Raw genomic sequence first — 72,089 nt, 5'->3', positions numbered from 1 at the left:
AGACATTTTGACACAGCAAAGGAAAAGATGTTACCCATTCATCAGGTCTGATACTTTTTACATTAATTCTCATACATGTCAAAACTCAAAATTTTACTTATAACTGTTGACTGCGCTTGGAGTCTAGCTCTGGTTTTTTTTTTTTCTTTTTGCCAGAATACCTGTCAGACAGACTGACTGGGATACAATCTCTAACAAATATGTATTTTAAATGGATAGTGTAGTGTTGGTTAAGATGAAGATTCAGCTTTTAACTTTGTGCAAGATACTTAGAAACCACTTTACAAAATGTTAATGAGCACACAATACTAGGAGGAATTCATAGTTTATTTGATGAAAACTGTTTTGAAATGGCTGGGATATCAAAAAGCAAAGTAAATCAAAGCAATCCTAATAAAAGATGGGTGCCACCTTTTATCAGAATCACTTTGATTTGTATATCTCTGCCATTTCAAAACCAATTTTCATCAAATAAACTTTGAATTTCTTTGAATAACTTTGAATATCACATTTCTCTTCAACATCAGTCACTTCAAGGAGTACTCACTTTTTTGCTTGGACTAAGCTTTGGAGGACTGATCTCTGTGATGGTAGAACCCTTTGAAGAAATATATGACAGACGTTCAAGATGTTCAAGATTTGATGTTTAATTATTTAATCACTGCCAAGTCAATATTACTAAATAGATGATTTACAGGGAGTGTTTACCCCCCCCCCCCCCCCCCCCCCATTACATTAGAGAGTTTTTGAATTTACAACGCATGAAAATTTCACTCTAGTTTTGTCAGTCTGAGTGCCTGTATACTGATTCATCACATGTATTTTCATCATATATACCACAGGGCTAAACATCAGCGGTGGCCCGGTAGTACGGGGCCACCAAGGTCACCTTTTGGTGGCCTGATCGGGCAACTAAGATTAAAAATGGATTTTAGTTTTTGCTTTTATTTTGGGACACTAGATATCTTTTTCAGGCCAGCAAAATGTCAGATTTAAAGATTTTAGTGGCCAGGTCAGGACACCAGACTAAAAAGATAAAGTCGAAACCTGTATACCAGGATAAATCATGGCTCAGAACAATTATGTTGTCAAAATCCTCCCCAAATGTTCTTGTGTTGTAATACAAGCAGGCAGGCCAAACCAATAGCTTCATTTAAATTGACTTGACCTCTACTGTAGAAATGGCATGGACACACAGTTGTAGTACTATGCATGCTAGCAATTTCACATCAATATCATATACAAATACATATCCATACCTCAAAAGCATGTGCAAATTCTCTACATGAATATGAATGCCTTTAGAGCTATAGCACTAAAATCATATCTATGTGGCTGAAATGATGTAATCTACAAAATTCCTAAGGTTTCAATTGATAATTTCACAAAACACACATCATCTGGTTCTTTGTTGAGACATTTCTTTTAGTACTTCTAGCCGCAAGACCTGTTGTGAAATGATTATTGTTCTAGGACAGTAGTTTACTGAGTCAATGAAAGCACTCACCAGCTGGTCACACCCACATCAAAGGTTGAAATTCCAGTGTATTTTGTGATGGTATCCACTGCCTTTGTCCACTGTTCTGTAAATAAGGACTTCCTCCTTGAAAGTAAATGAAGAAGAAAAGTTGAACAATTTCACACGTAATTTGATGTCACTCTGTTTTACTAGAGTGGTCACAAAATATTCCAATACAGATGTAAATCATTTCCATATTTTTTTCAAATTTTTTAACTGTTAAAAGTGAAATGCATAAGCTGTGTGAGAGTGTGACTTCAAAGTTAAAAATCACAAAACGGGTCATTCACAAATACATATTTTGTAATTACCGTGAAACGATACGTGAGACATACTTCTTATTTTCTCCCAAGCCCATGGCATATGGCAATTTTTCAAGGGGATTTTTCTTGCATTTTCTACAGAATCAACTTATCACAGCATTTCTTGTGAGATAACAGGATAAAATGGCGAGAGAAATGGTGTCCTAAAATGCAGTCTTGATTGAAAAACATCTCTCTGCCTCCCCTGCTTTTGATTCATCAAACGAGTATACATAAGTTCTTGATTTGAGAACTTCTCACCAATAATTTGACTCTGTTTATAATACCCACTTTACAGATATTCCAAGCCTTTGCTTTCATAGCATTCTGGTTTTCAATTTATAGCACTATGTTGGTTTGCTTTTGTAATGTTTTTGTTTTTGTTTTTGTCTGGGTGTGTATGTGTGTGGAGGCAGGGGTGGTAAGAAGATCAACACTTACTGTGCACTGCAGAAGTACCGTTTTGCAAAGAGTCCTGGGAAGAGACAGATAGAAAATAGATATTGAAACTAAAACAGTAGTCTCCACATCATGGGGATCTATAGCAGTCTAGTAAATGGGGTACACTACTGTTTTAGACTGGATATGATTCATTTATTATTAACTGTAGACTTCCTTTAGGTATATACTATAGGGTGTATGGTGAAATCATAAAAGCAGAGGAATGCTTAAGATGTTTTCATTATACAAAAACTAAAAAAAAAAAAAAATCTTTAAATATCTTCAGAAAGAAAGGACTGTAAACAACTAACTTTTACTTTGTTCAGCCCAACCAGGGGTCGCACTTAACTTTTTTTTTAACTAGCCAGGCGGACTACTTAGAATCAATTTTAACACTGAAGCAATATTTTGGCAAGCCAGACGGACCAGTAACTTCAGAATTTTATGATTTTTAGCTAGTCCGACGTGATTTTGGGTGGCCAATGGCCAGCGGACCATCGCCAATTTCGAACCCTGCCAACACTTTTAGTTCAGCAAAAAATGTGCAACCACAAAGGTATCTCAGTTACATGATTTACTGGCTGAAAATGGCAAAAGAGTATAAAAATGTGAAATATATGTATTTATCACATCAAGTGAAACTAACACAGAAAAAAAAAGCAACAATCAAAACCTCCTCCTTTGCACTGTGCAGTAGACTGTGGCTCATGTAGTTGTACCTTATGCCCACTTAAAATGTGGTATCTTTTCTCTTCTGTAGAGCGCTAATAGCATCGACCTTAAATTTGTCTTCTGGGGATTAGCGGAGAAAACAGTGCCATTGTAGTCAACCATACATTTGACTGTTGGCACTGTAAATCTTTTGTAACGATCCATAACTCAGAAAACAGGCTCCAAACTTATGGCCTCTAGTGTTACTGCAGCTGCATAATGGTTCACCCAAAGTCACTTGTTTGATATCTAAAATGGATTACATAGAATGCCTCGAGAGTCATTGGCAAGTACAAGAATGCAATAATTATGTTATTCTCAATGCACACTATCACAGTGTCGAGTTCATGCCACCGTAGTCTTCTCTGTTACTTACTTTCCAATTCAAGAACAGCTAGCAGCTTTCCATCTTCTGTGATGCACACATTGGCATCGTGTAGGGTATGAAAAGCAATGACTGTATGGCCAGGCATTTTCCACAGCACAGCTACCATGCAAATAGGGAGTAAAAAATTGAAAGGTAAGGTTAGAACTGCATACAAAAGCATAGCTGGGATGTATTATGAGAGGTAACAATACATGTCTACAGTTGCTGGAGTGTCTCCATTCATCAGTTGGTGAAGTAATGACAAACTGCAAAACTCTTTGAAAAATTATTTGTCATTTTCGCATCCAACTGAGTAACAAGTAAACTTTACTACTTCAGCCTACTGAAAATATTTGAAATTGTTTTCACTGATCAGGATTGTATCAAATTATCATTAGTCAATCAAATAATAATGTAGACAGGGCTGCACACTACAGCAAATTTCACGCTCGGCCAGGTAACGAGTTTCCCATGTCTTTAATTCTGCGGAATCAAGATATAAAACTACTGGAACACATGGCAAGCAAAAATATTTGTGTGCTTATTTTTGCCCTTGTTTGTTGTTGCGCGATAAGTGCAAAAATTTTAACACCATGAAAATATCTACTTTTACAGTAACCTAATATTTTTTGTTATTATTCATTTTTTTTTTTTTGATATTTTTTTTCACAAAAGGTACCCAGTTTTTCCATTTTTTACTGGTCTATTCCTGAAAGAGTAACTGGTCCGACAGTGATGTTTACTGGTAACTGGACCGTCAGACCAGTGTTAGTGTGCAGCGTAGGTGTAGACATATACACATGCACACAAACAAACATTGTACCAGGTACATGCAAACAACACACACACAAACACAGATAATTCAAACATCAATTAGGGTCTACTTTTTTTAAATGAACATAAAGAACATTTATCTTACACACTTCCAAACTTTATTTTTGCAATCTAATCTCAGCATATGCACCCTCCTCCTGTAACAAACACTAACTAGAGGCTAGGGCTAAGTTCTGCAAGAAGCTTCAAGTTTGAAGGAAGCAGAGAAGACCCATTTAAGATATAAAAAGATAATGATGAATACAATAGGCCATAAACAAGATTCAGTGACCTTCTTATGCCCCCCCCCCCCCCCCCCCCCCCCCCCCCCCCCCCCCCGCCAGCCTCCTGCCCCACTGATTTCGCCACTAATGTAGCTACAGTAGTGGTCCAGTTTCGTATCCATGTCCATGACCATGTCAGGATGTAACCCTGAGCTGAGGTGCTGAATCATTATGAGAATGTAACAGTTAGATATCTCAGTCAAATTCTTATGCAAGATCAGATGTTGTCTACATGGTCATGATGGATGATAACATCATAGCCTGACCAGACCTCTGTGCGAAGCACAGCGGTCTGACATGTATTAGTGTCTAAACGTTGTAAACGACCATCACTATTGACGGCAAAAATCACATAAAATGCCTTTTATTTTGTTTGATTTTAAGAGTAAGATAATTTTTACCACTCACCTACAGCGTATTTTCCTGATGGTTGAGTTGAATTTGGCGTTTTGTTGGTATCCAGACCTAATTGTTGAATTTTTCGGAGTAGATTGTGTGGTGGCATCTTTTCCTTCGAGAGCTTCACAAAATCAACAAACTACCACGCATGTGCAACCGGAAGTAGTTGCGTTTTACGTACGCCCGTGCGCCCGTGCGTTTTATGTGTTACATACGTAAAGCTACAGCACTCGTATCCGCACGTGCTGCGCCAGCAATGATTTGACCTTTTTATGGGTCACCCCGACTAGCTCATCACTTCCGCTCCCCAACTAGCTACGTTGTAGTATACAAGAGTGAATGCCATTCAAATAACACGCAGATGAGGAGTGAAGCAATACGGACGTTTACAGACCTGACTTTAGCCCCGGATTTCGGTGAGTTTTTGACGTAATTAAACAAAAAATCGCATACCGATTATTGAATGATTATCATAGATTACAGGAATTCCTTATATTTTAGTTTTCCACGATTAATAAAGATATTCATGAAGGAAATGCACACCCATCACTGACAAATAACAACGTCTGCGAAGGAATAGACGTGCAGCCGCTGTCGCTTCACGACAGCGGCTGCATGTAGTTAATAACATCATAGATATGCTGTTATAAAACATGTGAGAATATTCTGTATATAACCCAAAGGGCAAAACATCAATTGGAGTAATTTTGAGGTCAAAACTGTGCATGGCCCATCTCTCATCTAGATGTGATGTGAACCCCTGGCCCTGGATTGTTTATTTTGGTATTCTTTACACTTACACTACAGTCATCTATTTCTAAATTCTAGTGCCCTGCTGATTTTGCCACACCACTCTCGACATTACCCTTCCCTTGCTTGTTAGCTTATGCAGGGATGCACGCACTTACACACATTTGGCAAGTAGTTAGTGGGGTATAAATCTATGAGTGGGGGACATGAGAGCTCTTGTCACACTAGCCCGACCAGACGCCGTGCGAAGCACGGCCAGCCTCTCGCGACACTTGTGTACAGCGACAGGGCTGTGTATAGTTACAGTCACACCACACACAAGACGTAGCACGTGGGACTGACATCACGCTTCTTCACACTCTGATCATGACCCCAGCCTGACAATAATGTAGATGTCTGCATTTCTACGCCTGGTGCATCACAGGTATTTCATGATCATTTAAGCCTCTCTAACTGTCTCTTGTCTCTTGAATAGAATAAAATCAGAATCGTACTTGCAATGCTTACCTAGTACCTCGATCCCGATGGCGGATGCAGAGACACTGCGCAAGGCCTCGATGAAGAAGTATAAACAGTTACTAGAACACAAGTACGTGTAGATAATTGGTGGTGGTGTGGTGTGGTGTGGATGTGTGTTGTATCCTGCTTACAAAAACGGCTTAAAATTTGTTTTTAGGCTTCCAATACAACCTTCAATTTAGACATCAGGCATTGCATATTCACCTTGCAGATATTTTTAATGAGTTTTTGGAGTGATCTCTCAGTGCAAGGAGCAACAGAGAGGGGATTTTCTTCATGTCTACTGCAACTTCACCAACCAACAAGGAAGTTCAGTCCCATGTGTAGGATACCATGTGTGTGTCATCTTTTTCCAAGCAGATGAAAATGGCGGGAAACTCCTCAGCACTCATCATGAAACTGTAAGCTACAACTTACCTCTCTGTCTCATTACTGATGAAGCGTGTTATTAGTGGAACAGCCCAGGCAATACATGGAAGCCTGGCTTATTGTCAGTACCGACTTTTTACTTGTCTGTTTAGACAATTCTTGTGAATTTTGGTGCTTTTTATTTTTCCTCTGACAAACCAGCCTTGACAACCACATGTCAGCTCTACTCTGGCAAGCAAGTTTGAGCCCCATAGACATGACTTACATATACCTGTAGTTACAGTTTAGTAGTGTCATCTTTTATCAGGTGATTCCATGATCCTTTCTTGAATACCTCACCGACTACCTCCCTCCATCAAGTGTATGTTACGTGGCTGCAATAATGATGGCCTTCATCGACAGATGTTGCTTGTTATTGATGCTATCAACATGTCTGAACTTCGTCCTTACATGTCAGCAATACCAGTGCAAACATGCAAACGGGTACATGTACAGTTCCTCATGGAAAAATATTCAAAACCCCAGCATGGAGTATCAGCAGAGTTACTGTTCAAAACAAGTGAACTCTTTTCTTCATGATGTTAAAGGAAATGTGTTCAGTCATCTGCTGAAGCAACGATCTGAGATATGCTTGTCATCCCAAGGTGCGCATGGTAAAGATCATGCTCTGCTGTACCTTAGCCTTCTTGTACTGGCTCTTTCTTCAGATGTAGAACTCAATCCTGGCCCCAAGGCAAAATATCCATGTCAGATATGTGAACGAGCCGTCACTTGGAAACAACGAGGGGTTGCCTGTGATTGTTGCCAGCAGTGGTACCATGTAGACCGTATGCACATGGCTACTCCCATTTACGAAGCCCTTGCTAACTCCAGTGTTTCCTGGCAATGTGTAGCATGTGGTGTGCCCCAGTTTTCAACAAGCCTCTTTGACTCACACATTACAAATACGTGGAACAGTTTTGAAAGTTTACGCAGCATCTCTGAAGACAACTTAAATGAACCTGGCAGCCCTGGCCCTCCTAGAGCCAGTTCTTCACCTCTTCCACAAAGGCGTGCTGTGAAGAAGACTAATCTCTCAACCAGTGTAAAAATAGTTACAGTGAATTTCCAAAGTGTCAAAAATAAGAAAGAGGAAATTGCAAATTTGATAGATTCAACAGCACCAGGAATCATCATCGGAACAGAAACATGGCTCAACGACAGCATTCATACCTCCGAAATATTTCCCAGTACATATGACGTCTTCCGCAAGGATCGTGCTGATGGTTACGGAGGTGTACTTATTGCCATTAACAAGAGATACACTTGTGAGCACATACCAAGCAGATCGGAGTGTGAAGCTTTATTCACTGAGCTACCTCTCAGAGGAAACAAGACCCTCATAGTTGGAGCACTGTATCGACCTCCATCAAGCTCTCTTCAGTACACTGACGATCTCTGCAATGAAATTGAAAACCTTTGCAACAAGCATAAGAATGCTGTTTTCTGGCTCGGAGGTGACTTGAATCTCCCTGACATCAAATGGGACACCCAAGCAGTAGAGGGAAACCAATACACTCATGCTATCAGCAATCGCTTCCTTGAAATGATTGGCAACTGCGGTCTTCAGCAGATGGTCACTTTCCCAACCAGACACAAGACGACTCTTGATCTGTTCCTCTCAAACAGACCATCACTTGTGAATAGATGTACTGCCCACCCAGGAATCAGTGATCATGACATTGTTGTTGTAGACTCTGATGTCTCTCCAAAGAGAAGGAAACCTGTCAAGAGAAAATTACACCTCTGGAAAAATGCTGATCTCCGCAACATGAAAAATGACTGCGTCGTCTTTCAGAAGAACTTCATTGAGAATTTTTCTGTAACCAGTCCTGTTCCAGAGATGTGGTCCGAGATTAAACAGTTCCTTCTACAGCTTCTTGACAAACATGTCCCATCCAAGATGACATCCACCAGATTTAACCAACCCTGGATCACCACTTCTGTGAAGCGGCTCACCAGAAGGAAGAAACGCAGCTTCGTACGTGCAAGAAAATCCCAAAAGCAGAAGGACTTTCTGGAATACCTGAACTTAAAGAAACAAACCAGGATTGCCTGTAAGGAAGCATACAACAACTACCTTACTGACATTGTAAGTCCAGAATCCAAAAGTAATCCAAAGCGATTCTGGAGCTTCATCAATAGCAAACGTTGCGAACGTACTGGAGTAGCTCCTTTAAAATCTCCTGAAGGGATAACATACACAGATGGACATACCAAAGCTGAGATCCTGAATGACCAGTTCATTTCAGTGTTCAATAAGAATGAAAACCTACACAACATCAAGGACAAAGGCATCAGCCCTCATACTGCCATGGAAAATATCACTATCTCAGCAGCTGGTGTCCTTAAGCTCCTCTCTGGTCTACAGACTCACAAAGCCACAGGACCAGATGGACTACCAGCTAGACTGCTGAAAGAGCTCGCTTTGGAGCTGACTCCCATCTTCACAATCTTCTTCCAAGCATCACTGAACCAAGGTGAAATCCCAGAGGACTGGAGGAAAGCAAATGTAGCTCCTGTCTTTAAAAAAGGAGAAAGGAACAAGGCTGAGAACTATCGGCCGATCTCTCTGACCTCCATCTCATGCAAAGTGTTGGAACACATTGTCAGCAGTAGCATAATGAATCACCTTGAAGAGAAAAACATCTTATCAAACGCACAACATGGCTTCCGAAAAAAACGCTCCTGTGAGTCACAACTCATCTTGGCTATTCAAGATCTTGCTAAAGGGATTGATGACAAACAGCAACATGATGTATTACTGCTGGATTTCTCCAAGGCGTTTGATGTGGTCCCACACTCAAGACTTCTGTACAAACTGCACTTCTATGGCATTCAGGATAAAACCCATGACTGGATCTCTGCCTTCCTCCGCAATCGCACCCAACAAGTCACCCTGGAAGGAGTTTCATCAACCACAGGCCATGTAACTTCAGGCGTTCCACAAGGTAGTGTCCTTGGTCCCTTGCTATTTCTTCTATATGTCAATGACCTACCAGAATGCATATCTCCAGATACCACTGTACGCTTATTTGCAGATGACTGCATGTTGTACCGTAACATCAAGTCTGAGGCAGACACAGTCAAGTTACAACAGGATCTTGACTCATTACAGCAATGGGAGGAAGACTGGCTCATGCAATTCAACCCCAAGAAATGCCAAACTCTTCATGTAACCAAAAAGAGACGTCCGATAATCAAGTCCTATAACATCCATGGTCAGATCCTCGATCAAGCTGATACTGCAAAGTATCTTGGTGTCCATCTCACTCATAACTTGAACTGGAACCATCACATCAATGTCATAACAAAGAAAGCAAACTCAACCAGCGCCTTCTTACAACGCAATATCAGGTCATGTCCAAGAAACACAAAGGAGTTGTGCTACAAAGCACTGGTACGCCCCATAATGGAATATGCATGCACCGTTTGGGACCCGTTCACTCAAGACAATATACACAAGCTCGAGATGGTGCAACGTCGCTATGCTCGCTTCATCTGCAATGACTACAGACGAACAAGCAGTGTTGCAGCCATGCTCCACCAGTTACATTGGCCTACACTTCAAGAGCGCAGGGCTCAATTCAAGGTAGTAATGCTGTACCGCATCAAGTACTCACTCATTGACATACCCCCAGATATCATACACCCTTCTTCATCAACTTCACTCCGCGGACACTCTCACAAGCTCTTTATTCCATATGCACGAACTGTTAGCTACCAAAGGACATTCTTCCCAGACACAACCAGACTATGGAATGCTCTGCCCCAGGATACCTTCAACTGCACCACTTTAGCTCAGTTTAAGCAAGTGGTGCAGGATATTCAACTCCGCTAGAAGGGAATGGGATGTTTTTAGCTGCACTCTAGAAAATGTAGTCATTTTAACCTGCACTGTACATAAACACCTCCACACCATGCCTGCCAACAGTACGACAATACACCAAAGGTGGACTGTACTGAACAGGAAGAAGAAGAAGAAGAAGAAGAAGATATTGTACTAAGTATTTAGTTAGTCAGCTAGCGCAGGTAGCTATACACTAGGAGCTCGGAGCAGCAGCACTAGATATTATAAAATGGGTTCAAGAATGTAGCCAATAGGAAGCGCTGACATGAGACACACCTCCTTCCTTTACTTCAGTACAACTGCACTGCCTGTAATCCTATGGTAGATTGCCGATCGTCTGTGCGCGCGGCGGCTCCTTTGATGAATTGCATGCATACGCGTACGCGCTGTCAATCCTGTAAACAACTTCTAGTTCGGGCTGCCGGCCGGCCGGCCTGTCTTCCCTAGGCCTTGTGCATAACATATGTGGCGTACGTACGTATACTGTACTATACGTACACTTTGTACAGTACAGTAGACCAAGCGTTACGGGACCGGACGCGTACATGGAGTCACTTTGAAGAGCAAATCCAACGATTTAGCAGGTTAATTCTCACGCCGTTTTCAGAGTATGTTGTCTAGTAGGCCTATATGAGGAGTCTATATCAAGTCTTTAAGGTAAAGGGTGCATATTCTATGTAAAATAAGTAAGTTTTCATGCGGGTGTCCGGAAACCCAACCCCCCATTATACTTATACTGTATGTGCGGGACTTCCGCGAGTGCGACGTGCGTAAAAGTTTGGGACGAACATCTTCGGACGTCTTGACCCACAAAGGTACGTGAAAAACGCTGAAAAATGATGTTAGTTTTCGAATTTTCGACCCATTTTATAAAACAAATGATGCACAGGATTATTTCGTGGCGTTAGTGTAGGCGTAGCTCACTCTCGGGTATTTACAATGTAGTGCAACATGCACTCGGCTTCGCCTCGTGCATGTTTCACAATTGTAAATACCCTCGAGTGCACTACGCCTACACTAACGCACTCTATCCTGTGCATCATTTGTATAATAGCACACGTGCGTGCGTGCAACGAGAATGCAATGCCATAAAAATGATGGATGTTGTGAACTTGTATGGATGTGCTGGAAGATAGCACCTAAAGGAAATAGCATTGTTCATGAAAACAAAGGTGAGAAAAACTGCATTCTAATTATGATGGACGTGATGTCAATAGTACAGTAGTAATACGATCGGAAGTCGTTTGTGAGTGCTGGGTTCGCGGATACAATCGGATGCAGCAAGCCTTCAAGTTCAGAGACAGAGATGAACTGGCTTTAGCTCCTAGGCCTCATGAAAGGCGCCAACAGCCCAACACGTTAGAAATTTCCAGTTGCATCCATGTATTTCATCACAAATCATCCGAGTGGGGCCTGAGGCGGTTCAGGCCGAAATCCATCAAACAACTAATTTGTGTCTATTGACAGAGGCCGGACTTTGAGGTGCGTGGTTGTGGCGTGTGATGGATCGTATGAAAACCAGGCTACAGCTTCTAATCAGCTCTCGGATGTTCACTTTTCCCGCCGAACATAAAGTCGTCATTTGATCATCCTGCCACCACAGCTAAACTTCATTTTTGATGCTGGTCGGGTTGCTTGCCATCAGTCTGATTGAACTTGTTCGTAAACACTACCCTGCCCAAAATGGAGGACTGTTCTAACAATGTATACATGAAGGACTGAATCTCATGGGAATATATTATTGTGAGATTATAGGATTTGCGGATCGAAGGACAACCTTAGCATCCAGCCATGCAGCAAGGTACTGTCAAACGCATAAAAATGGGGACAGCACAAAATGAACGTGAAGTTGACAGTGCAAACCATGAGCTCATCTGTCGCCAATGCCAATGGCGGCAGCGATGCCATAGATTTTTGCCGGGATCGGACTCCGGAGGTCTGGACTTGCTAGCAGTTACCAGATTCTGCTGGTAGTGCATGAGGCCACATGTGCATTCATTCGGAGGATGGACAGACTTTTCGACTTGACATTCGGACTATCTGAACTCAAAGTCAGTAGTAGAATGGGAAGCAGGGTATGATCGACAGAGACATCTCAATACACGTTGACATTCAGGATCTGCGAGATGCAACAAAAAGACCAAAACTCTGCTTCGGCAAACGCAAAACAGCATGGGTTGGATTAGTGGTAACCATCACGTCAGTGCTTCAAATCTGCTTCGACCTTAAATTCTATTAACCTGTCAAAGAATCCAAACACGTGCTAACATAGACTCTACCGTATGTCTCAGGAGCACTTGGAGCCATTTTTCATCAGAATGAGAAAGCGCAACGGCTGGATTAACGAGCCAACTGCAACATTGAACAGACGGTTAATGGGTCTACCGTATCCAACGCGCGCCTTCTTCATCTTCCCTTGCTGACAACGAATTGAAGAAATGTGCAGACTGCATGCAGAGCTATAACATTTACTAGTAGTATTCTCAGGGCCTCAGGGAGGTGATCAATGAGTCTCACCTCCCTGGCATTCTTGAGCAGCCAACTAGTGAATGTTATGACCACGTGCTGCATTATGGCAGGATTGAAATAATCCTGATATTGTCACACGGCGTGCTCCCTCGCATATTTATAGGCCCAACGCGTATTTTTGGATAAACAATAATGAGACAGATAATAACTACTGGCTATGACTTGTTAGCAATGCATGTATTCATCGAAAATGTGTTCATAAAATGATGCCAAAAAATGGTGTATTCTGCACGACGCGTCGTTCCCTAGGCCCCTATGTGATGGTCGTAAGAATTGATGGAATAACAATTGCAGAGTATAAGTACACATGAGTTTGGTTGCAATAGCCCAACATTTCTCGACAAATAGAGATCCCTCTGGGCCAGTGAAAATATCGGCCTACCAAACTTCTAAAATGGTTAACTTTGTGACCCGATTGCGCTGTACTAAGATCTCAATGAACAAAACATCAAAATAATAATAACCATGCACGTATATAGGACTCTTCTACTCTTTTGTATATACGTATTGTGGCGAATGTGGCTCTTATTTATTTTATTTTTTTTAATTTTTTTTTGGAGACGAGGGTAATATGATCCAGATCACAGTGAAAAAGCCACGTAAGGGGTCACTTCGCCTGAGTCGTTTGGTTGTGGAAACAGAATGGCATATGCACGTGGACGGAAAGGAACTTCTGCAAGAGAGGAAGGTGTTAACCCGATACTTTCACCGCGAGCCGTAGGAGAATTTGTTCGACTCTTCATCTCTAAAGAGAATGTAAAATAGAGTGTTTGTTATATATCAGTATTGTTCTAGTTCAAAATGTAATATAGTGTGTATAGTTATCGTGTATAGATACAAAAGTAAAATTATATTCACAGTATTGTATACAGCGAAATCTGTGAAGTTTTGGAAGATCAGTATGTACTTGCAGGCGCTTTAATTAATGTATATACACGTGTAAGTTTGAGTAATTGTATATGGCGGAAGCATCCATACTGTAAATGATTGATGCAGATTAGAATGACATGTGCACGTATGTGTTTAAAGTCACGTGTACAAACCTGCAATGGTTGTATATAGTTGCAACATCCATAAATAGATTATTATGAGTGACAGCAATAAGATTTTGCTTGCAATCCAAGTTGTGAATCAATAGCACAGATTAAAACTGTATACATGTACACAAATGTGTTTTTACTGATGTGTATACATCTCATGCTACTGTTGTGTATAGTGAGAACATTAACCGGTATATTCATACAATGTAGCACAGATTAAAGGTACAAGGAGTTATGTCATGCATACCTCTGCAAGGAATAGATACTGCAAAATGAAGTTGAAGGATATTTGCACACTCCATGCAATCTGCCATGAGACAAGCACACATATCAATTTCGAGTGAGGAGTTGATAATTTTACAATGTAATGTGTACATAATACACTCCTGGTGTGTAAATAGAGTAATGTATAATGAGTAATGAGTATAATGAGTAAAAAATAATCTATGCGTCCTACGATCGCTGGGACAGCGATTACGTGGAGGGGGACAATGTGGAAAGACGGAGGAGAAGCGAGACAGAGATGACAGAAAGAAGAATGCCAAGACAGAGGAGAGGCGAGACGACAGAAAGAAGGAAGACAAGAGAGCAGACGAATCCCGAGGCGGAGAAAGAGAAAGGGACGGTGGAAAGATGGAGGAGAAACGAGGCAGAGATGACAGAAGGAAGGATACTAAGATGGAGGAGAAGCGAGACGACAGGAAGGAGGACAAACGAGCACAGGAAAAGCAAATTCGTTAATCTGGAACACGCAAATTCCCTATACCTAGAGGTTCGTTATATCCGATAATGAAAAAGGGTTCGTTAATCCGAAAATTTACGGCGTTATTCCGAAGGCTCGTTATTCCGAAGATTGGTTAATCCGAAAATGAAATTGGGAACAATGAACCTTCGGAATAACGAATCTTAGGAATAAAGAGCCTTCGGAATAACGAACCTTCGGAATAACGAGCTGTAACCTTTTTTTTGGGGGGGGGGGGGAGAGGGATCTTTTTGTTTATTTCGCACCATTGCATTTTCCCCGAAATTTTGAATGTTTATAATTATCATTGTAAAGGCCCGAATTCCAGAGAAGAAAGGTTATAGTGTGGAACCCGGCCATATGCAGTGGCGGATCCAGAGGGAGGCGCAACCGGCGCACGCCTCCCCCTTATTTCCTTTATTTTTCGTTCAAATGAAAGGAAATAAAAAGAAAAAAAAAAGAAATGAAACCCGGAAGTGGCACCAGAAATATTAGTTGCGCCCCCCCCCCCCCCTTTACAGAATCCCTGGATCCACCCCTGATATGTGTTAAACTTCCAACTCCGTGTATGTGTAATTTTTTTAACTGCTTATAGTGGTTTTGTAAATATGCCGATAGATGATGTTTAAAGGACAGTGTAAGTGTATTTCTATCACATATGCTGGTGATCACATCACTGACCAGTACGTTGAAAGGGCTTTGATGGACTGTACATGCTAAATGAAGAAACATTTCACGTTATTTCATTAATAATATTTCCCCTTTTTTGTAAGTGTTTTCATTCCATTTCATTTATTCAAATGTTAGTATGAAAGATAAAGTGCGGAAAGATCATGATCTTGTTATCAACAGCTTCGGTTGTACAGCGTTATATACTAGTGGCTGTTGACTGTTGTTGTTGTTGTTGTTGTTTACAATCTTCACAGAAGTAACAGCTCTTAAGTGAGCATGAATACATTTTTCCTGCAATGATTACTGTTTTCTTCCATCATTCATTTCCGAGTTTATCTACAGCAGAATGTTTGTATCATGTTATGCTTCCGCATGGACGTGTCATAATTGAAATTGCAGCAGATTTGGCGAAACAAATGCATGAAATAAAGTTGCTAAAACGGCATAAGATTAACCGATAATTGAACTGCCTCCTGTCATTAAATTCAATCGCGACTGTTTTCTCTCTCCTCCTCACTTCTCTGTGTTGTTTTTGTTTTGTTTTTGTTTTGTTTTGTTTGTTGTCTATCAGATTCACCTTGGCATATCCCCCCCCCCCCCCCGTACTAAAACACTGCATTCGAATTTGTGTAATGAAACGCGATAGGTTGACATCTGGTCGACATCATTCTCGTATCTATAACAATATGTTCTCTATGTCAAACACATTAATGAGTAATACAGTATTTTATTCTTGTCGCATTTGATATCTAGAGGCCTACTGTGCTCCAGCAACGTCACAATAGTCACAATGGTTTAATATTCTTGCAGTCCACTCGACACTAGGATATAATGTCGAAATGACATAACATTATCGTAAAAACCAATATCTAAACAATAAAACACATTTTGTATCTGAAAAATAAAATGTATAAAAAAAGGAAACCTGATAATTATGATATGAGAAGATATGACTTGAACGTATAGACTGTGATTTAATCCCGGGGGATGTTTCATAAAGCTGTTCGTAAAGTTACGAACGACTTACGAGCGACTGGTGATCAGTTCTTGTGCTGAATTATGGAAATTCTGATAAGTATAGCACATCAGAACTGATCACCAGTCGCTCGTAAGTTGTTCGTAACTTTACGAACAGCTTTATGAAACAGGGCCCCGGATCAGTCCGTGCGCTCCGTCTTCCAATTTTGGACGTCTCGTTATGTACGCACGCGTGAAAATCTGGCTGCTCATTATCTGTATATAATTATGGCAAAATGATTTTACAATCTCTTTGCTGTATGGTTCCTATAGCACACGTTCTGCACCTTGGTTGTGCGTGTGGTATAGTATAGTTGTGAGAGAGGCTTATTTTCATCTTTATTGTAGTCATCACTGAGAGCTGTCGGTTGTGTGCATCCACGAGCTCGTTAATTGTTTTTTTTTTCTTTGTCTTTATACATGTGGTAGTTTTCGTTTGTTCATCTCTTGGCTTTTATAAATGTATGTAGGCCTATTCTTCTTTTCCCCTGCTTTTCGTTTTTTTTTCTTTACTTTGTTTTAGATTGTTATTTCTGTCTGTTTGGTATAAACAATTGTTTTATTGTTTTTATATGTTTTGTTTCATAGTGCCGTGACCCCCCACTGGTGTAAAAGTCATTATTGCCCATGCGCGCTCATTATTATTACACGCCCTCACACAATACTATTATTGTAGTCACTTATATATCGTAGACCAGGAAGGTTGGAGATCCTCCCTGCATGGACCTACTTCTATACGTAGTAAGTCCATGCTTATACCCAAGTGACAAACTCTGTGTAATTGAGTGCATTAATTATGAAACAAGTGTTCTATACGTAACGTGCATGGATGGCAGCTCTTTTAGATTAACTGACTGGGAATTTCCGGGAAGAGAAGTCCTCTACAGTCTGCTGAGCACAAATCTGATGCGTTTCGAATGAGAGCAGTACAAATAATGTTTCATTTCCCTCTAATAATGTAGGCCCTACAGGCTTGATGCTCCATGTAAAACTGATCAAACATACAGATGAGTGTAATACATACGCCTGTAGCTGTTCAATTACGATCAGACAGAGTTAAGAAGCTGGAAATTATGCAGGATCAAACGAAGAAAATTCTACCTCTTTTAAAGGTCTCCTTTTTATTGTTTGTCAGAACATGAACAGTTATTGAAATTTCTGGCCTGTTTGTGTCATTTTTACTACATACATTGTATATCAAAGTAAATTTCAACTTTGAATGACCGATTAGGGCCTATCCATCAATGTCCATGCTAGCCGTCCCCTCATACACTTGAGATCAAAAGGTAACTATGGAATACATTGTAGTTTCAAAGAAATTGTGAACTGTATTACACATTCCGCAATTCTAAATACTTGCTGTCGTCAAGTGGAAGGGGAGTGATCATAGTATCCATAACCACTTTGAGGATTGTCGAAGGGAGGCACCGAAGGATCATGAATATTATGAGAAGCATCCAAACAGCAGACACTATTCCTTTATCTCCCTCTCAGCTGATTTGGATATATTATACTGTACACCATAAAGTCAAACACGCACACGTCATTCAGCTAGTGCCTTCCAGCTATCTATAAATTATATATGTGTATTCGCATAGGCCTATATATATATATATATATATATATATATATATACACGCACACACACATACCCACTATTGTGCTAAAATAGCGTAAAATTGTGCAAAATCAATGCATGCTCACATATCATTCATCAAACCGGATGTTACTCTTATCGTCAAATTTGGGGTTAGACAAAATCAGGTAGGCTACAAGACCAACTCGATAGAGAAAAACTATTTATTGCACAAGCATAGTCCTATATTACAATGATTCACTTTCTCTTATATACGATATTAAACTTAAATGATAAATCAGCTGTTTCAAACATTAATCTGAAAATCTATCATCTTGTTCAAGCTTGATTTTAAAAACTACACTCATCACGTTCTGTCACATATAAAACAATATACCTTCTCCCTTCCATGTGCTGGATTTACAAGGTCTGGGGATGGACGCACATCAACTTGAATAATATTCATTTGCTCTTTTTATACACAATATCCATTATAAGGGCTACACAAGCAGAGAGAGAAAATGCTGAAAAAAGGAAAGAAAAAAAAACCACCATTTACGCATTCATTTTCACTATAGGTCCTAAATATGATTATCATTGTGAAGTCATAATCTACTTAGAATATACCTCATCTCAACAATTCCCATGAAAGATGTCTCCATTCCAACAAGATATCAATATTTCTATAAAGTCCGTTCTCGTTACAATTCATTTCAACGATGAAATGATAAGGATGTGTCCCCAATCCAACAAAGATTATATATATATATATATATATATATATATATATAATAATATATATATATATATACATACCTTTTTCTCATATCGGAGATATATCTTCACTCACAGTATACTTTTAGCCAGTTGATGGTATCTAAACATTGTAGAACTGGTATTTCTAATTTGTGACGACAACAACACCACTGCGTCAGCAAATTACAGGGATGGCATAGTATTGGCAGAGGTGAGAATTGGGCTTTTAACTTTTTGCGAGATTTCAAGAAACCGTTTGTGTAATAGTACAGAAAGTACCTTTCTAAGAGGAATTCAAAGTTTATTTGATGAAAGTCGGTTTTGGAATGGATGAGACATCCAAAAATAAAGTAAAACAAAGCGATCGTAATAAAAAGTGGGTCCCACATTTTATTGGAATTGCTCTTTTTCGGGTATCTCAGCCATTTCAAACTCAATTTTCATCAAATAAACATTGAATTTCCTATGGAATTACATGCTCTTTCATATTTCATAAGAGGTTTTTCGTAATCTCATCCCAAAATTTTAGAAACCCGAGGTTAGGTCTCAACCAAAACTATACGATCCCTTTAACCTAATAAATTTGAAGACTCTAGAGGCGAGAATACGGTATAAATATACAAGTAAGATTGTTAGCGTGACAATTAAAAAAAAAAAGTAGTATTTGGTCAAAAAGCGCAGACGCGCTCATGCTTGTTTAAATTTTGACCTGTCCAAAACTAAATGTCTTCGATTGATTGCGGATACGTGAATTAATATTGATTTTCTACAAGCATGTCTATTTATATCCATTGAACTCGTCACGATTCTGAACAGATAATGGACAAAATGATATCAAACCATTTAGTACTGCATAATATTATGCCTAAACTGTTTTGGAATTATACCCAAAATTGTTCCAACATTAATGGTCTGAGATTAAAGGTAACAGATAAATTATGAAGAGAGATGCACACTTTATTTGAACTTTTGTTATCAAAACATCGTCACAAAATCACTTTGAACCCATTATTATTTTCAATAGCTCATCGAAAAATTAGAGATATAGGTACAGTGAAAAGATAGATAAAAAGACAATTTAAATGATGCCTTCAGTTTCAAAGCATTATTACAGGCATAATTTTTAGAAGTGAAAACGACTGTTTGTTGTGTGTGTGTGTGTGTGTGTGTGTGTGTTTTTTTTGTAAGTACATGTAACATATTTGATAGAGCGTCTACACAGTGTTTTACCCTGATATATATACTCTCTATGCGTGGGATTGTTACTTTATACAGTGTACTTAACTTTACAGTAGTATAAGGGTCTCTTAAATGAATTCAGACAATCTAACACTTGAAACCTGGCGGAAGTGGCTAATTCAAATTAATCAAACAATAAGAAAATTAAGGATGGATGCATGACTGTAGACGATTTTTGTGAAAACACGGAGTTCATAATAATTTTTCAAACGTTTTAAATGTCCTTCTTGAATCAATGAGAGGCAATTAGGTATTCAAAGAAATTTCAAGATGAGTTTTAAAAAAATGCTAAACTGGGGTCCCTTTCATTAGACGAACCGCTTGCAGCATCATGGCTGGAAAGTGGTGGATTCTACATGTATTTTCATTCTGCGTATTTGAAGGAATTACCAAGATTCAATATCTTATTACATTCTGCTCGATTTATTTCACTTCACACAATTGATTTGATTTATCAATACACAGATTGTCTCATTCGCTGGAGCAGCGTTTAGAATTAATTTGAAAGGAATGCATATTGAAACATACAAGTTTTTATCACGATTATTTTTCTATACTCTATTCTATAGTCGTTTCTCGTCAACTCGATCCGTGCTCCCCGATTTCCTTAGTTGCTACTTGCCGTGTCGACGCTCAGACTTCGCTGATTTCGTTTGATGCCGAGTACGTGAAGAATTTGATCGAGAGGGACGTGATGAGAAGGGCTCTCCTGCTTGAAATTCAGCAAAATTTTTCCATCTGACATGGGCAAGGAAAAAAAAAGCATACAAAGACAAACAAATACTCCCAAAATGTAATTGGGCATAATGCATTGTAACAAATATACATTATTAGTACTATATAGGTAATATATCAGTGCAGATAGTTCGAACAAAGTGTTATATATCAGTTCCTTGTAAATTAACAGTCATCACTTATAAAAATTTACCATATTCAGCCCGGTCTTTCCAGTGACATACTTGCGGGAAAGAGGCTTATTTGCCCAAAACCCCTCCCTCCCCGGTTATGCCGAAAGGGTATGTGTTAGGAGCGAGTCGGCCTTTAATTGCCTTTCCCTAATAATATTGATAGTGATGATTACATCATCAATAACCTCATAATGTTATTTTGATTTACACAGAAGAGGAGAAGAGAGAAATGAAGATGCTAAAGGAAAAGGTTGAGAAGGAAAGGGAAGACATCGAAGAAGAATAGAAGAAAAAAAAATAGGTGAAGAAGGAAAAGAGGATGTGTTTGTTTATCGTATTATGTGTTATTCAGAGTAAGTTTGAGTTGCCTGAACTCCGGATTGAATGTATTATTACTGTAAATTTTTTCTACTCTGAACACAGAGTCAAACATAGAAAGACACAAAGGTGAACACACACATACACACACATATACATGAGTAAAAACGTACACAAACGCAAATGCTTCTTCTTCTTCTTCTTCTTCCTTCTTTTCTTTTCTTCTTGTCTGTTTTTTTTTCATATTATCATTATCTTTACTATTACTATCGTGTGTTTTTTTTCAATTTTTTATATTTTATCAGTGTTATCATAATACTATTATTCTAGTTTTCACAAAAAAAAAAATATATCAAAACTTAAAACGCACCCTTTCGGCAGACTGGATTGGGAGTATAAGAGGGGTACTTTGAACGAGTGTTATTCAGTGATTGGCGATGCTGCCCATCCTCCGGTACAACCCAGGGAAAGATGATTTTGTAAGACTGTGAAACTTTGCTCTGATCAAAATATTGATTGTGTTCACGTGTAGGGAATGATTACAACTTAATGAGATTAGTAATGTTTAATCACTCTGTTGGTGATGTTTCACAGTATTAACAAGGGTGTGTCTGTGCGTGCTATGAGCAAATGTAAATGATCTTTGAAATACAAATACTTTAACTCTATATTTCAAAGAAAGAAATCAAGAAAAGTATCCCGTTCAAGTAAATATTCTCCAAGAAATAAAGAATAACAGAAATTCTGTATAATATAAGGCTTATTCATTAAGAATTCAAATCATCACACCTTTGTCGACTATGAGCGTTCCACCGATCTGAAGAGAATCTCCGGACAAGTTTCCAACGATACCTTCTTTATGCGCCTGTGAGTGTAGATCAAACAAACAAACAAACACGCTGACGTTTGATGAATAAAGCCCACATTTTCTCAATTAAAGACGAAACAAAAAAAAAATCATAATTATATAATATGAGAAATTTGGACTCGGCTGAGAGGCTTCTATAGTACTAAATCCTTCGTTGTGTGAATCAGTGTGTCTACGCCTGTGTATGACGCGAGTGTATAGTAATCAAATACAATAGCAGGCATTCGAGGTGTCCACAATGTTGCAAGCAAACAACAATTAGCTGTGCAAAGAAAAATGTTTTACGTAATACATAAATTAAGGCGAGGACACAGTCTTGTAAGAGCCTATAGCTTTCACCTGCGAGACATTAGAGTCTGTACATTTACCAAGCTGAAAACTTAGAGGATATTTCTTTTTCTTCGTTGCTGACAGTGCCTGTTTTAGTAATGACAATTGAAAATGTACCAACAATACCTGCATGTCATAGAATGATAATGATAATGAATAACATTTATATAGCGCTTGATACTGATGTTTCTAAGCGCATATTATTATGCAGGCTATACTGGCAACTTTATCATACCTTAAAAGTCAAATAAAAGATACGAAGTATACTGTATGGTACTGGTTATCATACACCGTATCCACACTCCTTGTATAATGTAACAAGCACAGGTAAGGCATATAGACTTCTATACACAAACATACAAAATATGTTAATTACTCTTTTGTTAAAGCAAGTAATTAGGTAGGAATGTGTGCGTTATCTGCGTCATTGTAATTTGATGTAGCTGCTATAACTTTATGGAGGTGTATGACTAAAACAGTAATTCAAACCTTTATACATTCTTCGATTTGATCCAGGTAGAATTACCACCCCCCCCCCCGAAATCTTGCGATACATGATGAAAGGGGAAATCAAGTCCAAATGTAAGTTAGTCTGATAAGAAAAAGGAAAATATTACGAGTTTAACGATTAAATGTTGATCGAATTGGGTGATAAATGAAGGAGATGTGAATCATATGGCAAAGTGAGCATAATCCCTGACAACTTGCCTTGTATAGTTTGTACATAAAATTTTGAAATTTCCAGTTTTTCATTCAAGCGCAATAATTATACCCGAGGCTTAAATCCTGGTATATCTAACTGATCACTGTTCTAAAGTTATTCAACCAGGAATAACATCATGTCTCAGACTTCAATGACAGAAACATTGAATTTTAGTCATTTTCTTTTTTTATACGCGATTGATGGAAAATTGTGAGGTTATGACATGTTAGCCTACTCATAATTTGCATATTCATATCCACTGTACATGAACTGTTTTGCAGAAATTCCCAAACTTCAAAATGTCATAACTTCCTTATTTTTCATCCAATTTCAGTCAAATTTTTATTGTTGAACCCGAAAGACTTTACTCTTTTTTCAATTAGATAAACTTTATTCGAATGGATTTCTATTTTAAATCAAAATACCTTAGAAATGGCGTCTACCGTCTCCGGAAGAATAAGAGCGCGCATGATGTTCAGCACATTGTAGCGCTTGAACTTCAGGTCGCTGTAAGTCTTCTTGTGCATGTCAATATACAGTTCTGTATGATAACGGGGGAAAAAAGGTAGAACAAGAAGACGGGTGATATCAAGTAAATTATCGTCACCATCATCGCTACCCAGCGATTGATCGACCTCCACCAGGCCTTTAGTAGCAATGATAACACCGACAGAGCATTCAATAACTGATGTCAACATTGGATATTACATCAAACCATGATGTCAATATCATTTTATAGATAGCAATATTGGGATAAGCTATGACGATCATAATGAGTACACAGATTGCGATGTAATGTAAGTTAATATATCAAGAATCTAGAAGTCGTTCTGGGATCAACGCCGAACGGTGTCCAGTGACCGCATAATAGCATCACTGCGGGGAACACATTAGCGTGAAACACAATGACTTCAAGTTGTTACTCAAAATAATCTCTTCAAATACCCCCCCCCCATATATCATGCATCTAGTCCTTGATATTAGTGCCTGCGCCGATGACCAAATCGTCGACGTCGTCACTCACCCCCTTTCCAGTAGCCTGTGTTGAGGAACTCCTGGGCACCGAGCTCTTCGTGCCCGATCCCGACCAGGTGGACATTGGCCGAGTCGAGGAGCGGCTTCAAACTGCTCAGGTCTCGGGCGCCCATCCGACACACCGGGCAGCCAAACCGACGCATGAAGTGAATGACACAAGATGTTCCTCCTTCCCATAACGTCGACAACTTCACCGTCTGAGCATTCAAAGATAAAATGGACATTGTGAACATGATAGACACTCTAGCATGTAAAACAATGGAATATCACTCTCGAACACAAAACACAATAACAGCAGCACCTAGAGGGAGGGAGAGAATTGTACGAATCGCCACAATGTAGTGTCGAAAAGTGTAACAAATTTAAAGTTCTCAGAACGTATGCCCATCACGAAGGAAAAATGTTATTTGGCTGGAAAGAATTGCGTTAAAAGTTTAACTAGCAATTGCGAAGCTTTCAGAACAATCTATAATCGTTTTTTTTTGTAATCTTACTGTTATCATTATCATCATGATAAACCCAAATTTAGTGTTAGATGGAGTAGTGCAATCGTTATATCATTCTGATGTCGTAATTACATTTTGTAAGGTAGTCATTACTGTCAGTGCAATCACGCGATTTTAATAGGCTTATTTGATGCGATGTGAGTACTTGAGTATTATTTGATATCAACTTTAACGACGAAAAATAAACATCATGTCATGAGTAGCATTAACGATAATTTTGCTCCTGTATCATTCAATTTTTTTTTCGGCAACAAAATAAGCATTAAATCGGCCTAGAACTTCGGTAATGAACGAAAAGAGGCTAAATGGCGACAATTCAATAGAAGCATGGGCTACTCACCTCGTCGGTACGCACGTTTTTGATGAGATTGTTTGCTATTTTGCTGGATGTCTCCATCACTGATTTGCCTTCGCCGATGATCTACGGTTCCCTTTGCACTAAAAGGTCTGGAATATTCGCCACGATACCTACTCAATAATCCGCGGTCTAAGGCGGCCTTCATGCAGTATGGAGCTCTCTGTGCCGAACAGCTCTTATACTAAAAGCATTTTCCCACAAGTTGTTAATTCACATGAAAGCGAGGCGACAGCTTTTAACTCCGTCGTGAAATTAGCGTTACGAAATCCACGAAAAGTAGGCGGGATTTCGTGTTCAACATATTCTTAGTACGGATTGCATTGTCACCGAACTTGCGCACGCATTTATGGTTGACAGCATACAATGTATCCAGTAATATTATGCGGTGAGGTATTAAAAAAATGCTGCCATGTTCTGACATACAAAGTACTATTTTATAATCAAAGACTGTAACGTGTTTAATGAATGTCCATCTTCCCGCAATATCAAGATTGGGTAATCAAAATTTGTGGCTGATGAATGTATATTTATTTCGTCAGTAAACTACGACATTTGTTTTTACTCATGTGTGGTCACTTTTATTCATCAGTTTAAGCTTTTTCTGTACCCTTTGCAACGAAACTAAAACAACTGGGGCATGATGAGCTCTGGAGATCATATTAGAAACTAGAGAGAAGATAGCAGATGACGGTCAAATCATGGGACCGAAGGGATGTATGGTATAATTGACTGGGGAGAAATCATCGGACGCCATTAACCCGTTGAGGACGAGTCCCGAGTATACTCGGGCAGGTGTCTATGGGAAATGCGTGTTGTAGCACAATCAGACCGTCCTCAACAGGTTAACTCGGCTGCGGATCTGGCTGCTTATCGAATTGCTTACAACGTTATTACCATTAGCGCGTCTATTATTTACGTAATAATAGGTCATTTTGATGAGCGCGCAGTTGGGTCTCACTCAAGTCTCACTACGCGACGCCTGTCAGTCTACGTAACAACCGGTCTATGGCAACCACCACGCCTGCCGTCAGCAGACAACAACAAAAGTATTTAGCCAAGAGTAAACTACACAGTTAGCGTGAATAGCCTTTTGCAATGACATTATGGTATTTTCAGTGTTAGAAGACCACGTAGATATAGCAAAATGAAGAAAAAGAGATGCAAAAAACATCGTGGCGGAGGCAAATCGAGGTTCACGTCAGAGGAAAGGAAAAGTAGAACAAATTCGACCACAGCACATTTCCGCCATAATCTCACCAAACTATGTTCTTGCGTTGGTAAGTGAATTACGCAATAATGCTGACAAACTACCTGCAAACATGTCCAAACCAAATGGCTAGCACGGAACTACTCGTACTTTTCTCAAATCTTTATCAAACAATTAGTGTTCTCCTTGTCCATGCATGTTTACATTTTCTCAATTGTTTGAACTAGGCCCTCTACCTGTAAATCATAAGACATTTTTTTTTTTGTTTAGACTGCTATGTTTTAGTTGTTATTTACGTGCACAAATTTGACTCTAATGTGATTGTAACTTATGCTGTTCATTTATTTATTCCCCCTCTATACAAATGATTAAAGTTCCTATTCAAAGCGCTTGGCCTTGGAGCAAGTCCAAGACAATGAAAGCCATTCGTAGTTGAAATGATGATGATACACCATAAGAACAAAAAGACTGACTAGCTTAGATCGTTTTTACAAAATCGCCATCTTTTTGTAACCCTCGATTATTCACGCACTTACAATGTGCTAAGCATTGGCTGTTGCATAAGATGGTGGAGAATAGAAGAAATTGTCGATGGTGATTTGCGTCATTCTGCCTCTGCAATTTGTCTCTAACCATACAGGCAACCAAAAGACGACGAACCCCAGTTCGAGCAGTCAAGACGACAACATGCCAGAGTGTATTTTTAACCTGGATAGACATGAAACGTACGTTGATCACAAGGAGCATACTTCATAACACAGAGCTGTAATGTTACCAGCTGATAACTGCTAAAGTGGTCTGTTTCATCATCTCTTGTGTATGTTTATTCCGCATTCTTATCTCTCCAACTGATCGAGACAAGTGCTGATCCATGTATCCTGTATGTTTGCACTTTGATGTCTTTCTTTTGGTATAGGTATTTAAAAGGGATATGATTTTAAGCCTTATTTCGATTGGGTTGCTATACTCGGTAGTTATAGATTTCGTTAGTTGGGGGCATGTAGAAATTAATGAAGGAAATATATGCAACATGCTTGAAAACATTGACAGGGAGAGTATGTAAACGCTGTTACCATCGACAGCGTGATTACCTGCAAGTCAATGGCATCTGATTTGGCAATCCTGGAGAATCATTTTGAACGTTTAAGTAATCATTGCCATCAGTTGGGTGACTCCATTAGAGTCATTCGACTTTGGAGTCCCTTGTATATCATCTGTTGTCTCGAGACAATCAAGTTTTCTGCTTCTTTTCACTAATATAGAATAATTCTCCAATTATATCACCCAGTCTCTCAGATCTATCCTTCTTCGTAGCTACATACTTTGAAAATCCTCCTCTGTTGTATATTCTCTCTTTCTTTCTCTCTTTTGTTTTCTTCCTTCTCTAATTTTCTGTAAAATATATCTCTTGAAACAATATCATTATAGGATACCATTCTAAATGTGTCAGTTGTAAATGACTAACACATCCAAGACCGCATCAAATCTGTTTGTTTTATCATCAATTGTTAGTTCATTATTCATTAACATTATTACCAATGTTTGTTTTGGTCGTGTGCTCGTCAGTTCCTATGTCAAAAGAGAAGTAAAAGACTAACTGACTTAATTGTCACGAATTTCAGCGTTTACAGAGAGCGCACCGCCGTGTGCTTGCAATCCCGTACCACGGGCGAATCTTCGTCACTCTCACACGATGAAATCCCTTGCTGCGAAAGTGTGACTGCCGACATTCACCAAATCATGTAAGTACACAAAGCTTCATCGATGTAATTATCAAAGTCAACAAACGAACAAGCCATAAGTTACTTACTGTAAAAAAAAATAAAAAAAAAAAAACCTGTGTGATTGACCGCGCAGCAAATATAACGAGCAAGAAACAAAATTGGTAATGTCATCCTGCTTCGCAACTCCGGCGAGTTCTTAAAACCTGCAATATTTTCATTCATTACTCGGGCAAAGGAAACTGGCACTGTAAATCTTAATTGATGGTTGCTATGGGGACGTATGCTCCCCCACAGTATCATCGGAGTCCAGTTGAAAGGAAACAAACATAGCTATGTCAACATCAGTTCATGGAAATTAAAGATAATGGCAAGGACAGAAGAGCACTTACACACAAAAGTAATCAATAACTGTTTCGCCATCAAGCGCGGAAAACACACTTCTGTGTTTTGGTTTTAATCGTTCACTAGTAATTGCGATTTGTAGAGTTCATTGTATTCATTAGGAATGGAAACACTTGTCTTTGTATTTCAATTTTGGTACCTAACCTATTTTTGTTGTTGATGATAATAGGCTTGTAGTCTTAACATTAACATGAAACACTTTAAATGACAGCACATTTTAAAAAGTTAAAGGTGCTGCTTCTCTTTCAAATTTGCATCTTTAATTTTCAAAAATGTCCATGTGATCTCTGTGTCTGTGTATTGTCTTTCAACTTTGTAAGAAAGTATCTATCACTACATCCGTAGTTTATCATATCTATATATATGTATACAAAATACATATATATATATATATATATATATATATTTATATATATACACATAAGGTATGAATAGTATGAATGTAAAAAGAGATAAACGACTGTGTTTTTCTTTTTCTTTTTTTTGGTAGGGCTATCATGAAATAGAAAAAAATCTTTGCAGTGAAACATAACGAGAAATGTTTTTGAATTATTGTTTTTAGAATTACTGTACACATTTTAATCCAGCAGCCTTAATCTCAAATAGCTGAAATTAATAAAATTGATATTTGTTTTTGCATTTATATTCTTCTTGTATTTGCGATATGTTTTGTGTATATATATATATATATATATACATATGTTTTATATACATACATATATAGAGTATACATACATACACAAGTATTTCTTATACCCAAAATATCGTACATGCATTATCTCACAAGGTCTCGGGTGCCGGACTCTGACAACGCTTACCCACCTTTGGTAAGGATCGGTTTATATTCCAGTAAAAATTTTTAGGTGTATTCACGAACATTGTTTTGCATTTTTCGAATTCCATTTAAAATGTCGATTAGAAAATTGGTAATGAAATTACTCTTTTCCTGAATATAATGTCAACAAGGTTGTAGATGCATATGAGATTTGTTCCTGATTACTCGACGAGTTAACTGCGCACAGTGAAGTTTCGAGGCAGCTTCCATTCATGGCAACAATAATTATCAATTAGTGAGAGTCTTGTCCTTGCTTTTTGTGTGTTATAGTTCAGATTTCAGCCTGAATGATTTTAATTGAAAAAATAAATAGTGAAATGAGAGCTAGCAAAAAGCCCTGTTCGCACAAGCACAGCCTGGTACTCAAGTGTGTACACTACATGGGTGTGTAGATATGCCACTGTAACGCGGAAGATACAACGATGGCTCTGATTATGCACACAACACTAAGATTGAGTGGCTAAATCTTCTCTTTGCGGCGAATATCAATACGCCATCTTGTGATCAAAATTGCGATTCTGACGTCCTTTTCTCGTACTGGTATAACCCCTACATGATCAATAATATATAGTGTGTGCATTTATCTTTCAGCAAGAAGCAACAGACGGTAGAGAAGCCCCTTATTTCACCGCATACCTCCGAGAGTCAACGAAATATCCCGAAGAATCACACTTGAGGCGTAGTTTTGCAGCCGAAGATCACGCCGAAGAACTGGCTCTCCCGCGGATGTCAGCGAGGACTCGAAGCGATGGCTCAATATCTTTGCTAGGGATCATAAATGAGGGAAACGGAGAGGGGACACAAGAAGCATCCAGTCTACGGGATGAAATTGCTGCCGACATAGTCAAGAGTTCCGATTTCTATCAACTGGCCTGCGACGAATACAATGACGATTCGTGGCTAACATCTGCATACGAATGCATGACCTCAGAGGCAAGAGTCGATTTGATAGCAAGAGATGAGTCCTCCCCATCTGACAACGATGAATTGTATTCTTCTTCCGTTTATGTAGATCTTGACACTAATGAGGCGGGAAGATACAAAGTGTCGCCTAGTAGGGAAAGTGAATCGGAAGACATGGAAACCCGAACTACAGATGACATATCATTTTGCTCAGAGACCGACTTGGCATTCATTGGGCAGAGAGAAAGTGATAGCTGCAGTGAAGAAACTGTTGTGGAAGCTTTTGCAAATGCCACTTGTGGGTCACCAGAAATAGAAAATGAAACAGGTCAAAGTTATGTCGGACGTTCAGACTTAGAGTTTACCAACAGCAGAAATGGAACTAGTGACACCATCACCCGAAACAGCGTAACGGGCATTCGCTTGGTGGACGAAGTGAAGACATTGATCTCAGAATTGATTGAAGTCTGCACCCGGGAGAAAGGGCGCGTCCGGATCCCTGTTGCTGCGCATGGCGACCAACCGCCAGCATCTGCCATCTCCTCGACAGGAACACAGACCGAAATAGAGGAGAGCTCTGTCTGCCGGCCTGCACAAAACGTGCCTGGTGATGGACAGACGTTGGATCATTCAGAGATTAGTGACCATCTCGAATGTATTTTGGAAGAAAACGAAAGCTTAGATGCTGTGAAGGAGGAAAGATTATCTGCAGCAGCTCGGGAGGAGGAACCCGCGATGGCTCTTGAGAAACCACTCATTGCAACATCATCGACATCCACAGAACAAAATGAAGATGACCCGCACGAATCTACATTTTCACCTGATGTCACTGAGAACTTTCCGACTGGGTTTCACACAGAAACTTACGTGGACAGCGACGTTTCTGATACTTATATCACAAATTTAACGCCTTCATGTTCAGAGGAAGAATTATCATCGAATTACGAAGCAGAGCACTGCGGAAGTGTCATTTACACCGATAATTCTGCTGATGATTTTCGCGTACTACAAGAAACTGAACATGCTTCAGCATCTATCGCCAGCGAAAACGGCATCCGCGACACCACCACCCCCAGCAGAACAACAGGTAATAATTTGGTGGACGAAGTAAAAACATTTCTCTCTGACTTGACTGAAATCTGCTCGGTGGAGACAGGGCAGGTTCGGGTCCCTGTCGCCGCACACGGCGACCAATCGCCAGCTTCTGTCATCTCCTCGACAGGAACACAGACCGAAACAGAGGAGTGCCTTGACAATCGGTCTGTAAGAAGTATCCCTTATGATGGACAGCAGTTTGACCAATCAGAATACAGTGACAGTCTCGGCGGCATATCGAAAGAAAATGATACCGTAGACGCCGTGAGCGAGAAGAGATCCTCTGCTGATCTATTGTCCGTATCCACTTCGGAGATGCAACCTGCAACGACGTCTGATGAACCGGTCTTGGTAATATCATCATCAACAGAATCAACGGAAGATGACCGATACCAATATGCATCTTTGCCTGATGTCTACCCAGACCAATATCTGGATGAACGTGTTTCAGAAAACGATAGCAGCGATAGCAGCGACGAAGAATACGAGGAAGTCAGTCCAAACTCGCGGGATGACACAGGAAGATGGCGGATAGTGAAGATTGTCGGAATTGATATTTGGGAGCGGAATGAGCAAGAGAACGACATGACAAAACGCAACTCATTCGAACTTGCTGACGCGAAAGTTATTGCTATCGACCAACAGCTGGCTACAAACGATATGGATATACCCGAGCATACTTCAGTTAACGAAGAAGGGGATTCTACGAAAGAAAACAACGACTATGACGACACCCGAGATAGAACTGAATTCACTTTTGAGTTTGGCGAGGGAGCCATCAACTCTTCGAATATTGACGGAAATGGAGATGATGTCATTACAGGCCCTACTGCTCAGTTAAATAACGAAGACGAATTTGGGGGCGATCAGGCCGTCTCATATGATCTTCAGCCTCCGTATGAAATGCCAAGTATGTTTGATGCAGGTGGAAGAAGAATGACTGAACACACTCCATTCCAGAATGGCGTGATCTTTGACGGTGTCTTGTCTTCCTTAAGCACTTCGCTAAATGATGGAATTGGTGTCACATTGACCTCCGACAACTACATGATAGATCAGTACAGTGAAGGCGGCATTTGCTGCAGTTCCTCTTCTTCTGTAACAGAAAGCTCTTCTGATTTAGTCTTAGAAGATCAGGTTCCCGGTGGTTCTTCACCAGAGGTAGCCAAGAGTGCTGAAGAAACAGGGGCATGGGAACATGATCAAACACTTCCCCAAGATGAACCTGAAAGTGAAGTAACGCCGTCCGAATATGACAGTGCAGATGTCATCGTCAACAGTGTAGTTGTCTCACCAATGCCCTGCTTACTTCAGGAACCCATCAAAGTACAAGTTCCCAAGATCACTGAATATGACGATGGCTTCTACCCATTCCCATCTCCCAGTGATGCTGATGATAACTTGATCAAAAACCTTCTAGACAACATCAACATTTGCGAAAGCAGCCTCAGAAACATAATCGACGAAAATCCATCTCCACCATACGCTAGCAAGAACACCAATAACGATCTTGAGAATCGCAATCCATATCCATCTGCGAAGGGGTCCCTGAAGATTCAGGAGGTTGAAGATATCCCGCGAGACGAGACGTGTAAGCACATATTTTCTAAATCCTACCCTGACGTGCTGCTACAGGAAGAACAATCTTCTCACTGTAGGAGAATCGAAGCAAATACCTCGACGGAAGAAGACGACAGTGAAATGCAATCCACAGAGACTCTTTCTTTCCCTCGGAGAGCAGCCAAATTAGAAGCTGTTGATCAAGAAGACACTGCCGACATTGTCATGTTTTTAATGTCGCTCGCTATCATCTCTACCTTCATTGCTTACAATTACACCTCGAAGATCAAAAATACAATAATGAGATGGTTGTGGGTTTGCCAGCTAGTAGTAGAGTTGCTTTCCGAGGTTTCTGATACATATTTTTGAATCGCTTAAGGAAAACATTCTTGAAATTGTCCAAAGCAATATGCATTCTTGATCTGAATCTTGACAGTAGCTAATGAAACAAGAAATTTGGCAAATACAATGCTAATTCCTACGTAACGTTTCAGGCCAGCCTCAATATCGGTTTACCAGGCTTCCAAAACACACCCACCTTCTTCTTACAATAAGGTGATTTTCACTTATTATAAGCTAACTGGGGGAACTCGTGCTACGCACAAGGAAAACCGAGGCAGGGGAACTAGACATAATTATGATGATACCTATGCCAAACTTTTATAAGTTGGAAGAAAATGCAAATCGATGAATTAAAAGCTAAGTTTTCTATAAAACAAATCCGATACCTCGTGCTTCGTGCTGTTGAGCAATCTGTGCTTCTTGTTGAAATTTGGTCGTACTATGTAAGGCTGGAAATGGTGTAAGTCAGTGGTTGTGGACGATGAGTTTTGGAAGGTGATTGATGTTTTATGTCATCTCCATACTTAAAATATTGAGGTGGAAAGACTCTCAACTTCCCTGCTTGAAATATACACATAATACAAAGATACACATACTCACACACACACACACACACACACACACACATGCACACACATTCATGTACACACGTCATTACCAGTGCGCATACACACGTGTGTATCAGTGAGGTGCATAACATCCAGGATTAAATCCTATTCGCATTCGCAACTTCGTTATTCTGTCATGTCAACAGATAAGTCACAGCATGTCAATATGCAACTTATTTACACGTCTTAAAGAAACACTGTCACTGACACTGACCTAACTGGAATCATTGAAGCAGGAAACACGTCTCATGGGAAGAACAAATACATACGAATTTATTTGTACAAATTTGATACCATTCTTTAAAAAAAAAAGGAGCTTTCACACACATTGATAGCAATACCGTTAACCATTTCAAATAAGTTATTTTGACCCAGTCTTTAACTTCCCACGGACCAAACTCTATTAAATCAGAAGTTGGAAAGGGGTTAACCAGTTACTTGGACGGGAATACACATGAGGTTCGGATAGCATGTCAAAAAATAAACCGTCTCCGAGGAATTTCTCGCAGGGCAACGTTTACTCCTAATTAAACGGAAGCTTCCTCTGAGCCTGGGGTACATGAGTGGCTTGTGGTGGTGAATCTGCTCCCATTATTTCATGAAAGTTCTATTTACACATGACTGAAATCGCGGAAAAATCAGCTGCTGTAACCACGTGATCGTAATTAATCATCACTAAGCTCGGTATAATAACATTGCACATTATTGAGCACTGATATGAAATGTTAAAATGTTGACTAACACGTGTCTATCTTCGGTTTCTTAAATATGAGGTTACTACAAGTCTGTCATCCATCGCAGAAAGAACAGAATACAGGTTGTACACAACTGTAATGTAGAAGGGTACATAACTGTAATCATTGATTTAAGAGAGAGAGAGGTCGTCTCAGGAATTCCATGAAAACGTTCTTCCCAGCAACGCCTCGAGTTGCATGTTGTATGGTCTGTAAAATTCGCGCAATTTTTGCAGCACACTGCTAGTCACCTTCGGGTGCGTTCTACCCTTAGACTCGGCCTGACAGCGACGCACAGGTCTGGCCAGACAGTAGAAACCTTTTATCTCATCGAAGTAAATGTCACTCTGGCTGAAATGACTAGATACACCCAAAAACGATTCAATCGCCTTGAGCTGTGGAAGTGGGTTCCGAACAAATTCTTCTCCGTCGATAATGAAAATTTGTTCGAGAGGAAACAACTTGAGCCATTCTCTTAAATGATATATGTAAATGCCAGTAAAAACAAGAGCATTATCAGTATTGACCTCTCCGTTAATCTTTAAAACACTCTCCTCGAAAGTCTTGTTGATGATGTAATCGATGTTTCTATGGGGATAAACTGGCCTGTCCATGTGGAATTTATGCAAGTCCTCATAAGGTAAATGCGGATACCTCGTAACGACATGAGTGTAGTCCGAGACAGCGCGGGCGACCGGGTCTCTGAGAATGAGTAGAAGCTTCGTGGACGCCGAAAGTTCCCGTGCGATATCCAAGGGCACGCTGTCTGCAACGAAGTAGGCCGGGGATGTTTCCATGGTAACTTGGTACTGAGAAGACACGGACATCATCCTGCGGTACCAAGCCAACCCCTTGGCCTGATGCCTGTCCCAGAAGTGGACCTCTCCTCGAGTACTCGTGACAACGGCGGGATGAGTCTTGAGGAAAAACCTCACCGCACCCGTACCACACTTTTTGGCGCCGATGCAGAGGACTCGAGGAAGACGCCGTCTGCAGTCGAGGGTGACGGTGCCAGTATTGAAGCTACCTGTTTGATTACACTGGATGTTTGGGGGATAAGTGATACGCGATCTCCTTGTCAGATTTTGCTCTGAAACATTCTCGAAATGTCCAGCTTCGTTCGATGATGATCCTTCTCGATCATTCACGTTCTTGTCGTCATTTGCCGCCGGATAAACTCTTGTTCGTGATCGCCAGGGGCCTTGCAGAAAACCGCTCGCAGATATCGTCACCGCAGTTTGACCGGCGAGCAGTATGACTAGTAGAAGCATTGTTGTCATGACACACAGCACAAGAGGGCGACATTCCAGCAATCTTCCTCGAGCTCTCATGATGGACGACTGATAGGATGGGAGGAAGAGAGAGAGAGAGAGAGGGAGAGAGAGAGAGAGAGAGAGAGAGATAAACAGATAGAAAGAATGGTAAACGACATATAAAAAGATGGAATTAAAGAAAGTGGAAAGAGAGAGGACATGTAAAGCCAAGAAAGGTTTGAATTAAGTATGAGAGATGAGCTGGTCTCGTGCTTTCACAAATAACCAATCAAGTTCCAGCAACTCTATATTACATGGCAATGTTCCATACACATTATCTAGTATTTAGTGTGTCATAATTCAACGAAATAAAAAATGCCTAACTTGTAATCGCAAGATTCGAGTTTAATTGGCAACGCATTCTTTGTGCGTGTCTGTGGGGGGATTCTCTTTCACTGGCATATTGTTGTAGATTTCTTGGAGACGTACAGATTAAATAAATCTAACAAGTTTTCCCTAATCTTTCTCCAATATTAGATAATGTAGGGAATAGCGAAGTATCAAGTTGGTATGGTGACGAGGTGATGATATAGTGAAATGACTTCATAGAGGGATTCAAGAGCCAAAAATATAAAAACAACCCTTGAGTCAACTCAGGCTTTGTTCGTCAGGCAGGCAGTGAACACTCATCAACTGTCTCTCACAGAGGAGTGCATTATTTATTGGTAATTAAAGTGTAATATGGACTGCTGATATGAGAAATGTAGACCCCTTGACAAAAACTTGGCGTCCTTTGCAGGCTTTCTGGGACTATAAGGAAAATAGATTGGACTGCTAATCACCTAAAGAGAGACATTTAATTTTCTCTCGATATGATTATCATTTGCCTATAGTAAACTTTCTACTAGATATAATGATACAAAGGGCAGAGAAATTAGAGTCATAACGGGGAGAGGGATGGAAAGGACTGATGGGGAAGATGAAAATGAATAAGTAAGTTTACATGTATATCATTTTTTGTATGTCTTAAGTCTGGGCAAATCTTGTTAAACGACCTAATTATTGTTTAAACTTATTTGCGATAACAGTATTGACATTTCGGGTCTGGCATTTGCACTTTGAAATTTGCACACTCGAAACACAGTGTCGATAATACAAAGTTGCTATGTTACGGTACCAAGTATTGCCCAAGGTGCGGTATTTTTTTTTAACATAGTCAAGATCAATAATTCACTTGGTTTTGCAACAGCACTCATGAAAATAGATTTTTCGTCCGAATAGGAAACAGGACCTGTTAATTTGACGATCAACGGGGCAAATTGGGACAGTGTCCATGAAGGTCAAGATTCAGATTGACATCTCATCTTTCATACTAAACTGCAGTGCCTGACCAGATGATTTTTTAAGTAGCCCTCTCTAAATTCGAGGAGTGTACCTGATAGTTATCTAATGTGCCCTCTACTTATCTGCGACGCTCAAGAGCGGGGGCAATGCTTCGAAATCAGGTCATGCGACGCAAGATGGGAATAAGAGCCCAGTTCGAGGCACATACGGAAACTAACAACGAATCTCGAGTTACTTTTGTGATTCGGAAGGTCGTTGCCTGCTAAGTGACGACACTCGTTTGCTATTAAAGCTACCATACGAATGCAAAAGAAACAAACAACAACAACAACAACAGCAACAACAACAACAACAACAACAACAACAACAAAACCAGTTCAGATGTACGGGGCCTGAAGCGATTTACATGTTAATGATTCATTCTCATTTTTAGTAATTTTTTATCAACAATCACTCTGTTATTTCATGTCACTTCTGTCATTTATAATTACTTGAAAGACAACATTATACAACAAATCTTAATTTGATCACAAAATATTTGCCATAAATCATCTCGTACTCAACGCGAACTATAAAGGGACTTTAGATATTGCACCCCCGTTATAACGGACCCGGTTATAACATAACTCTCGTTTCAACAAAGTACAAATTTTAGGTCCAAAAATTATTACCTACAAATCGTTATAATAGTATACTCTTTTGTTATCACGGGAGCCAACTGTATATGTTTCTTGGGAGCTACATTTTATGTGGGACACGGTGGCAGAGAGCATGTGAGTTATACCTCAGGAATAGAGGGGAAGGAGAAGGGGGCGAACAACCAGAGAGGGAGAAAGAAAAAATAGAGGAGGGGTAGAGACATTCGGACAACCTGTTGAAAAGTTACGAATATTTACTTTTTCAGTTTATTCCATGTGCCTCCTTCTCTAAAAATGGAATACATGTATTGTACAATAATCTTTGATGCCACAGTAGCAGAACAACTGAAGAAAAGAAAATGAATTTTAGGCTAATTTTCCGATATTCTATGACCTTTCGCTGAGTGTTCAATTACCCTTTTCTGCATTCGCCGAATCCACCTATCATTTTTGAAAATCCCTCTTCAAGAAAGTAAATTCAATAAAACTCAAATTTTGCTCCACTCGATTCCACCGTGGAGCTACAAACTTTAGCTACATGAATAAACAAAGGAGCGGTCTATCATCATGATTCCGACCATGGAGCTACAAGAGCTCCATGGTTTTACCAAGGAGTTTGTTTTCACACGTTGAGAGTGTGCACGCTTCACCAATATGTCTCCTTGACGTCATATAATAAATAATTATTGAGTTAGGAGGCAAGGTACTGATTTAAATACACCGGAGTTATTGTCATGGCAACACTCATAGCAGTTTCGCCCTGATAGCGTGACAAGCAGATATCCAAGAGGGAGACATGAAACTTATTTCCTTGACGTCTATCCATGGGTGACCGAGCGTTCACTCCACCGACAAATATCGCACTTGACATGTTCTCGAATGACAAACAGTCAGGATCGGTTTGAAGGTTAATTGCATGGAATGGAAGATGTGGTGATCGTGATGAAGTGTGGGCCAAAGGCAGGTGCGGGTGTAAAATTGCGGCATATTAATTCTTCTTCCACATCACTTGTCTATAGTTACATAAAGTTTTCCTGACTGCATTTTTTCATAGTATGGGGCTTGAACCAAGCGCATTTTTTTTTTTTGGGGGGGGGGGGGGGGGTCGTGCATTTCCTGCGCAATTTTCCGGCGATGCGAAGATAGCACGAGAGTTGGGAATAGCTAAGAATGATCGGTATTGCTAACTTCAATTTTACCGTTGATGTTGGAGCAGTGATTGCCGAATATTTTGGAGATCACACCAGCACCAGCATGAGTACGGTATACTTAACGCTCCTGAACCGTGGTACGAATTTTCCCTTGATAGATTGTTATTAGTTTTGTCTCTCCTGTTTTGCTTTCAACACGTTCTCGGGTGTGTTTGTGTGTGGTGGTGGTGGTGGTGGGGGGGGGGGATAACGTTCATTAATTTTGTATATTTATCACATTGGCGATAGCCATGTTTGTATAGAAAATTTGAATATTATTTTTTTTTTAAACAAAACCAATATGTACAAACCGGTCACAATTTCGTCCCGGCTCCATGAGGACAAACTCCGGATATGCCAAGTAAAAAATACACACACACACACACACAACCAATGTATAAACTTATAGTATTGACTATGATTTCTGATTCTTTATAGAGAAAGAGATTCTCTCTGATTTGCAATACTGGGGAATTCGAAGCGCCTGATGGGGATCACCCAAAGAAGAATCGTACCACATTTAACAGTGGCTTGTACCATGTGGCATACTTGAAACTACACTCACAAACGTACTTTTATACTTATCATTTCTAGTTCTACAGGGAATATATTTTCTAAAGACTCTCAAATTCGGGGGTTCCCAATTGGGCCATATGGTGCCCAAATACATATTCTCTCACCCGATCGAGATAGTAGCCGAGTTTGGCGAAAATTTGAACATGCAGATGAAAATGTGAAATTGGTCCCGATTGGTCCACTAGTCACTGGACACTGAGGGGACGCCCGAGCTGGATCCGCCATGAATTGAACAAACTTGAATCTATGCAGTCACCTTTATATTATCAATAACACTTTCGAGGCTTAGCTTTGTGATATCTGGTTGTGAAGATATATGTATATTATATATATATATATATATATATATATACATATATATATATATAATATATATATATATATATATATAATATATATATATATATATATATATATATATATATATATATATATATATTATATAATATTGACAAACTTTTAATCTCGGGGATTGTCCATCTGAACAATAATTGAGATCCTGTCACCTTCAGGATGCTACCTGCAAAGTTTGGTAAAAATCAGTCATGCGTCTTTTAAACAGCTGATAATGGAGAATAAACCCACAAAGGACGACGAAAGACGTCCAGACGACGCATGACGAAACAAAAACAAACAAACAAACAAACAAACAAACAAACAAACAAGGAGGAGTATCTAGAGAGCTAAGTAGGTGGTATATATTTCTATACAGGCATCCGGCAATATTTATTGCAGAAATTTCATTTATGGCCCAAGACGGTTCGTATTAATTGACATCGTCTACATGCAGAAGCTATAAAACACACAAGAATGATTAATCTGTATTTTGCAGTACCAAAAACTGTGCGTGGCCCCTATAATATTGCTCGGCGTCGACTAATGCATAGACCCTATAAAACTCCTTGGTAAAATGGATGCATTGGTACTGCCTTCCAACGAATAAAATGTAGGAACTGTAGACTACACTTGTATAGTTGCGTGATACAGGCGTCACACTATCCCGAAATTGAGCAAATATGGACAGACGATCGTGCAAGTAATGATAAAATCCCCCTCTGATCGTAAACATCCGGTCATTCGCGGTTAAGCCATCGGTGGAGTTTTCCCAGGAACCAACTTTGTGAGCAGAGGCAAAATCTTTTGCAAAGGCGACGAAAAAAAAAAAAGAAGAAGAAAAGAAAAGTGCCAATCAAGACTAAGCGGAGTTCACATAGCTATAGTGACACCATCCTAGAAGCGCAACCACACCAGGGAGTCACGAAGATGTGTATATACGAGGAACACCACTTCATGTCATGATCATGCTCTTTGTATCATCATTAATAGTCAATTACCTCGATCAGTACCATTCATACGATTTCCAGAATTTCAAGGAATATTCTGCCATTCTGCTACTTTTTATAATATTTTCACTACGGCTTACAGAAAATAAACTTATTCATTATTGTACGTTATGGACTCTTGCTCCATGACTTCTCTCTCTGTTGCGTCTTTGGTTAAGAGTGATGATATATCACACGTTTATTAATCAATAAAAGTGATAACTGTACTTTCACTTACCTTAATAAGGTGAGGTGTCGTGTGGCGAGAAAATTTTACAGTTCAGTAACGGATGATAACTGACAAAAAGAGCAAAACAAGATCGGCACTCTAATAGAGTTTGAGTCGATGCCGGGAACCGTCGTCATTTGCTTGCTTCGCCTTCACTAGCATCTTCGTTCGGCAAGAGACAAAATAGCGCGTCGCCCCTCATCGACGAGTCGAGCCGGAGTGACGAGATTCGTGGTGTGTATTCACTGCACGTGCCCACACGTACACGGCTCGACCCAGGAAGCAACTGAATTGATTAGAGAGGGGGAGGGAGCGGGTGATTCCATCAGCGTGTCTCATATAGCGGGCTGTAAGAACCATTAATATGTACAACCAAGCAAGGCGGTAAAGTCTCTCATTGGTTACAACTATGCAACTACATGTATACCACACACATAGACTGGATCACGGACGTCTATAGTAGTAGGGTCCATGATTGGATGTATCCAGAATGTAGGAAAGTGCAAACACACGACTATGTAATAACACAGCCGCAGAATACACGTATTGCTGTCACTTGTGCATGTAATGTACGAATGATAATATTGCGAGGTTTTACCATGTGTTTTGTTGCTCCATGGTTTTACCAAATCAGAGGATGTAAGAAACTATGCACCCACTCCTTCACGCAGCACATACACAATTGCTAAAAAAAGAAGAAAATACATTAATTCCACTCAACAGTCCTTATTTGTGATTTTCAAAGTTATGGACATTTATCGTCATCAATCAAGAGTGAGCAAAGGCTTGTGATATCAGGCAGGAAATAAAATGAAAACGTTTGCAAGAATTGTATTGAAACCTTGATCGATAGGTTTACAGACAAACACCGCATTGGGATTTAGTGTTTATTGGAGACCCTGCACCCTGTAAACAAGACTACTCTCTTCTCACTTATTTGCTCCTTTCTTCCTTGACAAATTATTGCAGTAACTAGTGAGAATTTAGGGGGATATGGTGATAACTATCATTTTTCTTTCATGATAAGTTCAGCCGGAATCCGAAACGGGAGAGCATTTCAATTCAGTATTATATTGTCTGTGTGTGTGTGTGGGGGGGGGGGGGGGTTGTGACTCGAGTATTCTTCTGTTTGAATAATCAATCTTACTGGCATCTGGGTTTCCCCCGAGTGTTGTGTTTGGTGTAAATTTCTGTGCATACATCCGATGGATTCACAATTGCATACAGTGGCACTATTTCTTGGGGCTTGAGGTTTCCAGCTTTTTTATTTTGTAAGAAGATTTTAATTTTCAGATAATGAGAAACCTAGAATACGAAAAAGCACATATATTTCTAAGACGAATTCAAAGTTTATTTGAGGAAAATTGGTTTCGAAATGGCTGAGCTATTAAAAACAATATGATACTAATGAAAGTTGGGACCCACCTTGTATAAGGATCGCTTTGTTTTACTTTGTTTTCGGATATCTCAACCATTTCATTTTTATCAAAAAACTTTTAAGGCCCCTTAGAGTTGAATGCTCGTAACATTTCATAAATTTCTAGGTATCTCACAAAGATTTCAAGGCTGAATTCTCACCTCAACCAATACTAAACCAAACCTTTAATGGCTCGAACAGCCCACCATAGCCTCATCCACTTCAAGTTCCACGACAAATATAACGTGACTCTCTCGCTGCTAATAGAATCTGATGAGTTAGGAATTTCTGTAGATGGAAAGACCCATGCAACGCCTGATCGGAATTCGAATCAGATAAGGGAATGGAAAGCAACATGATTGGCTACAACATGTGCATCAAGCACTTCATTCTATTACATGATTAAACTACCAATACATGATGAACATATCCATGCACGTATAAGAGCGCAGCATGAGCCTGGGTGGTACTATACTTTTTTTACCGAAGAGACAAAACCAAACACAACGTGGACATTCTAAGAGCTTAGAGATTGCCAGGATGTTATGTAACAAAATCGTCGGATGCGAAGATGCGAGTTCAGCATTAAGTCGAACCAAAACAAGTCAGACTGATTCGATCAAGCCAGCAAAAATCCGGATTTGCGGCATAAATGCCTCCTGATAAAAGTTTTGGTGTCATGGAACGTCTTTTATGTGTAGGTTAATGCTGAGTGTATTCGAGAATATGCCACTTTTAATATGGTATTTCTTTTTCTTTCAAATTCATGATCACGGTTATAGGCTGATTGTGATTCTCACGTTTTTAACCTTAATTTTACACTACACGTGAATCAATACACTATCTATAAAGCCGTCCATCCACGTACCCATCTTTTCTTTGTCTTTTTCTTTGTGTTTTTTTTTTCTTGCGAGTAATCAAAGTGCAATACACGCTACTGTATCTTCAGATTGATAGCAGAATGATTTCAGAATTTCAATCTTCGTGAACCTTTATTATGTACATAGTATTATAATGATATATTATATATAAAAACAATTTGTTTCTCTGGTGGCCCGTTCAGGCCACTCAAATCTTTAGATTTAAAATCTCAGGGGCCCGAAATTTAAGGAAATAAATAAACCATTGTGAATGTTAAATGCCCAATCGGGCCATTGTCGATATGAAGATTCCATTGAGTTATGATACATAATATAATTCCATTGGGCATAGATGATTCAGTAAATCATAATCCTGTCGTCTTGCTGGTGCATCATACTCCACCGTGTCTACAGATTAAAGGAAACCAAAACACAAAGAGAAATGTGCATTGAGTGAATGCAGCAACATTAGTAGAACACATCAGTGAAAGTTTGAGAAAAATCGGCCAATCGATGCAAAAGTTATGAACTTTTACAGTTTATGACATCATGTGAAGAAAATTCAAGACACTTTCACTTTTCTAGCTTAATGAAAAAACATTTGACTAGCCTCTTTCAGAAGGCAGTGGGAATAGTAATAACAAGATGATGGGATGTGTATTTTCATGAAAAATTAATTTTTGTGTAATTCTTCATCTATCTTCTTTACATTGTTGTCCAATAAACTCCAGTAGTTCTTAAGTTTTGCATCGATTGGCCGATTTTTCTCAAACTTTCACTGATGTGTTCTACTAATGTTGCTGCATTCAATCAATCCACATTTCTCTTTGGGTTTTGGTTTCCTTTAATCTGTAGACACGGTGGAGTATGATGCACCAGCAAGACGACAGGATTATGATTTACTGAATCATCTATGCCCAATGGAGTTATGTTATGTATCATAACTCAATGGAATCTTCATATCGATAATGGCCCGATTGGGTAGCTAACATTCACAATGGTTTGTTTATTTCCTTAAATTTCGGGCCCCTGAGATTTTAAATCTAAAGATTTGAGTGGCCTGAACGGGCCACCAGAGAAACAAATTGTTTTTATATATAATCACTGGCGTAGCCAGGGGGGGGGGGGGGCGATGGGGGCGGTCGCCCCCCCTAAGATTTGGACCGGGGATTTGGGAGGCGGAAAAAAAAATGCGTGTATATCTGTATGCATGCACATGAAGCGGGTCTCCTTTGCAACCTTTCATCAAATAAGATATTTTTTTGAATATTTCACTAAAAGTGTGCACCAGATCGTTGAATTTCAATTCAAAATATGCAAAATCTCTCGTGCTTGGGAGGGGGATATCCCCCTCCCAAACCCTCCCCCTCTGTGCCTCTTTCCCTAGCTTAGTACACTTTTTAGATTTGCAAAAAAAATATGAATAATTCTGAGTGCACAAGACTTATCACTTATATCCCGAAAACTCAAGGTTCCCTCATGTATAAGGGGAGTTTCCCCTTTTAATCGACCCTTTCCTCCCTCAGTCCCGCCCCCCATCAGTTGTTTTGTGTTGTTGTTTTTTGTGATTTCCCAAATGTTGATTCCATCAAATATGCGTATACGAGATATCTCAATTTCAACCTTAAAAAGGCAAAAGCTCCATCGGAAGGGAAGGGTGGAGATAACACTCGCCCACGCCTTCTCCCTGCTCGCCCGCCCCTCCCCCCCCCCCCTTCCGCCATGCATAGAAGTAGACTGTGGCTATACCAAGATCGCTTTATTTCAATTCTAAAAACGCAAAAGCTCCGCGAGCGGGAGGGGAAATCCCCCTTCCCCTAAGCTCTACCTCACTAGACTTTATACATACATACAGATGGTGCACATTCGGAATAAGAGCTAAATTCCGTGATTTTAACACTTCGATGAAAAAGTATTGCACCAAAAATGTGCACCAGATCGCTGAATTACAGGTCTGAAAACGCAAAATCACGTTCGTGTGGGAGGGGATATGCCCCTATCTACACCCTCGTGTGCATGCTTTTTCTGTTTGATTGCTGAACAGACAGCGTTCATGATATTCAGTGTAAGAATTAATACAAGAAGATTATCTAAATGATACCATTTTATAGGCAAATATTGTTCAATAATAATCTACACTAAAATATACTGCAACCTTAAACAAGTGGGACTGTTTCAACTCGTTAAAACATGCAAAAACATGCATCAAATTGCACCATTTGCAACATCAAAATGCAAAAAGTTCTTACCGTGGGAGGGGGACACCCCCTCCCACCCCCTCCCCTCCCCCTTCGCTCGCTCCGGTCGCTCGGGTTCAGTCGCGTTCATGATATTCAGTGAAAAGAATTAATACTAGAGTGTATTTAAATGATACCATTTTATAGGCAAATTGTTCAATAATAATCTACACTAAAATATACTGCTACCTTAAACAAGTGGGACTGTTTCACGTCGATAAAACGCGCAAAAACATGCATCAAATTGCACCATTTGCAACATCAAAATGCAAAAAGTTCTTACCGTGGGAGGGGGACACCCCCTCCCACACCCTCCCCTCCCCCTTCGCTCGCTCCGGTCGCTCGGGTTCAGTGGCGTTCATGATATTCAGTGAAAAGAATTAATACAAGAAGTGTATTTAAATCATACCATATTATAGGCAAATTGTTCAATAATAATCTACAGTAAACAATTAGTATACTGCAACCTCAAACAAGTGGGACTGTTTCAACTCGTTAAAACGCGCAAAAACATGCATCAAATTGCACCATTAATTTTGCAACATCAAAATGCAAAAAGTTCTTACCGTGGGAGGGGGACACCCCCTCCCACACCCTCCCCTCCCCCTTCGCTCGCTCCGGTCGCTCGGGTTCAGTGGCGTTCATGATATTCAGTGAAAAGAATTAATACAAGAAGTGTATTTAAATCATACCATATTATAGGCAAATTGTTCAATAATAATCTACAGTAAACAATTAGTATACTGCAACCTTAAACAAGTGGGACTGTTTCAACTCGTTAAAACACGCAAAAACAAGCATCAAATTGCACTATTTGCAACATCAAAATGCAAAAAGTTCTTACCGTGGGAGGGGGACACCCCCTCCCACACCCTCCCCTCCCCCTTCGCTCGCTCCGGTCGCTCGGGTTCAGTCGCGTTCATGATATTCAGTGAAAAGAATTGATACTAGAGTGTATTTAAATGATACCATTTTATAGGCAAATTGTTCAATAATAATCTACACTAAAATATACTGCTACCTTAAACAAGTGGGACTGTTTCAACTCGATAAAACGCGCAAAAACATGCATCAAATTGCACCATTTGCAACATCAAAATGCAAAAAGTTCTTACCGTGGGAGGGGGGACACCCTCCCCTCCCCCTCGCTCGCTCCGGTCGCTCGGGTTCAGTCGCGTTCATGATATTCAGTGAAAAGAATTGATACTAGAGTGTATTTAAATGATACCATTTTATAGCAAATTGTTCAATAATAATCTACACTAAAATATACTGCTACCTTAAACAAGTGGGACTGTTTCAACTCGATAAAACGCGCAAAAACATGCATCAAATTGCACCATTTGCAACATCAAAATGCAAAAAGTTCTTACCGTGGGAGGGGGGACACCCTCCCCTACCCCTCGCTCGCTCCGGTCGCTCGGGTTCAGTCGCGTTCATGATATTCAGTGAAAAGAATTGATACTAGAGTGTATTTAAATGATACCATTTTATAGCAAATTGTTCAATAATAATCTACACTAAAATATACTGCTACCTTAAACAAGTGGGACTGTTTCACGTCGATAAAACGCGCAAAAACATGCATCAAATTGCACCATTTGCAACATCAAAATGCAAAAAGTTCTTACCGTGGGAGGGGGGACACCCTCCCCTACCCCTCGCTCGCTCCGGTCGCTCGGGTTCAGTCGCGTTCATGATATTCAGTGAAAAGAATTGATACTAGAGTGTATTTAAATGATACCATTTTATAGGCAAATTGTTCAATAATAATCTACACTAAAATATACTGCTACCTTAAACAAGTGGGACTGTTTCACGTCGATAAAACGCGCAAAAACATGCATCAAATTGCACCATTTGCAACATCAAAATGCAAAAAGTTCTTACCGTGGGAGGGGGGACACCCTCCCCTCCCCCTCGCTCGCTCCGGTCGCTCGGGTTCAGTCGCGTTCATGATATTCAGTGAAAAGAATTGATACTAGAGTGTATTTAAATGATACCATTTTACAGGCAAATTGTTCAATAATAATCTACACTAAAATATACTGCTACCTTAAACAAGTGGGACTGTTTCACGTCGATAAAACGCGCAAAAACATGCATCAAATTGCACCATTTGCAACATCAAAATGCAAAAAGTTCTTACCGTGGGAGGGGGACACCCCCTCCCACACCCTCCCCTCCCCCTTCGCTCGCTCCGGTCGCTCGGGTTCAGTGGCGTTCATGATATTCAGTGAAAAGAATTAATACAAGAAGTGTATTTAAATCATACCATATTATAGGCAAATTGTTCAATAATAATCTACAGTAAACAATTAGTATACTGCAACCTCAAACAAGTGGGACTGTTTCAACTCGTTAAAACACGCAAAAACAAGCATCAAATTGCACTATTTGCAACATCAAAATGCAAAAAGTTCTTACCGTGGGAGGGGGACACCCCCTCCCACACCCTCCCCTCCCCCTTCGCTCGCTCCGGTCGCTCGGGTTCAGTCGCGTTCATGATATTCAGTGAAAAGAATTGATACTAGAGTGTATTTAAATGATACCATTTTATAGGCAAATTGTTCAATAATAATCTACACTAAAATATACTGCTACCTTAAACAAGTAGGACTGTTTCAACTCGATAAAACGCGCAAAAACATGCATCAAATTGCACCATTTGCAACATCAAAATGCAAAAAGTTCTTACCGTGGGAGGGGGGACACCCTCCCCTCCCCCTCGCTCGCTCCGGTCGCTCGGGTTCAGTCGCGTTCATGATATTCAGTGAAAAGAATTGATACTAGAGTGTATTTAAATGATACCATTTTATAGCAAATTGTTCAATAATAATCTACACTAAAATATACTGCTACCTTAAACAAGTGGGACTGTTTCAACTCGATAAAACGCGCAAAAACATGCATCAAATTGCACCATTTGCAACATCAAAATGCAAAAAGTTCTTACCGTGGGAGGGGGGACACCCTCCCCTACCCCCTCGCTCGCTCCGGTCGCTCGGGTTCAGTCGCGTTCATGATATTCAGTGAAAAGAATTGATACTAGAGTGTATTTAAATGATACCATTTTATAGCAAATTGTTCAATAATAATCTACACTAAAATATACTGCTACCTTAAACAAGTGGGACTGTTTCACGTCGATAAAACGCGCAAAAACATGCATCAAATTGCACCATTTGCAACATCAAAATGCAAAAAGTTCTTACCGTGGGAGGGGGGACACCCTCCCCTCCCCCTCGCTCGCTCCGGTCGCTCGGGTTCAGTCGCGTTCATGATATTCAGTGAAAAGAATTGATACTAGAGTGTATTTAAATGATACCATTTTACAGGCAAATTGTTCAATAATAATCTACACTAAAATATACTGCTACCTTAAACAAGTGGGACTGTTTCACGTCGATAAAACGCGCAAAAACATGCATCAAATTGCACCATTTGCAACTTCAAAATGCAAAAAGTTCTTACCGTGGGAGGGGGACACCCCCTCCCACACCCTCCCCTCCCCCTTCGCTCGCTCCGGTCGCTCGGGTTCAGTCGCGTTCATGATATTCAGTGAAAAGAATTAATACAAGAAGTGTATTTAAATCATACCATATTATAGGCAAATTGTTCAATAATAATCTACAGTAAACAATTAGTATACTGCAACCTCAAACAAGTGGGACTGTTTCAACTCGTTAAAACACGCAAAAACATGCATCAAATTGCACCATTTGCAACATCAAAATGCAAAAAGTTCTTACCGTGGGAGGGGGTACACCCCCTCCCACACCCTCCCCCTCCCCCTTCGCTCGCTCCGGTCGCTCGGGTTCAGTCGCGTTCATGATATTCAGTGAAAAGAATTGATACTAGAGTGTATTTAAATGATACCATTTTACAGGCAAATTGTTCAATAATAATCTACACTAAAATATACTGCAACCTTAAACAAGTGGGACTGTTTCAACTCGTTAAAACGCGCAAAAACATGCATCAAATTGCACCATTTGCAACATCAAAATGCAAAAAGTTCTTACCGTGGGAGGGGGACACCCCCTCCCACACCCTCCCCTCCCCCTTCGCTCGCTCCGGTCGCTCGGGTTCAGTCGCGTTCATGATATTCAGTGAAAAGAATTAATACAAGAAGTGTATTTAAATCATACCATATTATAGGCAAATTGTTCAATAATAATCTACAGTAAACAATTAGTATACTGCAACCTCAAACAAGTGGGACTGTTTCAACTCGTTAAAACGCGCAAAAACATGCATCAAATTGCACCATTTGCAACATCAAAATGCAAAAAGTTCTTACCGTGGGAGGGGGACACCCCCTCCCACACCCTCCCCTCCCCCTTCGCTCGCTCCGGTCGCTCGGGTTCAGTCGCGTTCATGATATTCAGTGAAAAGAATTAATACAAGAAGTGTATTTAAATCATACCATATTATAGGCAAATTGTTCAATAATAATCTACATCAAAATATACTGCAACCTTAAACAAGTGGGACTGTTTCACGTCGATAAAACGCGCAAAAACATGCATCAAATTGCACCATTTGCAACATCAAAATGCAAAAAGTTCTTACCGTGGGAGGGGGACACCCCCTCCCACACCCTCCCCTCCCCCTTCGCTCGCTCCGGTCGCTCGGGTTCAGTGGCGTTCATGATATTCAGTGAAAAGAATTAATACAAGAAGTGTATTTAAATCATACCATATTATAGGCAAATTGTTCAATAATAATCTACACTAAAATATACTGGAACCTTAAACAAGTGGGACTGTTTCAACTCGTTAAAACGCGCAAAAACATGCATCAAATTGCACCATTTGCAACATCAAAATGCAAAAAGTTCTTACCGTGGGAGGGGGACACCCCCTCCCACACCCTCCCCTCCCCCTTCGCTCGCTCCGGTCGCTCGGGTTCAGTCGCGTTCATGATATTCAGTGAAAGGAATTGATACTAGAGTGTATTTAAATGATACCATTTTATAGGCAAATTGTTCAATAATAATCTACACTAAAATATACTGCTACCTTAAACAAGTAGGACTGTTTCAACTCGATAAAACGCGCAAAAACATGCATCAAATTGCACCATTTGCAACATCAAAATGCAAAAAGTTCTTACCGTGGGAGGGGGGACACCCTCCCCTCCCCCTCGCTCGCTCCGGTCGCTCGGGTTCAGTCGCGTTCATGATATTCAGTGAAAAGAATTGATACTAGACTGTATTTAAATGATACCATTTTATAGCAAATTGTTCAATAATAATCTACACTAAAATATACTGCTACCTTAAACAAGTGGGACTGTTTCAACTCGATAAAACGCGCAAAAACATGCATCAAATTGCACCATTTGCAACATCAAAATGCAAAAAGTTCTTACCGTGGGAGGGGGGACACCCTCCCCTACCCCTCGCTCGCTCCGGTCGCTCGGGTTCAGTCGCGTTCATGATATTCAGTGAAAAGAATTGATACTAGAGTGTATTTAAATGATACCATTTTATAGCAAATTGTTCAATAATAATCTACACTAAAATATACTGCTACCTTAAACAAGTGGGACTGTTTCACGTCGATAAAACGCGCAAAAACATGCATCAAATTGCACCATTTGCAACATCAAAATGCAAAAAGTTCTTACCGTGGGAGGGGGGACACCCTCCCCTCCCCCTCGCTCGCTCCGGTCGCTCGGGTTCAGTCGCGTTCATGATATTCAGTGAAAAGAATTGATACTAGAGTGTATTTAAATGATACCATTTTACAGGCAAATTGTTCAATAATAATCTACACTAAAATATACTGCTACCTTAAACAAGTGGGACTGTTTCACGTCGATAAAACGCGCAAAAACATGCATCAAATTGCACCATTTGCAACATCAAAATGCAAAAAGTTCTTACCGTGGGAGGGGGACACCCCCTCCCACACCCTCCCCTCCCCCTTCGCTCGCTCCGGTCGCTCGGGTTCAGTGGCGTTCATGATATTCAGTGAAAAGAATTAATACAAGAAGTGTATTTAAATCATACCATATTATAGGCAAATTGTTCAATAATAATCTACAGTAAACAATTAGTATACTGCAACCTCAAACAAGTGGGACTGTTTCAACTCGTTAAAACACGCAAAAACATGCATCAAATTGCACCATTTGCAACATCAAAACGCAAAAAGTTCTTACCGTGGGAGGGGGTACACCCCCTCCCACACCCTCCCCCTCCCCCTTCGCTCGCTCCGCTTGCTCGGGTTCAGTCGCGTTCATGATATTCAGTGAAAAGAATTGATACTAGAGTGTATTTAAATGATACCATTTTATAGGCAAATTGTTCAATAATAATCTACACTAAAATATACTGCTACCTTAAACAAGTGGGACTGTTTCAACTCGTTAAAACGCGCAAAAACATGCATCAAATTGCACCATTTGCAACATCAAAATGCAAAAAGTTCTTACCGTGGGAGGGGGACACCCCCTCCCACACCCTCCCCTCCCCCTTCGCTCGCTCCGGTCGCTCGGGTTCAGTCGCGTTCATGATATTCAGTGAAAAGAATTGATACTAGAGTGTATTTAAATGATACCATTTTATAGGCAAATTGTTCAATAATAATCTACACTAAAATATACTGCTACCTTAAACAAGTAGGACTGTTTCAACTCGATAAAACGCGCAAAAACATGCATCAAATTGCACCATTTGCAACATCAAAATGCAAAAAGTTCTTACCGTGGGAGGGGGGACACCCTCCCCTCCCCCTCGCTCGCTCCGGTCGCTCGGGTTCAGTCGCGTTCATGATATTCAGTGAAAAAAATTGATACTAGAGTGTATTTAAATGATACCATTTTATAGCAAATTGTTCAATAATAATCTACACTAAAATATACTGCTACCTTAAACAAGTGGGACTGTTTCACGTCGATAAAACGCGCAAAAACATGCATCAAATTGCACCATTTGCAACATCAAAATGCAAAAAGTTCTCACCGTGGGAGGGGGGACACCCCCCTCCCACACCCTCCCCTCCCCCTCGCTCGCTCCGGTCACTCGGGTTCAGTCGCGTTCATGATTCAGTGAAAAGAATTGATACAAGAAGTGTACATGTATTTAAATTATACCATTTTACAGGCAAATTGTTCAATAATAATCGACATCAAAATAAACTGCTACCTTAAACTAGTGGGACTGTTTCACGTCGATAAAACGCGCAAAAACATGCATCAAAATGCAAAAAGTTCTTACCGTGGGAGGGGGGACACCCCCCTCCCACACCCTCCCCCCCTCGCTCGCTCCGCTCGCTCGGGCTCGGTCGCTTCGCTCCCTCACAGACTAACCGCCCCCCCTAAGATGAAATCCTGGCTACGCCGTTGTATATAATATATCATTATAATACTATGTACATAATAAAGGCTCAGGAAGATTGAAATTCTGAAATCATTCTGCTATTGATCTGAAGATACAGTAGCGTGTATTGCACTTTGATTACTCGCAAAAAAAAACAAAGAAAAAGAAAAAGAAAAGATGGGTACGTGGATGGACGGCTTTATAGATAGCGTATTGATACACGTGTAGTGTAAAACTAAGGTTAAAAACGTGAGAATCACAATCAGCCTATAACCGTGATCATGAATTTGAAAGAAAAAGAAATACCATATTAAAAGTGGCATATTCTCGAATACACTCATGTCATAAACTGAAGTAGTCTCCTTATCCAGTCATACCAAAACTTTAAAAATTCATAACTTTTGCATCGATTGTCCGATTTTTCCTCAAACTTTCACTGATATTGTGTTCTACTAATGTTGCTGTTTTCACTCAATCCACATTTCTCTTTGGGTTTTGGTTTCCTTTAAGTTCTCTGTAGACACGGTGGAGTATGATGAATCAGCAAGACGGTAAGTGATTACTGTCGTCTATGCCAAATGGAATTATACATGCATTATAATACTAGTGTACAATGGAATCTTCATATCAACAATGGCTCGATTGGGCAGCTATAAGATTCAAAATGGTTTGTTATGTTTCCTTAAATTTCGGGCCTATACATTTCTTTTTTTAGGGCCCCTGAGATTTCAATTGTAACGATTTGAGTGGCTTACATGGGTCACCAGAGAAACAAAATTGTATATTATCTTAATACCATGTACATAGGGCCTACGAAGATTGAAATTCTAAAATCATTTTACTGAAAACACTTTCCTAAAACTTTCGCTGATGTGTTCTACCAATGTTGCTGCTTTCACTCAATCCACATTGCACTTTGTGTTTTGATTTCCTTTAATACGAAGCCTCAGCTGTATGCTTGTTTATCGATTTCATTCTTAAAATGACGTTTAGTGAAGGTTTGTGTGGAGTTCATTGGGGGATTTGTGCACCTTATCACATGAGTGATAGTTGCCATGAAATATCACTTTTTGGTTGCAATAAAAAGTGTGAAATGTGAATAGAAATTTTAACATTCGCTGTTTTGATATTTCGTGGGTATTTCACAGCATTGCGCGTAATGTTGATTACTTTACCTACCTATATATATATATGCAGATTTAATTGTGCCTTTTTACTGACAAGTTCTTCAAAACGTGAAGCCTAATGACTGTTTATCTGTAGATATACAGCTGTATGATATCAATCTTTTTCATAGTCTTACACCAATTCCTGATCCATACAACCACCAATCTGTCAATACTGTGATACCTGTCCCATTCTCCTCTCTACTCTTCACCTGTATGTTTCTAGAATCTGTTTCATCTCCATTTCGCCTCCCCTCCTCTGTCTGCCTGTCTGTATCTTTCTATCTATCTATCTATCTATCTATCTATCTATCTATCTATCTATCTATCTATCTATCTATCAAGCTACCTATCTATCTATGTATAGATTTATAATGATTAGGGCCTATGTGTGTGTTCATACATTGATCCCAACCAGCACGGAAATCGGAAAGGCCTGTCAACAAATCACTACCTCATCCAGTTGCTTCACCAAATACTAACAAATGCTGAAAATTCAAAGGCGATATCAACTATTGTTTTGACCGATTTTTCTAAAGCATTCGATAACATAGACCATAACATCCTCGTACAGAAGTTGCTTGACATGAGTGTAAGACCCTGCCTTGTTTCTTGGATCGTGAGTTTTCTTGAATTTCGTTCTCAGTGTGTTAAGTACCATGGAAAGCTATCGGACTGGAAAAACATAAATGCAGGTGTCCCCCAGGGCACTAAACTTGGGCCAATTTTATTTCTGATAATGACCAATGATGTATGTTCAAATGTTCCAGTCCAGCATTTAAAGTATGTTGATGATATGACTTTGATTGAGAGTAGGAAAATGACTCAACCATCCAACATGCAGCATGCTTTGGATGAAATTAACCAGTGGACCAGACACAACAATATGAAATTGAACCCCTCAAAGTGTGTATCAATGACAATAACTTTTTGTAAAAACCCTCCTCTGCATAATGCTTTGTTCATTGCAGACGTTGAACTAGGTACTGTCACCCAGACAAGGATATTAGGTGTTGTGATTCAATCAAACTTGAAATGGGATGGTCATGTTACTGAGGTCCTAAAAAAGTGCAACAAAAAGTTATACATGCTTCGCTCCCTCAAACGTTTCCACCTCCCCACAGCTGATTTAGTTACTGTATACTCAGGATACATACGTCCTGTTCTTGAGTATGGCTGCCCAGTGTTCAGTGGCTCCCTCACAAAGAAACTTGAAAGTCAGTTGGAAATGATTCAGAAAAGAGCCTGCAGAATGATATTAGGCAAAAACTACATATCGTACATTACAGCTCTTGAAACCTGCAAGTTGGGCACTTTAGCTGAAAGGAGAAGACAGCTGAGTCTAGAATTTGCTTGTCGGATGGTTAAAAACCCGCTCGTATCCCACTGGCTACCTGCTAAACACCAAGGGCATCAATACACATTGCGTTCGAACACAAGGTACCAGCAATACAAATGTAAAACAAAACGGTTTCAGGACAGTGCAATTCCATATTTCATTAATCTACTGAATAATAAAGATTAGAAGTTTTTATGCATTTGTATAAGTAGCATTTCAAGTATGATGTTTTCCGGCTGTATGTTCATCAGTCTATTTGCCTGTGTTGTTTTTGATATGGTATTATTTGTAATAGAAAAATATATTGCGGATTTGAGTAAATGACCGGATATTTGGTACATATGAAGTAATAGTGAGAATTTAACTGATCTTATCAGTTTTTGAGCCATAATTTTTATGATTGTTATAGCAGAGACGGGTAGATTTCGCTTTTTTTTTAAATTTCGGATATTGTTTTGTTATAAAGAAAACAATGAGTGTGGATTGAGTTGATCTCTTTTTCATTTCAGATTTTGATTTGAGATATAGTTTCTTTTTTTCTGATGGATGTAGTTTTTTGATATGTAGGCCTAAAAGATATGTTTTATTTATGTTGAAGGATGAGCTGTCATGATGATAATAATTGTTTAAAAGAAAAGAAAGAAATATTGTTTATTTTATTGAAATTTGGCACACGTGATTAATGTGATGTGTAGGTGTGATCTTTTTTAAAATCAAAATCAATATATGTAGATGAAATAGTAATGGAAATTTTTTAATGATTAGTTGTGTAATGATATGTTGACAGTGAATTTTTTTCCCTTTTCCTCATTTCTTCTTTTTTCGTTTTTCTTTTCTTTTTGAAAAAGTAATCTGAGTATTGATGGGCTGGTACCCTCACTGATTTTATTATCAGTTGTAATAGTAATGATTTTTTTTTATTCAGTGTTGAGCAGTGTTGCCATGTTGACAGGATATTTTTTTATCTCCTTTTTTCTTCTCGTTTTTGTAAAAGCAATTTTCAGAATTGATTGGGCTGGTACCCTCATAGATTGATCACTTCTTGTGATTTACCACATGTGACCACTGTAATATTTGTTCTTTTTTATGTCATGTCCTTATATCATTGTTTGTACAGAGCACCGAAATAATCTGTCTATTTTTGTAACTATGATTGTAAAACATGTGCAATTCAGCCTTTGGCTGCCAGACATGATTTCTAATAAAACCTGTTCAATTCAAAAAAGTGTCTGTTTGTGGTAGTTTGTGTGAAACACTTAAAATTGTCAAGCTTCGCAAGATTATTACCTTCGTGGTTGTTTTCTGAATGTCGAGCGTTTATACGTCACGCACTTTTTTTTTCACTACAGATATTCACCTAGTTGCATAATACCTATTGTTCTCTATACATATGGTTCTCTTCGAGAGGAGAATAGCAAGCATGTATCGAAGGCATCACTGTTATCATTAGTTGTGACACCTTAGCCTTATGCATCATTGAACATGCTGTGATTAGAGTGTGAATTAATGACTAGGCTGGGGAGCGAACATGCCTTCAATGAGTAACGCTGTGTTGATGAGGCAATGAAGCGTGATACGACATCGGTCTGGCTGTATATCTTCCTATCGCCACGACGTCCGGAGCCCCTCGGGTCATATACGAATCTCTGGTCGATTTTCGTCGCGCTATAGGGACGACGGTGTCTCGCACATCCGGGGACTCGAAGGAGTAAAATGCTCCCACTGATGAGGCCGTGAACTCCGGCGTCTTTCACTGTCGCCGAGACTCAATAAAAGGGAATGCATTTTTAAGCCACCTATTTACGTACACACTGCGTCGAAGGACAGAAGACTGGTCGCGTCATCAACACTCTACTTGGGTTCATCGCCCTTTTTGAGTCGCCGCACGCTGAGTGATTAACTGATTAGTTGGGGCATACATAGTTAATACAACACACCTACACAAAGGCATGATAACATCATTAGGTCTATGCACTGCAAGTTAACATTTTTAGGCCTATATGCACTGCAGCTCTGCCCTTATGGGCAGTATCTGTTGTCTTTTTCCACACTTTCTTTATTTATCATGAGTACTAAAAAAATGGTAAGACTAGTCTTATTAAGTGGCAGTGGTAATTTACGCTGGGTATAGTCAGTGAGACGACAAAGCGCAGGTGTCTTTTGTCATTTTTGCTAACACTACATTACATTTTCCTATACATGTATCCTGTATTTTGATTGAGAGATAAGCATCGTTGTGCATTGGTGCCATTTACGGCAAGGATGCCAGACATAATTACAGGAAGTTCATCAGTTCTGATGAAATGTGATGTGTTGGTTGTTTCCGTCTTCTCCAATTGAAACCTTTTCCTGTTGGGATTTGTCACCAGTTCGGTCTAGAATGAATGAAAAAAAAAAATGCAGCTGCAATACTACATGCATACACATACACACACATACAGTGCATTCCCGTTATAATGAACACGGTTATAACGGAGTTCTGGTTACAACGAAATCAAAATTCAGGTCCCAAATCTATCATATGCATAGCTTTATTCACTATAGGCCTACTGTTCGGCTATAAAGAAATTTCGATACAGCGAAAGAAAACCGGCGGTCCCGCGGACTTCGATATAACGAGGACACTGTATTGCATTTTCGCAGGTGATAATGTCATACTGTTATACCACGCTGCAGATCTGTATAACTGTTAAGTTTGTGCATGTGGAAACCGGAAACACATACCAGTATACATCCTGTAATAAGACAAATGCACATCTGTATATCCAGGGAGGTGGGAATTCGAAGAGAACGTGAAAGCATTATCAATGTGTTAGAATTGCTTTTATTGAGTATGATGATGACTATATTGTAGAGTTTGCACATACAGGGTGAGAACAATCAAAGCCTGAAAAAAAATCACGTGGGTCAAATTATATCAAGGTGTCAACGATATCATACTGAAAGACTAGATAGTACACAGGACTAAAATAATTATCGAACAGAAAATGTGAGAATGTGAAAGTTGCTTGTTGCAAACACGAAGAACACAGCAGGACATCAGCACATTTGCACAAGAAAAAGAATGGCACGCTCATTCCGTCTGAAAATTTGATGAAGTCATTTATTTTCATGTCGAGCAAACACGTCAAAATGTAACCTCAAGCATGATTCGAGAGGCCGTGCTCTCTGAGGAGCTGGCGAGGCACAAAACTGGGGGAGGAACAAACCGTGCACTTTGCGTCTATAGTTCATCAATGAATGGCACTAGAATCTTGGGGCGTTACAGAAACACCTTTCAGATTATAACAAAACCAGACACCCAGCTCAGGCCACATCCAACCAGTTTTACCGGATGGCACAAGGCAGTATGTTACAGTAAATCCAATTCTAAAGCTCACATGTAACCCTTTTGCATCGGGATGTATCTATAATATTGCAATGTCAATCTCTGCAAATTGACACAAACTGTGCATTTCACAATGCAGTCTGAAGATTCAATTAAAAAGATGCAAAGATAGTGTTGGGTCTCTTTTTCGTTTGTTTGTTTGTTTGTTTGTTTGTTTGTTTGTTTATTTCTTTGTTTTATACAGAGTGTGTGTACGTTTTTTTTTTTTCATTCACCAATTCCAAAATAATCGAAATACAGAATGTGTTACGGGGAATAAGACCCATGCAAAGAAATACACGCAGCACCAGGTTTATACATTCACACAGTATACTCACATAAACAAACATGTACCAGTGATCACGAGCCATTCAGGAGCCAAATCCTGTACAAAGACAAAGTTGTAGTCATCTACTTGAACTGATTGACTGAATGAAAGATATTACCATCGCATTAGAAATACTTTACAACAAAATCATCGCCAGTCAAGAGAAGAAGCACGAGTACATCATTCATTACCCAGAGGGTGTTCACGGAGCTATGTGTAGTAGGTCCGGTTAGAGTTCGTTATTCGGAAGGTTCTTTATTCCGAAGGTTCGTTATTCCGAAGGTTCTTTAGTCTGAAGGTTCATTATTCCGAAGGTTCGTTAATCCGAAAATGACTCAAAGCTCGTTATTCCGAAGGTTCGTTACGGACCCTATTTCATTTCGGATCAACGAACCTTCGGAACAACGAACCCTATTTCATTTTCGGATTAACGGACCTTCGGAATAACGAACCATATATTTCATTTTTGGATAAACGAGCCTTCGGAATGTCGAACCCTATTTCATTTTCGGATTAACGAACCTTCGGAATAACGCCACAAATGTTCGGATTAACGAACCCTTTTTCATTTTCGGATTAACGAACCTGTAGGTATAGGGAATTTGTGTGTTTCGGATTAACGAACCTTCGGAATAACGAACCTTCGGAAAAAACGAACCTTCGGAATAACGAACAGCACCCAGTAGGTCCATAGTGTGCTTCATAGATATAGGGAATCTAAGAAGGTTGATGCTTCTCTAAATTGGATTTTGGGTAACATTATTTTGTAATAGATTCATTCAGTAGGCCCTGCGTGCAAAAGAAAATCACCATCAAGGTTTCTGTGTGACTCTCAGAAATCAAAATAAAACATACCGATACGCACACTGAAGGATTACATAATTACTCACGTAGCGAGGTGTGAAAGGGGTCCATGAATAAAAACTTGATAATTGTTAATAATTGGACAGCATAATGATGAAGAGCTTTTAACGATGTTAAGAGTGCAGGAAATAGGTGGTGCGATTATAGGGCGATTGAATAAAGATAACAAAAGGGAAGGGACGGGGGCATCATAAGAGGGCTTGGGGTACGTTTGGGCAATGGACAAAGGGAATAAAGAAAATAAATGCGAGAAAGTCACAATTTTGTTTTCATATAGAAACAGCATAAGTTTGGAGGGCTAGGAGTTCGTGTTTGAGGAAGACGAGTGGTGTTTATTGTCTAGATTACTTTGATTGCACAAGTCAATTTTAGGAACAATACGTGAGAGTAAACTTCCCCGTATTGCAATATATTTTTTATTCTATCAATACAAAGGGTTGGAAGGAATATCAGCGATTTCTCGGTGGAAAGAAAGGAACAAAATGGAGGATATTTGTAAGCGGATCAGTCATATTAGGATTGGTGTCAATAGACCAGTTCGTAATTCCACTTTGCGCATGAGCAGAAAAAAGGTCATTTGTACCAACAGGCATTTTGGTTTATTAATTCACTGACATAAGTATATGTGATGAGATGATTATTCATGTGATCCTTGTTTAAATAGTGCTTGCCAGCACATCCACCTGATAGCAAGCCTGGTATTTGGCAATGTGAAAAGAAAAAGGTTGTTATTGCATTCCATACGAAATAATGAATTAGATGGCTGCTAAAGTGTCAAAGTCGTGTCACACCATTCCGGGCAAGCTAGGCGGGCTTGTGGCGAGGAGGTAGTTTCCAGCACGTAGAAGATTTTCAGCGGGCGAACAAGAATGTTTTGCAATTTTCATTCATGCCTTGTCATACCGTACGGGGGAACTTCTGCGGCTTGACTTGCGGGGAAACAAATTTACTCCCTGGACCTCTCCGCAGTTGACAGTTGACAGTATCTAGCGCGTAGTTACCCGCACGGAGGTGCTCACGCAAGTCCGATTTAACCGCAGCCAAGTTTTGAGCATGACCAAAACTTTTTTCCGGGTGAGTCGCGGGAATGCCCGTAGAGGTCCACGCAGAACGCCAGTAGGATCGAGACCCTTAGCAGCAGTACTTCCCAGGCAATTCCCACGCAGGTACTTCGCAGCCCCGTATACAGCCAAGATAATGAAATTCTGTGAGATTTCAGCCATTCCATTAGAGGAATTCCTTCACTGAGTTGTCAGCCCCCACGCGACTGGTACAAAGGTCACACTGTATACTCGCAATTGTTACGCGTCCAGCAAGTAAGACACATGCGCTGACTCGCACAAATCCTTTTCCGCCCTCAGGAATGTCCGGTATGCTAGAAAATCCCTACACGTAACAAGCCCGAGTTCTAGCTTGCCCGAACACGGTTGCGGGTAAAAAAAATATGCGTGCGCACCTCCGGGCGACTACTTGTGAGATACATGCTAGGTACTGTCATGTGCGGATCATCTACGGGGACCTCCGGGTGGTCAAAATTGTTCTTTGCAAGTCGCACGCAAGGCTGGTGTGACACGGCCTTTAACTGGTATGACGGACTATTCTGTCACCTGTTCTAAACACAAGTTCATGCTTTGTTTGAACACGAATTCCATAAATTGGTATGTCGGACAAGCTTATGCATTATGCCGCTTTAAAATGAGTGAAGTGCCTAACCAACTGAGAAAAAAGAAAGGTCATTTGCACCAAGGTGTACATGAGCTAATTACGAACTGGCTTTAAAAATGCCATGACGGGTAGCAGATTTGAAAGGGGATTATAGTATGAGGCACTGGCGTAGCCGGGGGGGGGGGGGGCGATGGGGGCGGTCCCCCCCCCCTAAGATTTGAACCGGGGATTTGGGAGGCGGAAAAAAATGCGTGTATACTGTATGCATGCACATGAAGCGGGTCTCCTTTGCAACCTTTCATCAAATAAGATATATATATATATTTTTTTTTTTTTATATTTCACTCAAAATGTGCACCAGATCGTTGAATTTTAATTCAAAATATGCAAAATCTCCCGTGCTTGGGAGGGGTATCCCCCTCCCAAACCCTCCCCCTCTCGTATACGAGATATCTCAATTTCAACCTTAAAAAGATAAAAGCTCCATCGGAAGGGAAGGGTGGAGATAACACTCGCCCACGCCTTCTCCCTGCTCGCCCCCCGCCCCCCCCCCCCCCCCGCCATGCAAAGAAGTAGACTGTGGCTATACCCAGATCGCTTTATTTCAATTCTAAAAACGCAAAAGCTTCGCGAGCGGGACGGGGAATCCCCCTTCCCCTAAGCTCTACCTCACTAGACTTTATACATACGCACAGATGGTGCACATTCGGAATAAGAGCTAAATTCCGTGATTTTAACACTTCGATGAAAAAGTATTGCACCAAAAATTTGCACCAGACCGCTGAATTTCAGGTCTGAAAACGCAAAATCACCTTCGTGTGGGAGGGGATATGCCCCTATCTACACCCTCGTGTGCATGTTTTTTCTGTTTGATTGATGAACAGACAGCGTTCATGATATTCAGTGTAAGAATTAATACAAGAAGACTAGTGTATTCAAATTATACCATCTTATAGGCGAATTGTTCAGAAATAATCTACACTGAAATATACTGCAACCTTAAACAAGTGGGACTGTTTCAACTCGTTAAAACACGCAAAAACATGCATCAAATTGCACCATTTGCAACATCAAAATGCAAAAAGTTCTTACTGTGGGAGGGGGGACACCCCCCTCCCTTATTTGAAAAATTACATATGGCGTGAGAGGGATTACTTTGTCATAGTTTAGAAGTTATCTAAGTCATCGAAAACAATACGTTGCATTTAAATCCAGTCATTCGTTCCATTTGAACGTGTCATGTGGTGTCCCTCAGGGATCTATCCTCGGTCCCCTACTTTTTTTTATTTATATTAATGATATCATTAATTCCTCTCCTCGTTTAAACTTCATTTTATTTGCAGACGACACCAATGTTTTTTATTCCCACAAGGATATTGTAACATTGGTTGATACATTTAACATGGAATTAAGTAATATTTCGAAATGGTTTAGAAGTAATAAGCTTTCATTGAATATTGATAAAACATGTTTTATACATTTTCATACGCTTCAATCCCAACCCACCCTTCCTCAAAGTATTTCTATTGATGATATAAACATTGCTGAGAAACATTCAACCAAGTTCCTAGGAGTGACCCTAGATAACAATCTAACTTGGAATACTCATGTCCAGAATATTATAACAGCATTATCTAAAGCAACTGGTGTTTTAAGGAGAACAAAATACATAATTAATGATCAAACTTTAATGATGTTATACAACACCTTACCTCTACCATATGTAATGCACTGTAATATTGTATGGGGCAACTGTAGCAAAACCAAACTGAACACAATTTTTCTTCTTCAGAAAAAGGCTCTTCGTATATGCACACATTCAAATTTTTTGGCTCACACTGATCCCATATTTTATCGCCTAAAAACTCTAAAGGCCCATGATATACATTCATACCTAACTGCTATATTTATGTATAAACACATTCGAAATTTATTACAATTTTTCCATAATGCCCTAGTAACTAATGATCACATTCACTCATACCCTACCCGTCGTTCCCATGATTTTCATTTAAGTAATCCAAAGCTTTTACTTGCTCAAAAGTCGATTAGACATCACGGTCCGGATACATGGAACACTCTTCCTGAGGAGTTGAAACAGTGCGCCTCCTTGTTTTCATTCAAAGCAAACTTAAAGAAGCATATTTTATCACAGTATACTTCAAATACGAATTAAGCACGAATAATTTATATGACTTATGTTGGTCTCCCGATAGTAGCAACGTCGTAAGTCATTCCCTCTTCCAGCAAACCAATTTTATCATTCCAAATCCCAGCCTATCTGCCCCTGTGCACTCTCAAGCACTCGCACGCACATTCACCACCATCACACAGAGTTTATTTTCCCCTGCTATCATCGCAGCAGAATTTGTATTGTTTACCAATTTACCTACCTACCTTTTCCTCGGGCCGGCCATCTTTTCAAGCAATGCTTACAATGGCGGCCCTCTGCATTATCACTTCTTAAATATAATATTGTTATTGTAATCCCAGCTGCATAGACATGCATACTGTAATATCATTAATTTCCTTTTATATCGTTGTTTATGCAAGTCAAACGACTCTGTTTCAAATATACTTTGTATGTTTCCCATGTTCACGATTATTCAATCTATGTATATATTGATTTGCAGAAAATAAAGTATCTATCAAACAAACACCCTCCCCTTCCCCCTCGCTCGCTCCGCTCGCTCGGGTTCAGTCGCGTTCATGATATTCAGTGAAAAGAATTAATAAATTAATTTGCAAAATCAAAATGCAAAAAGTTCTTACCGTGGGCATTCATGATATTCAGTGAACAGAATTAATACAAGAAGTGTATTTAAATTATACCATTTTATAGGCAAATTGTTCAATAATAATCTACATCAAAATAAACTGCTACCATAAACAAGTGGGACTGTTTCACGTCGATAAAACGCGCAAAAACATGCATCAAATTGCACCATTTGCAACATCAAAATGCAAAAAGTTCTTACTGTGGGAGGGGGGACACCCCCCTCCCACACCATCCCCTACCCCCTCGCTCGCTCCGCTCGCTCGGGTTCAGTCGCGTTCATGATATTCAGTGAAAAGAATTAATACAAGAAGTGTATCTAAATCATACAATTTTATAGGCAAATTGTTCAATGATAATCTACATCAAAATAAACTGCTACCATAAACAAGTGGGACTGTTTCACGTCGATAAAACGCGCAGTTCTTACCGTGGGAGGGGGGACACCCCCTCCCACACCCTCCCCTACCCCCTCGCTCGCTCCGCTCGCTCGGGTTCAGTCGCGTTCATGATATTCAGTGAAAAGAATTAATACAAGAAGCGTATCTAAATTATACCATTTAATAGGCAAATTGTTCAATAATAATCTACATCAAAATAAACTGCTACCATAAACAAGTGGGACTGTTTCACGTCGATAAAACGCGCAAAAACAAGCATCAAATTGCACCATTTACAACATCCAAATTCAAAAAGTTCTTACCCTGGGAGGGGGGACACCCCCCTCCCCCCTCCTCCCCCCCCCCCCCCCCCCCCCCATCGCTCCGCTTGCTCGGGTTCAGTCGCGTTCATGATATTCAGTGAAAAGAATTAATAAATTAATTTGCAAAATCAAAATGCAAAAAGTTCTTACCGTGGGCGTTCATGATGTTCAGTGAACAGAATTAATACAAGAAGTGTATTTAAATTATACCATTTTATAGGCAAATTGTTCAATAATAATCTACATCAAAATAAACTGCTACCATAAACAAGTGGGACTGTTTCACGTCGATAAAACGCGCAAAAACATGCATCAAATTGCACCATTTGCAACATCAAAATGCAAAAAGTTCTTACTGTGGGAGGGGGGACACCCCCCTCCCACACCATCCCCTACCCCCTCGCTCGCTCCGCTCGCTCGGGTTCAGTCGCGTTCATGATATTCAGTGAAAAGAATTAATACAAGAAGTGTATCTAAATCATACAATTTTATAGGCAAATTGTTCAATGATAATCTACATCAAAATAAACTGCTACCATAAACAAGTGGGACTGTTTCACGTCGATAAAACGCGCAGTTCTTACCGTGGGAGGGGGGACACCCCCTCCCACACCCTCCCCTACCCCCTCGCTCGCTCCGCTCGCTCGGGTTCAGTCGCGTTCATGATATTCAGTGAAAAGAATTAATACAAGAAGCGTATCTAAATTATACCATTTAATAGGCAAATTGTTCAATAATAATCTACATCAAAATAAACTGCTACCATAAACAAGTGGGACTGTTTCACGTCGATAAAACGCGCAAAAACAAGCATCAAATTGCACCATTTACAACATCCAAATTCAAAAAGTTCTTACCCTGGGAGGGGGGACACCCCCCTCCCCCCTCCCCCCCCCCCCCTCGCTCGCTCCGCTCGCTCGGGCTCGGTCGCTTCACTCCGTCGCAGACTAACCGCCCCCCCCCCCCAAGATGAAATCCTGGCTACGCCGTTGATATATGTATACGTAGTGGAAAAAAAAGGAAAATAACAAAGAATACACAATTCCAAACGAAAACAGGGAATAGACGAGGGAGGCTATGTGTAATGGGGTGAAGGGAGATTATTTACATAAAACAAGGGTAGGAATGAAGGGAGGGGGTGGAAAGGAAAGATAAAAAAGGGTTATGTGAGACGATAGAATACATACACAAACACACACACCCAACAAAAACAAAAACAAAAAACAAAGCAAAACAAACAAAACAAACAAAACAAAACATAACAAAACAAAACAAAACATGACAAGAAGACAACTGGGTTTCAATAATATTATACATTGATACTTTCTTCTTTTTTTTAAGGGAAGTCTGACATAAAAGTATATGCATCTGTAATGTAACATACAGGACTTACTTTCAGTTATTGACATTAACATTGTTAACATTGTTTTAACGACATCACGCATCAACACAATAAGTATTTAAAAGAAGAGACTTAAGCCTACGCTTGAAGGCTGATTTACTTGAAGTGTGTTTAATGCTTGCATCAAGCGAATTCCAAAACCTGGGTCCAGTATGTACTAGCGTTTTAAGAGTAAATTGTGTCCTTGCACGGGTTAAGTGCAAACCTGAAGCCTGCCTTGTGTTATATCTATGAACATCACTATTTTTCTTAAAACGCTGTGCTAGTGCCAGTGGGAGTTCACCTGCATTAAGATCATACATTAGAGACCCTAACTGCATTAAATAGATACCTTCCACTTTCAAAATTTTATGTTGATGAAAGAGAGCATTAGTGTGAGTACGAAAATGTACATTACAAATTATTCTTATAACTCTCTTCTGGATCAAAAAGAGCTTTTCATTTTGAGATTTCGAAGAATTACCCCACGCTACTATACCATAATTAAGATATGGAATAATTAAAGTAGAATATAGGATAAACAATATTTCTTTGGGAATAACTATTTTTAGTTTGCATATAACACCAGTATTTCGTGATAAGAGCTTACAAATGTTATTCACATGTATTTTCCAATTCAGTTTGTCATCAATATACAGACCAAGAAATTTTGTCGAGTTTACTCTATCTAACGCAACTCCACCAAACAAAACATTTCCTGGTGATATTCTAACAGAATTACTAAAAAGCAAATAATTGGTCTTCTGAAAATTCAATGACAGTTTGTTTGCATGAATCCAAGTTATAATATTACTTAGCTCAATATTAACTGTTTGTAAAAGGACCTGAGGATTCTTGTGTGATAAAAATATGTTTGAGTCGTCTGCAAATAAAATAAATGAGAATACATCAGAGTAATATTGAAAATCATTAATATATATAAGAAATAATAGTGGTCCAAGTAGTGATCCTGGTGGAACTCCACATGTGACATTTTGTAACCCCGATTTTGCATCATTCAGTGAGACAAACTGCCTCCTGTTAGATAAGTAGCTTGTGAACCACTCCAAGGCTTTCCCTCTTACTCCGTAATGAGATAACTTCTGTAATAAAATAGTATGATCAACAGTGTCGAAAGCCTTGGAGTAATCCAGAAAAATACCAACTGTGCGCATGCGATTATCCAATGCCGTAGAAATTTTATCAATAAAATGTAAAATAGCATGACTTGTTGTGTGCTTTTCACGAAAACCAAATTGAAAATTGGAGAAGGTTTGGTTCACATCAAAAAATTTCACCGTCCTGACATAAGTTTTTCAAGGATTTTGGAAAATGTGGATAAAAGAGAAATTGGACGATAATTACTCAATAACTGGGGATCACCTTTCTTAAAAATAGGTATCACCTTCGCTATTTTCATATTCACAGGGACAATACCATCATTCATTGATAGATTAAAAATATGTACAATAGGTTGAACAACCCCTAATATAACATTCTTTATCAAATCATTTGAAATACCGTCATAACCTGCATGACTCTTCCTCTTTTTAAGGGAATTCACATTAAAAAGTTCTTCTTCATTTGTTTGGATTAAAAATAAACTACTTAGGTTTGGTTCCCGTAAATAATCAGAAAACATCTTCTCGCAGTGAGGCATTGCCCTTGACAGATTGGGACCAATACTACAAAAAAAAGATCATTGAATTTATCAACAATGACATTTTTATTTTTAATTAGTTCACCATTGATTCTAATGCCATGTATATCTGACTTTTTCTGAGTGGGTTTGAATACATTTCTAATAACTTTCCATGTGTCTCTGATATTATTAACAGTTGAATGAAACTGATCAGAATAATACTTCTTCTTTGCAGTGCGCAGAGTAGAAGTCAAAGTGTTTCTACAATCAGCATACTTTCTATACGCAGATTGTGATCCTGATATTTTATTTTTATAATATAATTTATTTTTTTTATTAATTGACCTTAATAATGAGTTAGTGATCCATGGCATTTTAGCAATTTTCTAACGATTTTTACCAGTACTTTGACACAATGGTATGCATTTATTGTACAGCAACAAAAACTTATCCCAAAAATTATCAAAAGCACTTTCAACATTCTCATCAATTAAGACTTGACTCCAATCAGTTTCAATTAAGGCTTCTCTAAGTTTAGCAATATTATAATTCCCGGTCTCCCCCACTCAATTTGATCCACTCTTTGGCACACAACTAAATTTCGTCTATGTTAGGTTTGTCATAGCCGTGAAATTTTCAAACTTCATCGATGCTACATGCATAACGCATCTTAAGTTTCGGCAAAGCAGACGACGTAGACGCGTCGACAAGCTCACAGGGGGTGGCCATTTTGACGCGTAATAGAAATGTAAACAATGATTCTCGATTCGGATTGGATAACATACATCACATGATCGTTCGCCAATGAATATTGTACACGGCAAAGTGTACATATTGCGGCTCCTCAGTGACAAAAAAAAGTTCACTGTTTCCCCCAAAATTACCAGAATACTGCAGGAGGGTTTATGTCGAACTTTTTTCTGTAGCCTCTTTGGTTATTTGTTTACACGTAGCTGTTGAGAAAGTTTAGTGCCGCAGTTGTCGGAACGAAACAAGCGAAAAAACCGGCTCACCCCACGGCCTAATTGGGAGACTTCACTTTGAAGACTTTACTCACACCGCATTGAAGATTTTACCTGGAGTAAAACGAAGTGTATCAATCTGCGTAGAGGTAAACTTCATCGAGTTGGATACCCTCTCTGATTCTACGGATAAAGAGGGACGAATTCATAGTGTGTGTCTGTGTGTGTGAGAGAGAGAGAGAAAGAGAGAGTGATGATTGTGTCATAAAACAAAGCCCAAGAATGTCTCCGGTGGTCTTGTTGATCGCCTGTTTCTTGCTCTACCAGCCGTTGCTCACTTCCTCTTCGGAAAACAACACTAGGCGTAAGTATCATTTTTTCAATTTCTACATTAGTACCTAATGGAAATTCTCATAGATACTCCACGCTTTTGAACTATTCTTATCTGGGTACAAAGTGAAATTAAAAAACAAAATGACACAACGGCTTGCAGCTTTGACTTCTGTGTTCTATTCTTGATTTTTTTCGCAGTAATTGACATGCTGCTATATCTTGTATGGTAGCCCTATATAGCCTATAGTCAAGGCGCAGGGACCCAGAAAAAAATGACTTCGTTCAACCCACCCCGCAGAAAAGGTTTGACTGCATGGGGTGGTCGGCTTAACCCTCTGGAACACCCCTAGGTAGTATGTGAATCCAAATTGTGGTATAAATAAAATTTTACAAGACACTTTAGTTGCGACAAGACTTTATTCTTCGAGAAAGAGTCTGCGCACGCTAAGACTACTACACGTACCACTAGCACTGCTACAGGCGCCAATGCCAGTGGTGCGTTTAGTAGTCTTAGTGCATACAGACTTTTTAGGCGACAAACAAGGGTTTTTGCATGCAAACTAACTTTTCACGCCAAGCTTGGTTCGATGTAGTGTAGTTTCTAGCCGTTTTTATTCCGTCTTTATTTCTCTGAGTTCAAGCAAGCCGAGTGAGAGCGCATACCCAGTGATTGCGACGCCAGAACCGTTTTTTGTCGCAATCACTGGGTATGCGCCCTCACTCGGCTTAGCGCAATACAGCGGGCTTCTGCACAATACACAAGCTGCAACTCAGAGAAATAAAGACGAAATAAAAACGACTAGAAATTAAGACTAGGGTCGGTGACGCTTGTCGCTATTGGGGCACTGAAAATGACAAACTTATCACAGTTTTTGCATTTATTTCATTAAGAATTCATCAAAACTGCATAAAACTATAAATGTACACGTTGCTAGAGATGTCAGCAATACAGTGGGATTCATTGTAAGTTATAATATTGTGCATGGTTACCATGGTAACCGGATGCCTACAGGTGATTGGTAACCCCCCAAGATATCTGGAATTTAGACAGGTTTGTTTCTTTTGCCTTGCGTGCACATCACCCATTGTAGATCGGATCTTAAAGTACCTACCTCAACACTGTAAAATTAGCCTGGATAAAAGGAAAAGGACGCCCAAGAGTTTTCCCTCATTCTCTCCTTAGCATTAATTCATTACTGCACGTTTTGATACAAATGAATGAGTTTGCTTGCAAAAACCGGTAAGTCCATATTTGTCAAATGGAGATATTTGCGATTAAAGGTCGAGAAAAATAAAGAGAAGAATAAGAACATTTTCACTTCTTTTGACCATAACTTCAAAAATATACCTTCATATGTAGTGACCAATATATCATTTGAAAGGTATTATTCTGTACTTTATGACAGAGACCGTACTTCAAAATCTTCAAAAATGGACTTATCGGTTTTTGCAAACAAACTCTTCAAATATACATATCATGATTTTTCATTTTATTCTATATTTTTTTTTAACAAAAGCTAACGAACACAAAAGTATGCTTAATTCTTTGATGGATAATCCAGCGCACGTGTATATTCCGTCTTTAGAAAGGAATTTATCTGCATTCTTGAATAAACTTCCTTTACGAACATGAACAGTTATTGCTTTCCTCTGCTCTTTTCCAGGATTGTTTTGAATAAACATCTCTCTGTAAATACTCAAATGAGCTAACATTAGAATATAATTGGCTTTGCTTTCTGTATTCACCTACCACATTTTTAAGAGAAATTTGTGTCCATACATTACTAAAAAACTACATTTGCCTATATACTTTGAAGTCAAATTTGTGTTGAAAGTACGACGGATGCAACTTTTTCATGCATTTTACTATTCGAAAATGATATCTTTCTTTCAGTGGCCGTTTATTATGCCTTTGTTTACAAATTTTGCTGTAAGTTGAGAATGCTTCAATATATTCTTCAGATAAGTGGTACACAATGCAGAAGGAAGGACATGCTTATTGAGCTTTTTGAAATTATGGGTTTTAGTTTTTGAGTTATTGACAGCTGAACCCTGATTGGATGATACTGGTTGCCTTGGCAACAGAAGAAAACTTTTTTTTCTTTACAATAATCAAACCATTTGCAACATCAAATTGCAAAAAGTTCTCCCCGTGGGAGGGGGGACACCCCCCTCCCACACCCTCCCCTCCCCCCCCCCCCCCCCTCCTCGCTCGCTCCGCTCGCTCGGGTTCAGTCGCGTTCATGATATTCAGTAAAAAGAATTAATACAAGAAGTGTATTTAAATCATACCATTATAAGCAAATTGTTCAATGATAATCTACATCAAAATATACTGCAACCTTAAACAAGTGGGACTGTTTCAACTCGTTAAAACACGCAAAAACATGCATCAAATTGCACCATTTGCAACATCAAAATGCAAAAAGTTCTTACCGTGGGAGGGGGGACACCCCCCTCCCACACCCTCCCCTTCCCCCTCGCTCGCTCCGCTCGCTCGGGTTCAATCGCGTTCATGATATTCAGTGAAAAGAATTAATACAAGAAGTGTACTTAAATTATACCATTTTATAGGCAAATTGTTCAATAATAATCTACACTAAAATATACTGCTACCTTAAACAAGTGGGACTGTTTCACGTCCATAAAACGCGCAAAAACATGCATCAAATTGCACCATTTACAACATCAAAATGCAAAAAGTTCTTACCGTGGGAGGGGGGACACCCCCCTCCCACACCCTCCCCCCCTCGCTCGCTACGCTCGCTCGGGCTCGGTCCGCAGACTAACCGCCCCC

General features: G+C 39.7%; 4 protein-coding genes across 4 annotated transcripts in view; all 4 read right to left on the bottom strand.

Annotated features, from left to right (window-relative positions):
• Positions 1-3,570, bottom strand: part of LOC139723153 (uncharacterized protein sll1178-like) — a 15,141-nt gene extending 11,571 nt beyond the window's left edge. The window contains exons 1-4 of the mRNA XM_071634414.1: positions 3,350-3,570; positions 2,263-2,296; positions 1,508-1,603; positions 548-598 (exon numbers count right to left, since the gene is read on the bottom strand). Of these exons, the coding sequence (XP_071490515.1) occupies positions 548-598; positions 1,508-1,603; positions 2,263-2,296; positions 3,350-3,521 (353 nt within the window). The 5' untranslated portion in view covers positions 3,522-3,570. The remainder of the gene's footprint in view (positions 1-547; positions 599-1,507; positions 1,604-2,262; positions 2,297-3,349) is intronic.
• A 16,971-nt stretch (positions 3,571-20,541) lies between these two features.
• LOC139723192 (prostamide/prostaglandin F synthase-like) lies at positions 20,542-24,999 on the bottom strand. Its single transcript, XM_071634448.1, has 5 exons — positions 24,943-24,999; positions 24,086-24,293; positions 23,487-23,602; positions 21,950-22,025; positions 20,542-20,672 (listed from the first exon to the last, which is right to left on the bottom strand). Exons 1-5 carry the CDS (start codon positions 24,997-24,999, stop codon positions 20,542-20,544), a joined length of 588 nt encoding a protein of 195 aa, XP_071490549.1.
• An 8,643-nt stretch (positions 25,000-33,642) lies between these two features.
• LOC139723151 (heparan sulfate glucosamine 3-O-sulfotransferase 1-like) lies at positions 33,643-41,112 on the bottom strand. The gene is made up of 2 exons (XM_071634413.1): positions 40,932-41,112; positions 33,643-35,710 (listed from the first exon to the last, which is right to left on the bottom strand). The coding sequence occupies exon 2, from the start codon at positions 35,699-35,701 to the stop codon at positions 34,523-34,525; it is 1,179 nt and encodes a 392-aa protein (XP_071490514.1). The 5' UTR covers positions 35,702-35,710; positions 40,932-41,112; the 3' UTR covers positions 33,643-34,522.
• A 25,299-nt stretch (positions 41,113-66,411) lies between these two features.
• LOC139723190 (uncharacterized) lies at positions 66,412-68,726 on the bottom strand. The gene is made up of 3 exons (XM_071634447.1): positions 68,714-68,726; positions 67,096-67,238; positions 66,412-66,993 (listed from the first exon to the last, which is right to left on the bottom strand). The coding sequence occupies exons 1-3, from the start codon at positions 68,724-68,726 to the stop codon at positions 66,412-66,414; spliced, it is 738 nt and encodes a 245-aa protein (XP_071490548.1).
• Positions 68,727-72,089: the final 3,363 nt, after the last annotated feature.

This window comes from Diadema antillarum, unplaced genomic scaffold (assembly GCF_040938485.1).
Source record: "Diadema antillarum isolate AM-2024a unplaced genomic scaffold, OU_Dant_1.0 scf00000182, whole genome shotgun sequence".
NCBI lineage: Eukaryota > Metazoa > Echinodermata > Echinoidea > Diadematoida > Diadematidae > Diadema > Diadema antillarum.
The sequence above is the reverse complement of the archived record's forward strand: the minus strand, read 5'-3'. Positions and strand labels throughout refer to the sequence as shown.

Excerpts from the sequence above, each read along its gene's own strand:
- LOC139723192 (XM_071634448.1), bottom strand. The coding sequence starts at position 24,999 with ATGGAGACATCCAGCAAAATAGCAAACAATCTCATCAAAAACGTGCGT. Across the intron at positions 23,603-24,085 it reads CACAGGCTACTGGAAAGGGG|AACTGTATATTGACATGCAC; the intron begins GTGAGTGACGAC and ends GTTATCATACAG. Across the intron at positions 20,673-21,949 it reads AACGCTCATAGTCGACAAAG|ATGGAAAAATTTTGCTGAAT; the intron begins GTGTGATGATTT and ends TGCCCATGTCAG.
- LOC139723151 (XM_071634413.1), bottom strand. The coding sequence starts at position 35,701 with ATGAGAGCTCGAGGAAGATTGCTGGAATGTCGCCCTCTTGTGCTGTGT.
- LOC139723190 (XM_071634447.1), bottom strand. Across the intron at positions 66,994-67,095 it reads CCAATTATTTGCTTTTTAGT|AATTGGAAAATACATGTGAA; the intron begins AATTCTGTTAGA and ends GATGACAAACTG.